This window comes from Malus sylvestris, chromosome 10, assembly GCF_916048215.2.
Source record: "Malus sylvestris chromosome 10, drMalSylv7.2, whole genome shotgun sequence".
Taxonomy (NCBI): domain Eukaryota; kingdom Viridiplantae; phylum Streptophyta; class Magnoliopsida; order Rosales; family Rosaceae; genus Malus; species Malus sylvestris.
This window is the reverse complement of record NC_062269.1, coordinates 3,079,213-3,151,301: the sequence shown is the minus strand read 5'-3', so window position 1 is coordinate 3,151,301 and position 72,089 is coordinate 3,079,213. Positions and strand designations below refer to the sequence as shown.

Sequence of the window (72,089 nt, the reverse complement as noted above, 5' to 3'; positions counted from 1 at the left end):
TGTTTCATTTTCGTAAAAAAAATTCCATGACGTTAAGAAAAACTTAACAAGATATTTGAAAGTGGTTTTACCAGTTATTAAAGCCACAAATGTATTTATAGTAAAATATTTAAACCGAAACTTAAAAAATATATGAAAAAAATTGTAATGAGGCCCAAAACGTTTCTCAAACAATGTTTCACCCTCAAGAAATATCAACATAAAGTTTTACGTTAGTCTTCAGAACCGAGTCATCTAGATATGGGTCTTATCAAACCAAGTCAATCAAATGATACAAAACTTTTAATTGCTAAAAAAAGACTCCACGCTCAGCTTACACGCACAGAAGAGACGTTGATGGAAAATGCGCACCCATCAATGTGTTCGATTTTGTAATTATAGTCATGTACAAGTTAGAAAGTCTTATTTTATGATATAAAAAGTCCTTATTTATCTTATATGAGCTTGGGATTTTATTTTTTTTATTTTGTAATGTGAATTACATCTACAAGTTGCAGAATTGGCAGAAGAGTTATACAAAGAAATCAAATCGATCAGCTAATTTAACAAATATTGCGCCACACCAATGAGATCAGCCGTGTTCATATCAATGAAAGAGATGGGAAACTCATTTGTCGAACTTAATATTAATTAAAGACCATAACTTGAACGAAGAATTCATAGTAATTCTAAGAAGGAAATTTTGCATAAAATAAAACTAAAGAAGAAGAACCAAATCAAATCCTCCCTGCCGCTGCTGCCCTCTCTACTTCACGCCAGCAGAAAAATCCCCCTCTTCCGCTGCTACCCTCTCTGCTTTTATCTGCGCCCAAGTCTTCCAAAAAATAGGAATTCCAGTCAATTTGAAATTCTTTCCGAAGATATCTCCACCGCCTATTGGTCTTCAACCTAATGCCTACTATCATCTCCAAGTTGAAGCAATACATGACACGAAGTCTCCAAGAGGTCTCAAAGCAAGTTCTAGAGATGCATAACATATAAGATTGCACACAAGAAAAGAACAAAAGTGTATGAAAAATGCACACACTACATTTAGGCACAAAAGCTCACATGAGTGCGGGTTTTATTCAAGTTAAGCATGCTCAACTTAGTAAAATTTACATAATATCTACCAAAGGTTATTGTGCATCAAACACATCATGCTAGAATCATGTTATAAAGTGAATAAAGCTAAAACCCCATATGTTACCACACTTTTCTGATTCAAGTTATACAAGTTATTAACTCAATTTCGTCATGGAAATTTGGAAAGCGACTCAAAGGAATAGAGAAAGAAACATACAAAGAAATATTTTTAGGTTTTTTTTTTAATTTTTTTTTGTTATTTGTTTTTTCTTTTCAAATTTTAAAAACACCAAACTAAAATATCCGACCCCTAAACTTGAACCCAAAATTGTCCTCAATGTTAAAAAATATGGAATCGAACATGTAATTAGGACACAAAGCGGTATGGAATAGGAGTATAAAACAAAGAAAACAAAAGAAAAAGAAAAAAGTCAGGGAACTTCCCTGTTTGTAAATGTAGCTCTTTTTAGCAAATCAGCCAGTGGATATGAATGGTGCACAAATGATATGGTATCAAAGCATGCTTGCTGTTGTGGAAAAATTTGGGGATGGCAACAATGACCATCTTAATCTCATCCAAACTGCAAGCAAACATGCTGCAGTACACCACTTTGTTCAAATTTCCTTTGTCAAATTGGAATAGAGAGCCAGACCTGTAAACAGAACAAACACCAACAAGCAAATAAGCAGCAGCAGCGAAGCAATCTAATGGAAAAACTAACAAAAAATAAAACTTAAAGAAAGAAAACTAAGGAAAAGAAATTGGGTTGCCTCCCAATAGCGCTAAGTTTACTGTCTTCAGGCAGACACTGCTTTGTTCTAGTCGTTCTTGTACGCACGAACTGCAGGATGAATACTTTCAACGCGATCGGCACCAGATTGAAGGCCATAAGCAGGATACAAGTTGAATTTAGCCTTCATATCCCCAAAACACAAAGTTAAAACTCCAGTGTCACATTGAGTATTAGCCTTTGCAGTAGCTAGAAAGGGACGTCCAAGAATAATCAGAATTTCAATAGATGAATAACTCACAGGCCTTGTATCAAGAACAATAAAGTCCATCAAATAATAAAATTTGTCAATTTGCATCAACATATCTTCACTAGCACCACATGACTTCTTTACAGATCCATCGGCAAATTCCAATGTAATTGGGCTTCGTTTCAGTTCCCCAAGACCCAATTCCACATAAACTGAATATGGCATTAAATTCACGCTTGCTCCATGATCAACCAATACTTCTTCGAATTTATGACTGCCAATGACACAAGATAGTGTAGGAATTCCAGAGTCCTAAAGCTTTGATGGATTTTTCCATAGATAGATATCACTCAACTTTTTGGTAAGAAAAACCTTTTCTTTGCCATTCAACTTGCGCTTATGTGAAAAAAGACCCGTGAGAAATTTGGCATAGGAAGGGATTTGCCTGATAGCCTCAAGTAGTGGAATATTGATGTGGACCTTTTTCATGAGCTTTTTAGCCAATTGTCCCTAAGCAGTGATGGAATTGGCAGGTAATGAACGCAACCACTTTTTGTCATCTCTTTTTAAAGAAAAAGGGAATAAAAGCAATTTAATCTCATCGGCACTAAGTCCCCTAATGTGCTGCATTTTACATATGTCGAAGAACTCTTGAATGCGTGCATAAGGATCTTCTTTTAGAGATTCTCCATTGAAGTGAGGAAGCATATTGAGCAACTGAGGAGATAACATACAAGTTCCATCAATATTTAGTTGGAATGCAATGCACGAGGGCTGATCCAAATCCTGAGGGTCAAAAGAATCCTTCATCGGCCTTCTAACGAGCACAGTTTCCTAATCTTGCTCAGCCATCTCTGATTCTTTTTCAGAAATTGGTGTTTGAGCACCTCTCCTTGAGATAAATGTTTTCGTTGCTGGTTTTGTAACGTCTGCTCAAGTTCGTGATCAATAAGAATAAGTGCTAGATTGAGTGATCGATCTCCTTGCATCTACCATAATAGAACAAAACTAAGCAGTACCTAAAAAAACCAAACAAAACATAAGAAAGAAGAACACATGGAAGAAAGGATAGAAAAAAAAATTATTAACAAATAAAATTCTAAACAAACTATGATAAGCAACAATTAAAGTTTAAATTGGAAAAAACAATCCCCGGCAACGACACCAAAAACTTGATGTGAATTTAAACTAACCTAATAAATAGATTAATTCAAACCAAATTTACTCGCAAGTGCACGAATCAGTTGTAGTGGAAAAACGGGCGTGCGTTGGATACGCTTTGGAACTTAAGCAAATAAACACATATAATACGTTAATAAGACATTAAAAATGAGATGTCAAAAGGTCAAATGCTTATTTGGTGTTAAATTACTCAATTTGGAGTGTATTTGCACTGTTTTAAGCATTCATGGTTTAAAACAAGCGTGCGTTGGATACGCTTTGGAACTTAAGCAAATAAACACATATAATATGTTAATAAGACGTTACGAATGTGTACTCATAAGATCAAATGCTTATTTGGCGTCAAAAGTACACTATTTGGAGTGTATTTGCACTGTTTTAAGCATTCGTGGTATAAAACAATCGTGCGTTGGATACTCTTTGGAATTTAAGCAAATAAACGCATATAATATGCTAATAAGACGTTATGAATGTGTTCTCATAAGATCAAATGCTTATTTGGTGTTAAAAGTACACTATTTGGAGCGTATTTGCACTATTTTAAGCAATCTTGGTATAAAACAAGTGTAGGTTGGATACGCTTTGGAACTTAAGAAAATAAACACATAAAATACGTTAAGAATGAGATCTCAAAAGATAAAATGCTTCTTTGGTGTCAAAAGTACACTATGTGGAGTGTATTTGGACTGTTTTAAGCATTCGTGGTATAAAATGAGCGTACGTTGGATACACTTTGGAACTTTAGCAAATAAACACATATAGTACGTTAAGAAGACGTTAAGAATGAGTTCTCAAAAGGTCATTTGGCATTAAAATTACACCATTTGGAAGGTATTTGCACTGTTTTATGCATTCGTGGTATAAAACAAGCGTGCGTTGGATACGTGATGCGAAAATAACTTAACACACAAATTAAACCCTCTTGTTGTCAATTGTAGTAAAGAATGTAAGTAGGGATCGTTCTAGGCGGGGGATTAGGAGGGATTGCTAAAACACTTGAAACTGACTTAAATATGTGAAAACAAACTTAAAAGCATGAAATTAAACTTACAAGACTCAAAACAATGTCACAAGACTCAAAACAGATTATAGAGACTCAAAACTGCCTAAAAACAACTCTAAGGTAGTTTCTGCCACTAACACAAAGTTTGGACGAAAATTGATTTTATCTTGACTTAAAACACTTAAAAACACAATCTAAAACAAGTACTAACTAATATGACTTAATAAAATAAAGGGGATTTTGGTTTTGGACGAAAATAAGGAAAACAAAGCAAGAACAATTTAAACAGATTCTTAGACAAATTTAGGTGAATTGATGGGTGATGGGTTAAACTATGGATGATGGGCTAGCTAGAGGGTACTTCTCCACACATGACATACTTGCACATAAACCAATTTTTCAGTTGTTCTTTCGTTCAATCATGAAACTCAACACCCCAGGTTAATTAAGTCCGCTTAAATTAACCTTCAAGTTCTCCTTAAGTTATTGAATTGGATGCGAAAGTGCATACAACAATTCAAGCACTCTTCAAAAGTCCTTTACGTGAACAGCACAATAAAGATACAATCAAAGATCATTAAGCATCATGAAAACTATAAGTATTGATGAGGCATTCGTTGCTATGATGAGCATGAAACTCCTGCCAAGAATTCATTTAACACGATCGTTTATAAGCGACCTCCACTACTTGTGAATATAAATTTGTAATTATTAGGTGAAACTCCTTTATACTCTAGCATTGTATTCATGCATGCAAACTAAGTGTGCACTCTTAATAAACATACATGAATAAGTTATCAATCAAGCATTTAAACAAATTGAATTCACAACTTATGAAATCACAACTGAAGGTAATCAAATCATATTGCAAGTATGAAAATGGTTTCGAATTCCCCCGCTAGCTAAGGGGGGTTTAGTTCCTCATACTTACAAAGCAAAGATAAAACAATTTAAATATTGAAAACAAAAGAAAGAAAACACCTAAACGCTCCAATGATCCAAGTTGGACAGCATGCACATCCAAGCACTTTCCTTCCCTTCCTTTGCTACGGCACAAGGTGTTGGTGAGTGTTTGAAGATTTGGTTGTATGGAGGAATGGATGTGAAGATGAATAGATGTGTTTGGATGAAAGTTGTATTGGATTGGGGATGAATTATCAAGCAAAAATTGAATGTAATGGCTGCCACACACACTTCCTTTTATAAAGGAAGTGCACGGCATGGAGGGATGGATGGTGGTGTGAGCAATGATTCAAAGGTGAAAGCGAAGTAATGATGCAAAGCATGGGGGTGAAATGGAGTGGTGTTGCAGCTATGAATGCAAGTGGGGAACATGAATGATTGTGCACATGTTAGATAAAGGAAAGGGAGGTGGAATGGTGCAAAAATGAGTCATAGGTGCAGGTGGATTCATGATGCACGGCATGGGCAAGGAAAGTGGAGGAGTGGTGCATCAATGAGTGCATGTAGTGGAGGTGAAAGTGAATGAAATCTGATGGGTGAAGGGGACAAGGGATGTGCACCACTTTAGTGCAATGATTAAATGTAATGGTGCATAAAAACAGAAATAATGAAGGGGACAAGGGTGAGTGTTGTGGTAATGAGTGAATGTAGTGGTGTATTTTTTGCCCATGTCGTGCATTTCCTTTGCCTATGTGTGTGTGTTTCCTTGTTCTTGTGGCTGAAAGTATCTCCTTTCTTGCATGTGCCATGTCTTTCCATGTGATCTATCCCTCTCTTGACATGCATTCCTCCCTCTTTGCATGTGTGTGTTGTCATCTTTGTTTCTCCTTTGCACATGCCGTGTGCTGTCCATGTTTAGATCCCCTTTACATTTGCACACACTTGCTTCAACAATTCAGCCACAAACCACTACACTTTCTCTCCATGTCGTGTGTGTTTCTTTGCATGTGCCTTGTATGATGTTGTCTCCATCACATGGAAGCTATGATGTTTATTAGTTGTAGGTCACACACTTGCACACACATATGCTGAATTCTAATCTTCCCAAGACGTCCATCCTCGTGTCTCAAAGTGCATGCAATCCATTTCAGCCCAAAATTGCTCCAAAATGCACCAAAATGCACTTTTCTTGCCAACTTTGTTATTAGGACCTACAAACATACGAAAATGGTTTAAAACACTCTTATAAGCAATAACTAACTAAGTAAGTGCAAGAAAACATGTTAACTAAGTCGCATAAATATGCTCCTATCAAATTCCCCCACACTTAACTTTTGCTAGTCCTCGAGCAAAATAAAGAAAACAAAACACAACCTAAACCTTCCAATGTTTGCCTCAGGGATTTCCAACGCACATGACATGTTAAAAATCATTATTCCCACAGATTTTAGTTATCTTCACACTTGAGCACATACTTAATCACAGTCACTACTTACTAGTTCACAATTAACCACTTAAAACAATGTTTTGAATGTAGTAACATGCCTTAGAGAATTTGCTCAATTCCTTGCAAGATACTCTCTATTTTCACACACATTTTCTGACTTCACACCCTACACTAGTTATATGTGAGAAGATTGATGTAAACATGAAAGACTAGTAGTCACGTATGTTACAACAAGAAAGCAATTTTCTGGAGTTAATAAGCATGTTTAAATATGATCTCATGAATGAGATGCTACTACTTAGATGCAAGAACCAGTGACACCATATGCTCATACCAATTTCAAACTCCACAAATTGAAATGCACAACACTTAAGATTGAAGTCAAGGGTTGTAACAGGGTTTGGGGGTAATGGCTAACAAAGAAAGGATAGGGGTAACAAACGTTCTTAAAGCAATAGTAAGCAAAGTAATGAAATCGACACTTGGAATTCACTTTAGAATGCAGAATCAACTTTTAAATACAAAAGGAAGATTCATGCAACACTTAGGGTCGAATTCAATGTTTTTGGACCCTTTCTTCAACAAACAACACTTTAAAGCTCTTTTTCACAACTTTTCTTCTTTTCATTCTATTTTCCACGAATTTTTCTTTTTCTTTTTCTTTCCTATCCATGCCTTATTAAGGATTTTGGCACACACATACAACAAGAATCACTTCCCCCACACTTGTTTTCTGCAAAACATTAATAAAAAGGAATTCATTTTGAGTCATGCTTTACTATGCTTCAAGAACAAGGGTATGGATGGTTCAAATCTAGGCTAGGTGAGGACAGTGTGGGTTAACAAAGAACATAGGCTATACAAGGCTCAACGAGGTTAAACTTAAACATATAATGAAGTAGGATACACGGCAATTTAGCTTTGGTGGTGGTCACTACACAACTTCATCTTGAATATGTGTTATGCAAATCAATAACATGCTTTGAATGAAATAGGCATGAGTTCCATCTTTTGGATTTTGGGTGATGATTCCTCTACTGCATATTTATTTTGTCAGTAATATTTGCATGATCGCACTCTTGATTATGCATAGCACTACACTTTTATGTATTTTCTGTTGTATGAAACTTCTAGCTGCTCTTGTGAAATCCCGTTCCTAGATTTCATTATTATAATCTACGTATTGGTATTATAGAGATTTTATATTATTTTCCGGGAAATTAATTATTTAAAATCCGTAGACCATTCGAGGTCACAATTTATATTGTTGAATAGCTATCGAGATCACGAACGCATAGGCGAAAGCCGTTTGCGAGTTCGGATTATAACGGTATAGTTACAGACGTTTAAAGTTGTTGCAAAAAAAAAATGAGAAGAAAAAGCCACGGCAGTGGCTGAAGGAGACAAGAAAAAGGAAAGCACAAGAGTGGCAAGAAAAAGAGGGAAAAGAAAAAAAACAAACAAAAGAAACAGAGGAGGAAAATGAGGGACCAACGGGGGGAAGAAGGAAAAGAAACAGGAAGGAGAGAAGGAAAAAAGGAGTTGCGAAAGAGAAGGGGGAAAAGAACGTTCTTCCACATTCTTCCTGGCTGTGCGAGGAAAGAAAAAGAAACATAGAGGAGGTGGCTCTTCCATAGCTGTTGGAAGAAAATCCTTCTTTCTTCAGGCAAAAATCGGAGAGAGGGGAGATAAAGAACGTGATTGTGAAGGAAGGATTCAGAGATTTAAAGGGTAAATTCCTTGTTACTTCATTATCTTGATTTTCGAATTTAACTTTCTTAAGTTGAATTGAAACTGCCATGATATATTGGAGTTCTTAATTCTATTTAGGGTTTCTATCATTCAATGAACTAGTCTAAACATGAATTAGAGTTGGGTATTTCGGATTGGGTGTGTAGATCACATTTCTTGATCAAGGGTTTGGTTTAAAAGGTCAATTCTTGTTAATTTTGAGTCATGCTAGTTTTGGATATTGTAAACATGACTTCTAGACTACCTGGAAGTATTTTGGGATTTGTTATATGAATTGGAAATAGGCTGTTACATAAGCTGGAGAAAATTGATTTCTTTGGCTCATGTTATATATATATATATATATATATATATATATGCCATAGACCCATGTTAATTAAATGTGAATTCTATTGAAGTGTTATTTTATTTTTGGTCATTGATCTATTTTCGTTAAGTATGATTTGACTTGTGCATTGGAAATATGGTTTGTATTGTATAATTGGATTGAGGTGATGAAATGCGAGGGCCAATAGTGGACCATTAACCATTGTTATGGGGTTGGTTGCCTTCGAAACATGTTTCAACCCACATGTCATTATTCATCCTCATTCAGTTCAGTCTTTGTACCTTGAGTAACTTGATCCATGTCTTGTTTTATTGATTGGTGTTACACATTCTACTTCGCGATTCCGTTAAGTGATGATCCTGAATTGTATCCTGGTTTGGATTCCGTTGAGTGATAGTCTGGAATCCCTTCTACTCCCTGATTCCATTGAGTGATGGTCTGGAATCCCTTCTACTCCACGATTCCGTTGAGTGATGTTCCAGAATCATATCTAACTTGGGTTTCACTTAGTGGTGGTTATGCAGTGTGCTCCGCGATTTCGTTGAGTGATAGTCCGGAATCGTATCCACTTGGATTCCGTTAAGAACTGGTTCGGAATCCCTCCTACTTCATGATTCTGTTGAGAGATGGTCCGGGATCGTGTTCACCTTGGGTTTTATTGAGTTTGGATCGAGATAGCTTTAGAGATGTAGGCTTCGGCTGAACTGTGTCACTCTAGCCTTACTTTTCATGGTGTTGTATGAGATTATGATTATGAGTTGTTGTGATTTGTTCCAGACGAACCGTTGGATGTATGGGTGACTCATTCGGAGTTGATAGAGTTCCTTGGTTAAATTTGTGAAATGATATGTTACTGCATTCATTGATTAAACAATTAAATGATAAGATCATGTATCTTTGATTCATGATTAATTAATTGATGTGATTATGGAATAATGTTGGGTATGATTGAGATTATTATGATTAGAGTAATTGATTAATGTGACTTGAGAATAACATTGTGCTTTGTTGGTTCTTTGATATGTTACATACTATGATTTGCCGTATTATGTGAAATAGAGTGATCTATATGATGGATGAATTGGAAAGTATCTGTGTGAGAATGGGTTACATTACACACGTTTATGAAAGATGATAATTGTTGTTGACGTAAGGTTGATGTGTAATATGGTGCCTTTTGATTTTCTGTTAGAAGTATTTTATGAAAAGATTAGAGTTGACGATTGTGGAACTACGAATGGCTTGATTCCTATTGAGGGTACGTAGGCAGTCTAACGAAGATTTTAGATGCAGCCATAAAGTATACGCAAAATTATTATGCATTTGGATCTTGAATTATATTTTGTACATATCCAAAAGGCGGGGTATGTTGAGTTACGGACATTTAGGGACGTCACGTATCGATCTTGGACGTATGTCGGGATTGGGGCATGACAGCTCTAATGTGATGTGATAATAATTGGATTAACAACGAGGGCATCCGAGGTAATGTGAAATTCCGCTCCTGGATTTCACTATTGTAATTTACGTATTTCGTATTCACAGGATTTTATAGTATTTTCGTGAATTTAAATTAATTTTATATTTTAATTACTTAATTACAAAGTTTGAATTTTTGAAAATAATCATTTAAAATCCGTAGACCTTTGGAGGTCACGCTTAATGTTTTCTAATTGAGCTGTTAGATGTTAGAAGTTTCTGAAAAAAATAAAAAAAAATTAGAAGCTGCCAAATGACAGCAAGAGAGAGAGGAAGTTAAGGTTGCAGGAGAGAAAAGGAGGGGGAGTGACCAATGGGGGAAGAGAGCAAGAAGGGGAAAGGAGGGAGGAGAGAATGGGGGAATCGGATCCCCTCTTTGACCCATTTTCCTGCGTGACCCAACCCAGTTCGGGTAGCCATTTCTAACAGTTTTTCGTCAATTTTTTGGGCGAACCACGTCAAACAACCTCCTGGGGAAACACTCCATGGCCTCCCCTCTACCCATTCCACCCTAAAATAAATGGAATTTGGCCTTAAAATTGTTAAACCCGCACAATGGGTGCGACAAGGTTCGTGGTGGCGATCTATCAAATCTGAAGGTAACTCCGTCAACCACCACCACCATAAGGCTCCCCACAACCTTAGGAAAAAATCCTAAGCAGTGGAGGAGGCATCGAAGCTACTATGAAGGTCGAATCGAGGACACCCAAATTCTAGTGTTTCGGTGGATCAAGGGAAATTCCGAGCACTTTCCATCCGAATTGGACTTCAGCTTAGTTTTGAAAATTACTCCCCTCATTGAGATCTACATGCCTATAATATTTGGTATTTTTTTTGAAATAGTTGAATTTTTCGACGGGTCGGGCGCGGCTAGCCACCACGTGCATCGGCGCGTGGGCCGAGACCCCACCTGACCATCCTAGGCTAAATTTGATACACTGATTCCGTAGATGACATCCGTTAGTGAAATCCCGATATTTTAATATAGTGTCATAGTTGACCGCCTTGTCAGCCGCCACTTGGTTATTATATGAATTGACGATCCGACCGTTGGATCGACACCGAACTTGTTTCCCATCTTGTTTCCTTATTTCACTTTTGTTTTCTTCAGCCCTTCCAAATTGAGTACTTGGTTCTTGTACTGTTTCTTCAAGCCATTGCTATATTCCTTGGACTTCCACTCGGTTCCATTAAGTAATCCGGAACTGGGTTTCCGCTGGGGTTCCATTGAGTGATGGTCCAGAATCCCTTCTAACCCATGATTCCTTTGAGTGATGGTCTGGAATCATATCCACTTGGATTCCGTTGAGTGATGGTTCGAAATCCCTTCTAATCCGTAATTCCATTGTATGATGGCTCGGAATCATATCCACTTCAATTCCATTAAGTGATGGTCTGAAATCCCTTCTAATCCATGATTCCATTAAATAATGGTCCGGGATCGTATCCACTATTATTTCGTTGAGAGGTTCAGAATCCCTTCTACTATGCGATTTCGTAGAGTGATTCTGAACCCGATGTTGATGGATTTCGTTAAGTGGTCCGAAATCGCATCATTTAACTTGTTTGTTACTTGGATTTGATTTCAGCTTCGGAGATGTAGGCTTCAGCCAAACTATATGGCTCTAACCCTACATTTCGATGTATTGTATGTGTTGTTGATTGTTGTGATTATTGAATGGTGTTTGGAAGGATATGACACGAATGGCAAAATGACTAGAGAATATTATTGTGCTTTGTCGAATGTTCCTTGAGATGTTGCATATCTGAATTGTGGTATTATGTTGGGACATAGTGATTTACGTGATGATTGTTTAAGTGTAGTGAAAGACGAACTATGAATGGCTTGATCCTTGTTTAAGGTACGTAGGCAGTCTAACGTGGAGGTTAGATGCAGCCATAAAGTGTACAAAAAATTACTACGCAGTTGGACTGTGAGTTGTGCCTTGTACATATCTCGGAGGCGGGGTATGTTATAGATACATGTAATGGGTGACGTCACACGTCAATCCTGGACGAATGTCAGGATCGGGGCTTGACAGGTAAAGTGGGAGGGGTCTCCAATCAAGATAAGATGAAAGAAAATTGGTTGAGATGGTTTGGGTACATGAACCGAATATCTACAAATGCTATGGTAGAATAGGCGACTATGAGATAGAGGCTCAAGGCAAAAGGGGTGGAGGAAAAGTTAGGAAGACTTGGAAAAAGACTAGGAAATTATATGAAGTATTTCTAACTAGCGAAAGATTTGGTGCAAACATGATCATTGTGGTGTACAGTAGACCCCACTTAATGGCATAAGGCTTGGTTGTTGTTGTGTGTTGTTGTTGTAGTAAGGCCCAAAACATTGCATAAATTGGGGCTTGTACTCAAGAATATTAACGTAAAGCCTTACATTAGTTTTAAAACATCATGGAAAGGTGAAGGTGAAAACAAGTAGATTTGTTGATGATTTTTTGTCACTCAGTACTACGATCTGGTGGTATTCCTCTCCACTTGGAAGTGGGAGGTCTTAGGTTCGAATCTTGTGGATGGTGAATTTGATATCAAATTGGGTTGCCATTTGTGTGGTTTAGCCAAACTCACCCTCCCCTTAATGTAAAAATATCGATGTTCAAATTTTCAAAACCGTATAAAAATCGTGGCTTTTTTTTTTTTTGTCTAAAATGCAATTTTATATTTTCCCAAAATATTTTACTAAACATTAATTAAATATTTATAAGACATTTTAAAGTTGTTCTACCAATTATAGAGCCACAAATGCATTTCTAATAGATTATTTAAGTTGAAACCTAAAATTAACTGAAAACATGTTAGTTAGGCATAAAACATTGCTAAAATGGGGTTTCATCTCAAGAAATATTAACCGAAATTATTACACTAATTTTAAAAGCATCCTGGTGAGGATAAGGTTGAAAAAAATATATTTAATAATGATTCTTGTACGAATTTGCAAAATCGCCTAAAATCATGACCAATGTTTTTTATGTTTGCAAATTTTCTATTTTTTTGTGCGCATTAAAAAAATCTTTATAGGGCATCTCAAACTAGTTCTACTAATTTTTGAGTCACAAATTATTTCTAATAGAATATTAAAACCAAAACCCAAAAAATAAGTAAAAAAATAGCAGTGAGGCCGAACATTGCCTAAACGGGGTCTATATTCAAGAGGATCATAAAAACGTCTTACACTAATTTTAGAAACATCATTGTGAGGCAAAGGTGAAAACTAATAGATTTAATGAAGATTTTTATATGAATTTGCAAAACCGACTAAAAACAGTGAGCAACCACGTTTTTGTGAGAAATGCAGATCTTTTATCTTCCCAAAATATTTTTTGTTAGCATTAAGAGAATATTTGTAATGCATTTGGAAAGGTTTATATTTGTAATGCATTTGGAAAAGTTTCTACAATTTATTGAGCCACAGATTTAGTTTTAATGGTATATTTAACTCGAAACCTAAAAATTGTAAATGAAAAAAAAAATATTGTAGTGAGGCCCAAATCCTTGCCTTAATGTGGGAAAGTTATTCATTAATTTTAAGTACCTCACAATAAGGCGAATGTGAAAACAAATGGACTAAATGATGATTTTCATAAGAATTTGCAAAACCAATAAAATACAATGAGTGTTAACTCTCGTAAAATATTTTCGTGACATTAAGAAAATCTTTACAAGACATTTGGAAGTGGTTTTACCAATAGTTGAGCCACATATGTATTTATAGTAGAATATTTAAGCCGAAACCTAAAAAATAAGTGAAAAAATGTAATGAGGCCCAAAACGTTTCTCAAACGGTGTTTCACCCTCAAGAAATATCAACAGAAACTCTTACATTAGTTTTAAAAACCGAGTCATCTAGATGTAGGCCTTATGACACCAAGTCAATTACTTGTTACAAAACTTTTAATTGCTAACAAAGACTCCACGCCTCTAGCCGTATGCTGTCATGTTACTTAGTACTACGGTTTGGTGGTATATCTCTTCATTTGTAAGTGAAAGGTTTTAGATTCAATTATCGTCAAAGGTGAAGTTGAACCACATTATTGTTGTAAGCCCATTCTAAGGTTTAGCCCACTCTTCTACCCCTTAGTGTAAATACAATTGTTTGTTCAAATAAATAAATAAATAAAAGACGACTCCACATCTGCAGCCATGTGCTTTTGAAAGACTAATATATTTCTCATTTGATTGCACTTTCGTTCTCTAAATCTAGTTCTTTTAGAGACCAATACCTTAATGAACTAGACATTAAGTCTATAATTATAACAAAAGACTTCACACCTATGTAATGTGCAAGTTGACAATCAAGTCCCTCATTTAGTCTTCATTTATACCCAAACTGTTAGTCTGTTAATCCATTTATATACTTGTACACATTGTTAGCACAAGAGTTATAAAAGCTTGCAATATTAAAAGACCGATACCCACACTACTTTATGAAAGTCAACAGTTGCTCATTTTAATCGCACTTTGAAGATATTGCAGGAAATTACACACTCATTAGTGTGTTTATCATGTGATTATAATCTTGTACGATTGACAGACAGTCCATTTAGAACAATAAAGGCTTAAGATTTGATAATATTGGTGTAAAACTTGCAAGCGCACAAGATAGTTGTAATATAGCGTGTTGCAAGTCCAAGTATCGTTCTCACGAGGATTCTAATTAAATCTCCAATTTGATAAACCAAACCAAATCTAATAATATTAATGACACACAACCCCAAACAACGAACTAGACTCGATCTTAATTAATAAATCAATCAAGGATGTGAAGAATTTGTTGTGATGATTTTATAAACGAACAAAAACAGAACCTTAAGTAAAAACTGAAATTAAAGAAAAAAAAACGTTGTGTTTTAAGGCAAGTGATGAAAATCTAGGGATTCGGAATCAACCACAAGCAATCTAGTTTAGGTTGCAATGCATTCAATGGATCTTTCGATTCTTTAGATGATAATTCCCGTATCTAAGTCCTTGTCAGGCACATTAGACCATAGTTTTCCTTAAGTGAATGATTCTCTCCTAGTTCAGGTAGAGGTCGTATATCCTAACATGCATTCTATCCTGGTTAAGGCATAAATTTAACAAGTAGGACTCTTTACGGTCTAGAAAACAAGGGAACCAAGCAAACCATTATTCTTTGTCAAGCAATAATGTAATTTACCACAGTTAACCACAAGAAGCTAATTGAATTATATTGCTAGTTCAGCCTCAAATTCATCTTCCAATCTTACTAGATGCAAAGTCCTAAGGTGATCAATCAAAGAACTCATACAAAGAGTAACAATTCAAACAGTGATTAAACATTCATCTGAAAGAATCTAGAAATCCAATGAATAACATTAAAAACCATATGCATCCATGCTAGGGCATCATCCTAACCCTAGAAAAAGAGTTTAGTTACTCATAAAATAAGAAAACATAATTAAAAATATTAAGAACATGAAAAACTTAGGAAAGATGGAAAGCGGCTGCTGCTCTTCTTTTTGCTCCTTCCTGCGACCCCCCTAAAGCACGTTCCCAAAAACCCCCTTTATATGGTAGACAAGTCCTAACATAATTAGGTCTTGTGATATCCTTTGTATTGCATAACTGAATGATGTGGCAAGTAAACTTCCCAAATAATTACTTCAAACCCATTCGAAATAGGATTAAAGTCAGCTCAGCACGTTCTATCTTGGGCTTTGGACTTCGACTGAATTATGACTCGAAAAACCCAACAGACTTTGCAATTTCCGCATAGACTCGGCTGACCGACGTCTTGTACGAAAACCTTCATAACATCGTCTAGAAAACTCAAAATCACAGTCCGTAGAATTCCTCTGAAAGCTAACATCCATATCTTTCCAATGGTATAAGGCTCAACAGCTGGTTCCTTCTGAGGAAGTACAGTTTAATCCGTAAAGTTGACTGATCTGCACAAATAGCTTCTGCTTCCAGCATGCCAACTCATTTTAATCGCAAAAGTACTCATTTTTCTTCTTTCTTCATCTTCACTCTTCAAATCTAAGAAAAACATAAAACTAAGTGAAACAAACTAAATTCACTCAAAAACATAACAAGAATCGAAACTAAAGGGCGTTAAAATGTATGCAATATTGGTCGTATCAAATATTTTTGTACGAATTTGCAAAATCACCTAAAAATCGTTAGTGTTAGCCCATGTTTTTGTGTGTGAAAAATACAAATTTTCTATTTTTCAAGAGCATTAAGAAAATCTTTATAGGGCATCTAAAAGTGGTCTACCAATTATTGAGCCATAAATGTATTTCTAATAGAATACTTTAATCCAAACCCAAAAAATAATATAAAAAAAACAGTGGTGAGGTCCAACATTGCCTAAACGGGGTATATACTCAAAACTATGAACAAAAACTCTTACATTAATTTTAGAAACATCACACTATCACACTGAGGCAAAGATGAAAACTAATAGATTGAATGATGATTTGTGTACAAATTTGCAAAACTAAGGAAAAATAGCGAGCAACCACATTTTTTGTGAGAAATCCAAATCCTTAATCTTCACAAAATATTTTTCGTTAGCATTAGGTCAATATATTTATAAAGCATTTGGAAGGAGTTTGACCAATTATTGAGCCACAAATTTAGTTTTAATAGAATATTTCAGCCAAAACCTAAAAAATAAAAAAATAAAAAAATTGTAGTGAAGTCCAATTCTTTGCCTTAACAAGGGTCTATACTCAAGTATCGATGGAAAGTTATAAATTTAATTTAAGTGCCTCATGGTAAGGTGAATGTGAAAACAAATGGACTTAATGAAGATTTTTATACAAATTTACAAAACTGACAAACCCCATTTTTTGTGAAAAATGCAAATGTTTCAATTTTGTAAAAAAATTTCCATGACGTCAAGAAAAACTTCACAAGTATTTGAAAGTGGTTTTACCTGTTATTAAATCCACAAATGTATTTTGTAGAATATTTAAGCCGAAACTTAAAAAATAAATGAAAAAAATTGTAATGAGGCCCAAAACGATTCTCAAATGATGTTTCACCCTCAAGAAATATCAACATAAGGTTTTACATTAGTCTTCAGAACCAAGTCATCTAGATGTAGGTCTTATCAAACCAAGTCAATTACATGATATAAAACTTTTAATTGCTAAAAAAGACTCCACACTCAGTTTAAACGCACAGAACACATGTTGATGGAAAATGCTCACCCATCAATGTGTTTGATCTTGTCACTATAGTCTTGTAAACAAGTTAGAAAGTCTTATTTTATGATATAAAAAGTCTTTATTTATCTTACATGAGTTTTGGATTTTATTTTTTTATAATTTTGTAATGGGAATTAAGTCTACAAGTTGCAGAATTGGCAGAAGAGTTACACAAAGAAATCAACCCGAACAGCAAATTTAACAAATAATATTGCGCCATACGAATGAGATCAGCCATGTTCATATCAATGAAAGAGATGGGAAACTGATTTGTCGGAATTAATATTAATTAAAGACCATAACTTGAACTAGCTTGTTCTTATTTTCTTATAAATAGGATAGCAGGTTTGAACTAAGCATCACATTCACAGCAAGCAAATTAGATCATCAACAGACAACAAAAAAGAGAGACCATCCCAATCCCAACTACACTATACGATATGGCTCCACCTGTACTACCAAGCCCTTTTCTGCTGAAAGCAGATATCAACAACAAGTATTTGCGCTATCAACTTGATTCAGAAAGTGACCTTCATGAGATTGTCCAGTTTTCTGAGGACAATGAAAATAGTAGGTTCATAAAGTTCACCACCGAGAAGCCAAATAATGAGGACTATGCTGACAAGAATTACGTGCATATCAAATGCTCCTACAACGGCAACTACTTGAGAAGGGTGGACCAAAACAGGCTATTGGTCCTGGCCGCAGCTGCTGACCGAAACGAAACCAAAGACAATTGGGCTTGCACATTATTCAAGGTCGAGCATGTCGGACCACCTGACAGCAACAACCTAATCACGCGTTGCCGATTACGTCACTTGCAAAGCGACCTCTTAACCAGGCCATTCATTGAAAACAGATTCGAATTACGCCTCAACCAAAAAACACCTGATGCTGGAGGGGTGGATATCTACTCAGTCTCCCAAGTCAGATGTTGATGATCAGTATGCATGATGTTTGTGGGAAACGTCTCTGGAAACCCTCACGAGACTTCACTCGTCCCATTTGGGTCACCTATGGGTTTAAAAGGCTTGTTGCATGTGCGAATGCAATCGTGTTCCCCGCGAAAGTGGCATTGGTTTTCATCACTACTTTTTTCCTTGTTTTTAGTTTTTTAATTTCGCTGTAATCCGTGTGTTTATAGCAATAATAATAAACTCATGTCTTAACTTTGTGTTTGGATAAGTCATCTGCAAGTGTATGATTCACTAGCTTTTCGTGTAATCCGTGTGTTTGTTGCAATAATAATAAAGATTGGTAATTCAGTTGTCTAACTAATCTGCATGTTCAAAACTCAACTCAATTAGAATTTTTTGCTTTGCTTGAAATTGGGGAGCTTAATGGATAGCAACGAAGTACCCGAGATATCTTTTTTATATATCTAAACCATAAATTTGGAATTAGGGATCGTTAGATATAACCAAACACAAAGTTAATCATTTTTTCAGAGGGACTCAAAGTTCGCGAAGGGAATTGACGACGGAGCTTGCAAGGGGAGAGTTTTTTTTTTTATGCAGCAAACGGTAAAAACGGCGGTGAAAAACTCGGGAAAATTGTCCTTTAAGTGTCGTTTTTTTGCAGTGAAGAGCAGGTATCCCTTGTCTTTATAAATTCCTCCTTCCTACATTTCTTCTCGGGTACAATTGGCAGATATCTTCCCAAGGGCTTTAGGAAATTAGGAATAATAAATTTTTAGTTAAAATTCCTCCATTTTGACTAAAAAGCCTGATTTATGGCATTTACTGTCCAACTTGAGGAGACTGTGCAGAATTAATATGATCAAATCATTTTTTTATATATACAAATTATAGCATTTATGAAATAAATATATTTAGTTGTTAAAAGAGATAGATAATTGGAATCGAAGTTGCACCGACGTGTGTATACATGATTATAAGAACCATCTATGATATTGATAAAATCATATTCTATTACTTTGATTTTATGAATGACTTACTTTCCATGATATGATGTGCGAGATGAATTGATTGTGACCACTGTTATGGTACTATTATTCTGTATGTAGTTTTTAATATATATATATATATATATATATATATATATATATATGTATATATGTATGTATGTATATATAGGTGTTGAAATATCCCACAACAACGATATCTATAAGTACAGAAAAGTTTAAATATCATATCCCCACTCCATCTAACACCGAGACCTTTTGTGAAAAAACCTCACACCTGACAGATTGTGCGGGTAGTAATTACCAAGTTCGGGCTATATCGATATTGTTGAATGTGGGCCCTAAGCCCATCTCTTTGATAATTCTACAATAGGTGATTTCAAAACGGAGGTTATTTGATTGATTTTTTATGAGATAAAACTTGATACACTCATGCTTTGTTTATCAACCCCTCAGGACATAGCGAGAATCAGGAGAACCTCGATGGTGGCAAGTGGGCTTGGCAGTGAGGTTTCATCCCTTGGATTTTGGGTGATGATTCCTCTACTACATATTTATTTTGTCAGTAATATTTGCATGATCGCACTCTTGATTATGCATAGCACTACACTTTTATGTGTTTACTGTTGTATGAAACTTCTAGCTGCTCTGATGTGATGTGATAATAATGGGATCTAAACCCTGAATATATGTTCCCAAGTGGGGAGGATGAGTACGAAACTGTGTAGCAACTTTTGATTTATTATTAATGAATGCTTTGATTCAAATTCACTCACATCGTAATTATCTTACTATGACTTTGTTATTAAGTTGGCTTGTCAAGTCATCCCTGAATGGGGCCATATGGTCAATTTAGCGATGACCATGATATCTTGGCCTCGTACCTTGTGTTATTGGGGTCTAGATGTCAAAACGATTGGATTAACAACGAGGATATCTGAGGTAAAGTAAGAGTGGTCTCCATTGAAGATGAGATAAAAGAAAATAGGTTAAGGTGGTTTGGGTACATGAGTCGAATATCTGAAAATGCTATGGTAGAAGAGACGACTATGAAAGGAAGGCTCAGGGCAAAAGGGGTGGAGGAAAAGTTAGGAAGACTTGGAAATAGACTATAGGAAATGGTATGAAGTATTTTTAGCTAACGGAATATTTGGTGCAAACCTAATCGTAATGAAGTATTTTAAAATGTGAAATTACGAAAATACCCTTCGAGACAAATATGTTGACTTTTGTTGACCGCTTTGTCGTGTCATGTAAGATCTGTTTTCTTGGCTTATACTCGTAGTACTCATCGCTACGAACACATGGGCGTAAACGGAACGTAAATTGAAGTTATAACGAAGGAGTTATTAACGAACCAAGTCGAGGGCAAAATGGTCAATTGGCCATAAATTTGGAAGGCTCTAGATTTTGTTGGAGCCATCAATTTGTGCCATGTGTGTGGCTGTGATGGAAAAGAAAGAATATAAAAGAGAGAGATTGACGGAGGAGAGAAAAGAGAAATAAGGGTGGATGCCCAATGAGAAAGAAGAGGAAGAGAGAGAGAGAGATAGTGACCAATCAGAGAGGAGAGAAAGGAGGGGAAATGAGAGAGTGGAGGAGCATCGGATCACCCTTTAGTCGGTTCCTTCCCACCAACCCGATCTGTAGCGTGACCTTTCTGACGTGTTTCCGGCTACCCAAACCTCGCCAACACCTGCAAACTAACCATCATCTTCTACTCTTCCATTTCCAACCAAATTTCACTAGGTTTAACTTTCAATTCTTGAAGAATGGAACCCATGGGTTCCGGGGGTGCCACGGTAGAGATCCACCGATCGTGAAAGCTAGGTCGACCACCACCACCATCAAACCACTCACCTTGAACCCATTTCTAGGGTTCTGGCGGGATCGAGGGCGATTTGAGGTGTTTCCTGATCGAATTGGACCTCGACTCAGGTATGAAAGTTGTTCTTTTCATTGAGATCTTCATTCCTGTAAAATTTGGGAATTTTTAGAATTGTTGAATTTTTTGACGAGTCAAGGCTGCCAATTGCCACGTGTAGTGGCTCATACGGCGACGTGTGGCCTTTCGGGCCGTCGCCTCATGGCCGCTCGTACGGCAATGTGTGGGGAAAACCCGAGGTCCCTCCTTAGGTTTTTCGACGTGCCGGATCCAAATTCGCCATCCATTTTAAATTCTAACGTTTTAGTATAGTTTTACTAATTGGTCCCTAATTGTGTTTAGGCTCTTTGGCGGGAAGCGACGTCATCCTTGCTAGTTCGAGCAGTTCTCGAGCAAAAAAATCAGTGAGTAGACCCCTTCTTAACTTACTTGATTTTATAAAATATGAGCCTAGCATGCATTCCATATTTCATGATTTGAATATGATTTATAATATGCTTTATAGACTTTTATAATTATGGTTTACGAAATAGTTTGATTTATCAAAATTACATTTGATTAAAGGTATTGAATTATTGGATTTGCATATATGGATTTCTATGATTTTCTAACATGATTTATATTACGGTTTTACGAGCATGAATTATTTTATGGATTTCTTGAATACGATTTATCTTGGATTTATGAGATGAGGTTTGACCTAGCAAGCTTCGGATTTTGATACGAGTTTTGGAGATGTTTTTGGCACACCACGATTTACCTAGTGGTTATTATACGGTACATTCGCACAGCACAAGTATAGATGTCTATGGCCATAGGACACAGAGGATGAAGGAGTGAGATATGATATATTATATACCCCTTGCTTCACTGCCGAAAAGCAGTGTCGAACAACTTCACTAGCCACGGCTAGTGTCGGTGTGGATGTTTGCTATTTTATGCAACTTCACCTTCGGGTGATGGACAAGTTATACAACTTCACCTACGGGTGATGAACAGGTTATTTAGCTTCACCTTTGGGTGATGGATAAGTATTGCCTTCGGGCGAGTATGATATCCCTAGTTGAGTACCTCACTAATGAGATTTACGGATTTTCCTTCGGGTGTTATTACCATTTCACAGCATTGGTTTTACATACATGTTTTACGAATGTTTTACATGGCATGCTAGGGATTTTATAAAACCTACTACGTAGTATTATATATGTGTTTTCAAAACAGGGGGTTATTATATTCAAAAATAAATTTTTTTCCTACTATTAGTATTATTATTATAAACTTTGGTCCACTCACCTTTTTTGTTTTACGCCCCCTCAAGAGTTAGGATCGAGGCACATGATCCCGGCGTCAGGGCATTTTGGCATAGGTATCCGCAAGTCTTCTCAGTATTGGTATCATTTCCTTGTTCATATCTTTTCTTAGTAATTCTTCCATATTATTCTTAGTAGTTGTATGCTCTGAACACGTTCTTGCAATGGCATTTTTCATTCTAATTGCATATTCTTTTTTTGCATGCATGTTTAAAATGGCTTCGTCACCCTCGGATGTCAGCCAGCACATGCCTACCCTGGTATATGGGGATATCGGGGTTGGGACATGTCAAGTAAAGCCCAAAACATTGCATAAATTGGGACTTGTACTCAAGAATATTAATGTAAAGCCTTACATTACTTTTAAAACATCATGGAAAGGTGAAGGTGAAAACAAGTAGATTTAATGATGATTTTTTGCCACTCAGTACTACGGTTTGGTGGTATTCCTCTCAACTTGGAAGTGAAAGGTCTTAGGTTTGAATCTCGTGGATGGCGAATTTGATACCAAATTAGGCTGCCCTTTGTGTGGCATAGCCGAACTCCTCCTCCCCTTAGTGTAAAAACATCGATGTATTAAAAAAATTATATTTTTTTTTGCAAATTTTCAAAACCGTCGAAAAATCGTGACATATATATATATATTTATATATATTTGTCTAAAATGCAATTCTTTATTTTCAAAAAATATTTTACTGAACATTAATTAAATATTTAAAAGGCATTTGAAAGTTGCTCTACCAATTACAGAGCCACAAATGCATTTCTAATAGATTATGAGTGCTACTAAAACCACCCCCTTGTGTTATTTTCCAACCCACCTTTTAATCAAAATTTTAATCACATAATTATCCTTTTAGCAAAAGACTTTTAAATCCACATTTATAAATTTGTTATAACTTTAATTAAATAAACTAAAAGAGAATAAAGAAAACCTAAAACTAAAAAAAGTAAAAATAAATTCATCATCCTCCCAAATCATCCACGATGGACTGACGACTATCAAATCCCCAATTGTCCATTACCCTCCCCAGCAACAAATAGCACCCCACTCTCCCTTTCAATTTTGGTACTACCACACCTCCATCATCTCCTCCTTTTCCTCATAAACGAACAACGACGAGAACCCAAAATTTAAAATCAAAGAATACCCAATTCTAGTTGGAATAAATCACTTTGGAGAAATCTACCTCTGTATTGGAAAACTCCCCCGGTGTTTTTCTCTTCCTTTCCCTTTAGTTTCTCTCTCTTTCCAAAGGAGATGCCACCAAGCAGGTGTCAAAGGTTTTTCTTTTTGATGGGGGTGGGAGGAGGTTCTGGTGCGTTTAGGGTAGTGGCAATTAAGGAAGCATGATGTTTTTTTTTATTTTTAAATATTAATATTATTGTTTAAAAAATTAGAAATTAGTTATTTTAGGAATAATGGTGGGTGGAGAAATAATATTTTGATTTTTTTAATTTTTATGATGGGTGAAATTAGGATAATGGGGTGGGTCTATCATCACTCTAGATTATTTAAGCTGAAACCTAAAAATTAACTGAAAACATATTAGTTAGGCACAATACCTTAATGAACGAGACATTAAGTCATGTGCTTTGTGAAAGAATAATATATTTCTCATTTAATTGCACTTTTGTTCTCTAAATCTAGTTCTTTTACAGACCAATACCTTAATGAACGAGACATTAAGTCTATAATTATACCAAAAGACTTCACACCTATGTAGTGTGAAATCCCGTTCCTGAATTTCACTATTGTAATCTACGTATTTCGTATGGGCGGGATTTATAGGATTTTCGTGAATTTAAATTAATTCTAGATTTTAATTACCTAATTACAAAGTTTGAATTTTGGAAAATAATTGTTATATCCGTAGACGTTCGAGGATCACTCTTAATGTTTTTAATGGGGCTTGACCTCACAAGCGCTTAAGCGAAGACCATATGTGAATTGGATCGAGAAATGAACTTTGCGGAAGTTTTAGAAGTTACTTCCAAAAAATAAAAAAAAAAGGAAACCAATCAAGAAAAGAAAAGGAGGGGAAAAAAAGAAGGGGGGAGTTGCGGGAGAAACAGGAGAAAAGAGGGGGAGAGGGGGAAGAAGGAGGAACATGAGGAACAAGGAGGGAGGGGACGAATCAGAAGAGGAGAGAGGTGAGGGTGACCAATGAAAAAGCAAAGAAAGGAAAGAAAGGAGAGAGGTGCAGGGTACCCATCCTCGGCGACCCGTGTACCTAGTTTCAACCTGGAGGGATTTCCGGCCAACTTCCACCATTTTTAAGGCGATTTTTGCCCAGTTTTCACTTGACATCAACATGGTGTCATCCCAGCGTCCATTCCCACCTAAGTTTGGTGTCATTGGTCGTGATTTCACGATGAAAGTTCATGTCGGGCCGAGGGCACCATTGCGGTGAATCCGCTATTCCTGAAACGATTTGGTGCAATTTTTATCACCAAAATACTTCCCTTGAACCCAGGAACCATGCCCAGTCAATTGTTGAGACGTTGGGGTTCAATTTGGTGGTGATTAGAAGAATACCCTTTATAGGGTTTTCGACGGGTTTTAATGGAATTGGATCTCTTCCCGGCCAATTGGCCTTAGTCACAGGTATGAAAGTTGCTCCCCTCACTGAGATATACTTGCCTGTAAATTTTGATAATTTTTAAAAATAGTTGAATTTTTCCGACAAGTCGGGGCGACAGGTGTGGCGGCGGCCTGGCAAGTGGGTTGAAGACGTCCTTTTAAGTTCAAATAAATGCCTTGACTTCATAATTGATATCCGTATGACGTAATTTGATTGTTTGGACTTACTCATTACGATACCTTACTTGGTCTAATTATGAATGAATGATCTGATCGTTGGATCGTCACCAAACCTTACTTCGTGATAAAACATAATATTTGTGCATCATAGAAACTTACGGATCGGGAATCCGACGTACAGATCTTCCCTAATTGGATTTCTAAGTTGGTAAAATAAATTGTTGACCGCCACTTAATTCTAGTAATTGGTGAAGATCTGACCGTCGGATCGCGATGGGAATTTAGTATGAGCATAATGTGGACTTTGGGCAGTTACGGATCCGAAATCCAATGTGTGGATCTTCTGGACTGAATTGTGTAGAATTGTGGACACTACCTTTGATCGAGAGTTGACTTTTGGTCAACATGTCTCAAAACGTTCCCAATAATAAAATTAGTACTACGTGAGACTTAAGTGAAGTCTAGTGGACCTATATTGGTTGGAGAGTGACTTGAATATTGTGATATGGTTATTACCTTAATTTCTTATATTAATATCATTTGTCAACGTGCTTTGGACTTATAAATATGATTTCTATTGTAATGTGATTTTTCATATATTTAGCCATAGACTTATGTTTATTAAACATGATTTGGCTTGTGTATTGATGATAATGGTGATATATGGATGTTTAATTATTTCTAGTAATGTGAAGGTTAAGTATGATAAATTTATGGCTATGCGATCTTAGAATCCTATTTGAAATATTCTATAGAACTTATATGCTTGTGTGATATATTAGTTGGTGGCCATGAGAAGTTGATGGTATAGGAGACTACGTTGTAATTCATAGGGATTAGTGTGATGTATAGAAATGTGAGTGACTTTAATATATGTGATATTGGTGATTACCCTATTTTCGTAATTGTTATCCTATGTGGATATGACTTGGTTTTATAAATATGTTTTCTATTGAATTGTTATTTTTAATGCTTAGCCATTGATTTAAGTTTATGAAATGAGATTTGACATGCGTATATTGAAATATGGTTTGATTGGTTTGATTGGCATGTTGTGATGAAATGTGAGAACTAGTGGTAGACCGTTAACCCGTGGTTATGGGGATTTGTTGCTTCGATATGATTTCATCTTCTGCTTCGTTGATTCATTCTAAATTTAGTATTTGTTCCTTATTTCCTTGGTTGAGCTTTTGTAAATTAAGTAACTTGTACTTGTCTCATTTCTTTGAGCCATTGTATGTATGGTTGCTGGCCTTCTGCGATTCCGTTGAGTGATGGTCCGGAATTGTATCCACTCGGATTCCGTTGAGTGATGGTCCAGAATCCTTTATACTTAGCGATTTCATTGAGTGATATTCCGGAATTGTATCTGATTTGGGTTTCATTTAGTTGTTGTTATACATTGTACTACACGATTCCGTTGAGTGATGATCTGAAATCGTATCCACTCGGATTTCGTTGAGTGATGGTCCAAAATCCCTTTCTTCGGAGAAGTAGGTTTGATTTAACTGTGTCACTTTAGCCTTCGTTTGAGTATATTGTGAATAATGGGTTTGAGAATATTATGAATTGAAGTATAAAAGCAGTTGTACATCCGTGGGATTCCTTCGAGATTTTCTACGATTCAATTATAATTTCATAGTTTATGAATTTAGAAGATATGAGAGTGATTGTTATTATTTTGACCATATTAGTTAATTAATGTGGCTAGAAGATGGTTTTGTGCGTTGTCGGTTCTTAAATATGATGTATGTTGTGAATTGAGATATCATGTTGAGTCATAGTGTATGAAGGATGGAAGGGAAATCTTGATTTTTTTTCATGTGGGTTTGTTATGTTACCTTGAGTCTAGGAATTTTATGCTTGTCAAGTTCTATTGATTGATGTGATAATTGGATGGTGTTTGAACGCTTATGAGTGGATGAATGACGAGATGACTAAAAATTATTATTGTACTTTGTTAAATGTTCCTTGAGGACATGATTGAATTGTGGTATTATGTGGAGACATGGTGGTCTATGTGTTGAATGTTCAATTGAAGTGGAATAATGAACTATGAATGGCTTGATCCCTATTGAGGGTACGTAGGCAATCTAACGAGGAGGTTAGATACAGCCATAAAATATACAAAAATTTCTATGAGATTTGGATCTTGAATTATGCTATGTACATATCTTGGAGGCGGGGTAGGTTGAGATACGGGTATTTGGTGACGTCATGTGTCGATCCTGGACGTATGTCAGGTTCGGGGTGTGACATGTAGTGTGCAAGTTGAGAATCAAGTCCCTCATCTAGTCTTCATTTCTACCCAAACTATTAGTCTGTTAATCCATTTATAAACGTGTACACATTTTTAGTATAAGAGTTATAAAAGCTTGCAATATTAAAAGACCTATAGCCATACTATTTTATAAAAGTCGACAATCGCTCATTTTAATCGCACTTTGAAGATATTGCAGGAAATTACACACCCATCAGTGTGTTTCTCATGTAATTATAATCTTGTACGACTAACAAACAATCCATTTAGAACAAGAATTATAAAAGGCTTAAGATTTGATAATATTTTTTTACGAATTTGCAAAATCGCCTAAAAATCGTGAGTGTTAGCCCATGTTTTTTGTGTGAAAAATGCAAATTTTCTATTTTTCAAGAGCATTAAGAAAATCTTTATAGGGCATCTGAAAGTGTTTCTACCAATTATTGAGCCACAAATGTATTTCTAATAGAATATTTTAACCCAAACCAAAAAAATAATTAAAAAAACAATAGTGAGGTCCAACATTGCCTAAACGGGGTATATACTCAAGAATATCAACAAAAACTCTTACATTAATCTTAGAAACATCACACTGAGGCAAAGATGAAAACTAATATATTTAATGATGATTTGTGTACGAATTTGCAAAATCGAAGAAAAACAGTGAACAACCACATTTTTTGTGAGAAATGCAAATCCTTAGTCTTCACAAAATATTTTTCGTTCGCATTAGGACAATATATTTATAAAGCATTTCGAAAGAGTTTTACCAATTATTGAGCCACAAATTTAGTTTTAATAGAATATTTAAGCCGAAATGTAACATCCCACATCAACCGGGGGAGTGGATCATGTAAGCTTTATATGTATGTTTCCATTTCTACCTAGCACAAAGCCTTTTGAGAGCTCACTAGCTTCGGATTCCATTGGAACTCCGAAGTTAAGCGAGTTCGCGCGAGAGCAATCCCATGATGGGTGACCCATGGGAAGTTCTCGATTAAGTTTTCAGAAACAAAACCGTGAGGGTGTGGTCGGGACCCAAAGCTGACAATATCGTGCTACGGTGGAGTCTTGCCGAGGATGTGGTGGAGGCCCAGGCCAAGATGTGACACGAAACCTAAAAAATAAATGAAAAAAAAATTGTAGTGAAGCCCAACTCTTTGCCTTAACAAGGGTCTATACTCAAGTATCGATGGAAAGTTATAAATTAATTTTAAGTGCCTCATGGTAAGGTGAATGTGAAAACAAATGGACTTAATGAAGATTTTTATACAAATTTACAAAATTGACAAACCAAATTTTTTTTGTGAAAAATGCAAATGTTTCATTTTCGTAAAAAAAATTCCATGACGTTGAGAAAAACTTAACAGGATATTTGAAACTGGTTTTACTAGTTATTAAAGCCACAAATGTATTTATAGTAGAATATTTAAACCGAAACTTAAAAAATAAATGAAAAAAATTGTAATGAGGCCCAAAATGTTTCTCAAACAATGTTTCACCCTCAAGAAATATCAACATAAAGTTTTACAATAGTCTTCAGAATCAAGTCATCTAGATGTAGGTCTTATCAAACCAAGTCAATCAAATGATACAAAACTTTTAATTGCTAAAAAACAGACTTCACGCTCAGTTTACACGCATAGAAGAGATTGTTGATGGAAAATGCGCACCCATCAATGTGTTCGATTTTGTAACTATAGTCATGTACAAGTTAGAAAGTCTTATTTTATGATATAAAAAGTCTTTATTTATCTTATATGAGTTTTGGATTTTATTTTTTTTATTTTGTAATGGGAATTACATTTACAAGTTGCAGAATTGGCAGAAGAGTTATACAAAGAAATCAAACCGATCAGCTAATTTAACAAATATTGTGTCACACCAATGAGATCAGCCGTGTTCATATCAATGAAAGAGATGGGTGTTCGTCGCAGGAATCTCCTGGCGGACGAGCACACAGCTCCCCTGGGAGAATGGCGTCGGTTGAGGGTATCTGTCGTACTTCTGCTTTCTTCTCGGGCTCGCTCGGGCAAGCCTTTGTCGGGCAGATCTTGGTCGGGCAAGACACACTTCGGGCAAGGCTCGTCGGGCAGTTCTGAAAGAGAAGGACAGAGTTAATTTGAAAGGGTGCCTTTGTGGGGCCTTAGGTGTAGGCCTTAAGGCTCACAATCAAGATTAACTTTGTCGTGCTCAGGCATGCCACTGCCATCTTCAGTATGGCAGATGTTGAATAGGTGTTAAGCTTTGATTGAATATGTATACGCCCGAGAAACCAAGTTAGATATAACAGGTGCCTTTGTGGGGCCTTAGGTATAGGCCTTGAGGCTTCCTGTCAAACTAAACCAGCGCTTGGATGTATCATATTTGGTCTTTTATGGTTGCCAGAGTTTTATCACTATTATACCTTTGATTATCTGAATCCAAGAGGTAGGACGAACCCAAATGAGTGCCTTTGTAGGGCCTTAGGTATAGGCCTTGAGGCTTCCCATCAGAGTTAATCCTTATACTCGGACCAACTAGACCGCAACATGAAATGAAGCTAAATAGATGCCTTCGTGGGGCCTTAGGTGTAGGCCTTGAGGCTTTCTATCAGAATTCACTCCATGCTTAAGCCTTTTCTACGAATCAAGATATAATAGCAACAAAACGGAGAAATAGATTGATTACTTGCGCCCCAAGTAACTTCGGACTTCTCGCTTATCAAGGATTGTCGTGGATGGGTTGAGTCCATATAGAGTTCTTTTTTATGCCTTGAGGCCAAGGACTTTTAAACTGATCTTTAAATTACATGCCCGCCGGGCTTAAGACTTAGATCTGATTTGAACTCTAACGCGATTCAGATCGGATTCAAGTGCTGAAGACTCATCTTCATTATGACTTTGCTAGAAATAACTTGTATATAACTGGGAATATATAACATGTTATTGTGCTTTTAAAAGAAAGAAAAGACAAAGACAGAGCAAAGATAGTCGGGTAAGTTTGAACCTTATCGGCCAAGGCTGAACTTCTTACAAAATCTATCTTTGTGGCTCTGTCAGAGGTCTGAAAGCTTTTAGAGGGGTTGACGAGGGAGAAGAGGATACAAAATGAATCGATACCACCATGAACAAGGTACCAGAGCTATTACAGGGGTTTGGGAAGGTTTATCCCGAATGGGATGAAGGCTTGTGCTGACTACAGCTTCGTTGAAGGCAAATCTGGCTTGAGCAGAGTTTTGGCTTTTGTTTGTTTGTTTGAGTGTCTCTAATTCTGTCTTCTCTTCCTCCTTTTATAGACGACTTCAGCTTGGGTTCCTGTAGCAATAGCAGTGCCCGAATACGGTTTGGTGATGACTCACTAGCTTTTTTACATGAATGCCACCAATAAAGTACTTTATTGGGCTGTGTAGTGACTGAATAGCCTACCCCCTGTGGTCTTTGAGCAGGTAAGCAGGTGGCCTTTGTAACTTGTGCCCAGCCGAAAGCCTCTTTCCTGCCTCCTAAGTTTTCCTCTGGGCCTTGGGTTTGGGCCGACTTTCTCTCTGGCCCAAAGTTCAGATTTTATCCCAAACAATGGGAAACTGATTTGTCGAACTTAATATTAATTAAAGACCATAACTTGAGCTTGCTTGTGCTTAATTTCTTACAAATAGGATAGCAGGTTTGAACTAAGCATCACATTCACAGCAAGCAAATTAGATCATCAAGAGAGAATAAAAAAGAGAGAGCATCCCAATCCCAACTACACTACGATATGGCTGCACCTGTACTACCAACCCCCTTAGAACCCCATGAACGAAGAATTCATAGTAATTCTAAGAAGGAAATTTTGCATAAAATAAAACTAAAGAAGAAGAACCAAGTCAAATCCTCCCTGCCGCTGCTGCCCTCTCTACTTCACGCCAGCAGAAAAATCCCCCTCTTCCGCTGCTACCCTCTCTGCTCTTATCTGCGCCCAAGTCTTCTAAAAAATAGGAATTCCAGTCAATTTGAAATTCTTTCCTAAGATATCTCCACCGCCCATTGGTCTTCAACCTAAGAATAAAATAACATTTAATTAAATGGATGAAGCCAATGTAATTAGGAAGTGTAACATCTCACATCGCCCAGAGGAGTGATCCTTAAATCTATATTCCCATCCTTACCTAGCACGAGGCCTTTTGGGAGCTCACTGGCTTCGGGTTTCGTCGGAACTCCGAAGTTAAGTGAGGAGGTGGCCAAAGTAGTCCCATGATGGGTGACCCAATGGGAAGTTGCTCGTGAGTTCCCAGAAACAAAACTGTGAGGGCGTGGTCGGGGCCCAAAGCGGACAATATCGTGCTACGGTGGTAGAGCGGGCCCGAGATATGGTGGACTCGGGTCGGGATGTGACAAATGGTATCAGAGCCAATCCTTGGCCGGAAGTGTGCCGACGAGGACATCAGGCCCCTAAGAGGGGTGGATTGTAACATCCCACATCGCCCAGGGGAGTAATACTTAAATGTATATTCCCATCCTTATCTAGCATGAGGCTTTTTGAGAGCTCACTGGGTTCAGGTTCCGTCAGAACTCCGAAGTTAAGCGAGAAGGTGGCCAGAGTACTGCCATGATGGGTGACCCATTGGGAAGTTGCTCGTGAGTTCCCAGAAACAAAACCGTGAGGGCGTGGTCGAAGCCCAAAGCGGACAATATCGTGCTACGGTGGTAGAGCGGGCCCGGGATGTGGTGGACCCGGGCCGGGATGTGATAGGAAGACTAAAACATATAAGATGTATCAAAAACTTGTTAAATTCCACTTTTATCAATAAGCATCTTAATCCTTATAAATTACAAAAATTAAAGTAATTTAATAAAAATAGTCTGAATGAGGCACTAACAAATATAAATAATAGGGTAACAATTATAAATACGTGTCTATCAAATACCCCCAACTTTATGTTTTGCTAGTCCTCGAGCAAAACAGAAAGACACAATTAAAAAAACTGCTCTTTCCAAACAACTCAGGGAGTCTACACACATGCATACCAAGAATAATAAAGTGTAACAACACATAAGGCTCAAACCATAGTAACAAAATAACACATTCTAGAGGCATAACATGCTTGAGTAAAAATAGCCAAAAGTTGATACAACACAAATGCAAGTATACGCTCAATTTGCACAACTTCAACCCTAAACTCACAAGATATACGCTCAATTAGCACTCAAAGTGTTTAAGGTTAAGTGTATACACTCAAAAGATCATTACATGAATGCTCTACCATAAGCTTGCAGATCAATCTGATCTCCACAATTCACAAATTACTCTCCTTGGATCAAGTAGGTCTTTATCGAAGGTTGTAACGGAGGCTTACGATGAATGGCTAAACAAATGAAAGGATTGGGAATACAAAAATTATGAGAAAATATTAGAGTGTTTCTAATTACCATAAGCACAAAACACGAATCACCCTAAAAATAGCATCAACAAGCGTAGCATCTTCAATCTACTTTTCCTTCTTTTGTATCAGATATTCTCTCATGCACAATACAAATTCTGTAAATCACCATAGCAAAGATAGCAGCACATGTTGTTCTCTCATACCCCATATCCAAATGAAAATAAGCACTTGACATCACCAACACATTCGAGCTGCTTTCATTACCCTTATGCAAGTACAGTACACAATCTCACATCCTCTTCATTGATTCCTTTTTTTTTTTTTTTTAATGTCACCACTTCCAGCTTTCAACACTTAGTGAATAACATTAAAGCACAAATTTCTAGCCTTGATAATCAACCACCTTCGTCCATACATCCCTTTTATGCAAACAAATTAAGCTCCAACGAAACAATCGCTCTATCATTTTCTCTAAACAATTAAGGGTAGGATATATAAATAGTGGTTAGGAATGGTAGGGAGTTTGGCTCACAAAGAAAAGGCTCCATTAAAGGCTCAAAGGGGCTAACTAGGAGTAACGTATAGGACACTGGCATATATGGCAATGATGGTAAAGTCCTAATGCCTACTATTGTCTCCAAGTTGAAGCAATACATGACACAAAGTCTTGAAAAGGTCTCAAAGCAAGTTCTGGAGATGCATAACATATAAGATTGCACACATGAAAAGAACAAAAGTGTATGAAAAATGCACACACTACATTTAGGCACAAAAGCTCACATGGGTGCGGGTTTTATTCAAGTTAAGCATGCTCAACTTAATAAAATTTACATAATATCAACCAAAGGTTATTGTGCATCAAACACATCATGCTAGAATCATGTTATAAAGTGAATAAAGCTAAAACCCCATATGTTACCACACTTTTCTGATTCAAGTTATACAAGTTATCTACTCAATTTCGTCATGGATATTTGGAAAGCGACTCAAAGGAAAAGAGAAAGAAACATACGAAGAAATATTTTTAGCTTTTTTTTTTTAATTTTTTTTTCTTTTCAACTTTAAAAAACACCAAACTAAAATATCCTACCCCTAAACTTGAATCCAACATTGTCGTCAATGTTAAAAAATATGGAATCAAACATGTAATTAGGACACAAAGTGATATGGAATAGGAGTATAAAACAAAGAAAACAAAAGAAAAATAGAAAAGTCAGGGAACTTCCCTGTTTGTAAATGCAGCTCTTTTTAGCAAATCATCCAATGGATATGAATGGTGCACGAATGATATGGTCTCAAAGCATGCTTGCTGTTGTGGAAAAATTTGGGGATGACAACAATGACCAACTTAATCTCATCCAAATTGCAAGCAAACATGCTGCAATACACCACTTTGTTCGAATTTCCTTTGTCAAATTGGAATAGAGAGCCAGATTTGCAAATAAAACAAACATCAACGAGCAAATAAGCAGCAACAGCGAAGCAATCTAATGGAAAAACTAACAAAAAATAAAACTTAAAGAAAGAAAACTAAGGAAAAGAAATTGGGTTGCCTCCCAATAGTGCTAAGTTTACAGTCTTCAGCCAGACATTACTTTGTTCTAGTCGTTCTTGTACACATGAACTGCAAGATGAATACTTTCAACATGATCAGCACCAGATTCAAGGCCATGAGCAGGATACAAGTCGAATTTAGCCTTCATATCCCCAAAACACAAAGTTAAAATTCCAGTGTCACATTGAATATTTGCCTTTGCAGTAACCAGAAAGGGACGTCCAAGAACAATCGGAATTTTAGTAGATGAATAACACACAGGCCTTGTATCAAGAACAATAAAGTCCATTAGATAATAAAATTTGTCAATTTGCATCAACATATCCTGAGGGTCAAAAGAATCCTTCATTGGCCTTCTAACCGGCACAATTTCCTGATCTTGCCCAGCCATCTCTGATTCTTTTTCAGAAATTGGTGGAGTTTTGAGCACCTCTCCTTGAGATAAATGTTTCTGTTGCTGGTTTCGTAAAGTCTGCTCAAGTTCATGATCAATAGGAATAAGTGCTAGATTGAGTGATCGATGTCCTTGCATCTACCGTAATAGAACAAAACTAAGCAGTACCTAAAAAAAACCAAACAAAACATAAGAAAGAAGAACAAACGGAAGAAAGGACAGAAAAAAAAAATTACTAACAAATAAAATTCTAAACAAACTATGATAAGCAACAATTAAAGTTTAAATTGGAAAAAACAATCCCTGGCAACGGCGCCAAAAACTTGATGTGAATTTAAACTAACCTAATAAATAGATTAATTCAAACCAAATTTACTCGCAAGTGCACGAATCAGTTGTAGTGGAAATATGTAAATACGAGATCAAATCCACCGAAATTGATTTTACAATTTAATCCTATAACTATTCCTTAACAAATTGAAATAAAGATTGGATTTGTATCAAAGAATAATTAAAATTAACAATGCTTAAATAGAAATATGATTGAGAACAAATGTAAGAAAACACTAAGGCTTTGATTCCACCACTAATTGTCATACCCTAGTATCAAATTGTCAACTCCTGAATTATCAAATTAATTAAAACAACTTCCGTGCATATGTCCGTGGTCAGGTACACATGACAATAATTTCCCAAAGAGATGTGAATTTTACCATGGTCAAGCTTAAACTCAACTATTTCTATAGTCTACATATCCTTGGTCCGGTATACACAAACATGTAGAAATCCAATTAAGTATGGTGAGAAACAAATTAACCACTTATCAACTTGGTCGCGTCAAACAAATAGCTAATTTTCTAGGAAGCCACACAAACCAATATTTGTCTATGGTCGGATCAAAATATAAGTTCATGATTCTCATTCATGAAGAATCAATAGAGTCCAATTAATGGTCATAAATAAATTCATACGCAAATAAATTCAATATCAAAATCCTAGGCTATGGTCAAGAACAAAGAACCCAATATCAAAATTGCAAGCCAACTAGTGAATGAAAACTAATCATCAATCTAAAATTCACAAATTGAACAATCAAATAACTAGAATAATCATAATTAGGGCTTCCTCTTAGCCTTAGCTAAGAATTTAAATGTAACATCCCACGTCGCCCAGGGAGTGATCCTTAAATGTATATTCTCATCCCTACCTAGCACAAGGCATTTTGGGAGCTCACTGGCTTCGGGTTCCATAGGAACTCCGAAGTTAAGCGAGAAGGAGGCCAAAGCAGTCCCAGGATGGGTGACCCACTCGGAAGTTGCTCGTGAGTTCTTAAAAACAAAACCGTGAGGGAATAGTAAGCCCAAAGCGGACAATATCGTGCTACGGTGGTAGAGCGGGCCCAGAATGTGGTGGACCCGAGCCGGGATGTGACATTAGAACCCCATGAAAGAAGAATTCATAGTTATTCTAAGAAGGAAATTTTGCATAAAATAAAACTAGAGAAGAAGAACCAAATCAAATCCTCCCTGCCGCTACTACCCTATCTTCTTTTAATTAAATGGATGAAGCCAATGTAATTAGGAAGACTAAAACATATAAGATGTGTCAAAAACTTGTTGAATTCCACTTTTATCAATAAGCATCTTAATCCTTATAAATTACAAAAACTAAAGTAATTTAATAAAAATAGTTTGAATGAGGCACTAAGAAATATAAATAATAGGGTAACAATTGTAATAAATATGTGTCTATCAAATAGCAACAGTATTTTTAAACCAAAAAGTAAGTTCTGATGTAACATGACATAGAGACGCCAAAATTCATCAAAAGAAAACGTTCGAAGATTAGGTAATGAAATGAAATCATCGACAGTTAGAAATGGAAATCACAATTTAATGGTCATTTAGCTCCGATTTTGATGAATTTTTTAAACTAAATTCCTCAATCCTAGAAGAATATAAAGAACGAACCCGATCATCAACTTCGAAATATTTACACTACTGGATACCTCAAAAGCTTACCTTCTACTTAATGCGAGTACAAAATAAACTCTAAATGTTTGTTGAATCTATTGTTTTGATGGCATACGCAATCTACGAAACTAGTTTCCACGATCCAACTATCAAACTTGTTTGTATATACTCCAGACCGCATATACCAAAAATCATCCAAAACAAACGTTTCAAGATTTGGTAATGAGGTGAAATCCTTCGCATGTTAGAAACGAAAAATCAAGATTTAAAGGCTATATATAGGACCTTTGGTTTTCATAATTTTTTGAAAAACAGTAATTTAGAGTAAAACCACACACTTAATTGTCCTAATCATCAAATTCGATGATTTACCATTTGAAATTAAATTAAAAACATAAGGGAAAAATAATAATTTTTTCAGTTTTGCTTGACGAATTAGGTGCAAGTTGTTAGACCAACATATAATGATTCGTCAGCCATCACTTCTATATTCGTTGGGAAAACATAAAATTTTTCCCCTAATTTTTTGCCAAAATGTCAATTTCGCAACTAGAGAATTATAATTAAGTAACTTAGTTTTGAAACATCACAGAGAGGCGAAGGTGAAAACAAATAAGTTTTAAAATCGTGACACCTTTTTAGGGTAAAATGCAAAATTTTAACATTAATGGAATATTTATAAGGTATTTGGAAGTAGTTCTACCAACTGAAAACATATATGTGAGGCATAAAATGTTGCTAAAATGGGGTTTCACTCTCAAGAAATATCAACGAAAAGTATTACATTAATTTTAAAAACATTGTGGTGAGGCGAAAGTTAAAACAAATAGATTTAATAATGATTTTTGTACGAAATTGAAAAATGGCCTAAAAATCGTGAGTGTTAACCCACGTTTTTTGTGTGAAAATGAAAATTTTCTATTTTTTCGTGAGCATTAAGCAAATCTTTATAGGGCATCTCAAAGTGTTGTTACCAATTATTGACCCACAAATGTATTTCTAATAGAAAAACCCAAAAAATAAGTAAAAAAAAATAGGGTAAATTACCTAAAACTACCTCAACTATTTGGTCATTAATAGTACCTCCTCTTTAAAAAGTTTCAATGTCATTGCAACAACTGACAGAATTGACAGACAACTAAGGTATGACTGTAATCGTATCCATCTTAGATTTCATTAAGTGGTTCGATATGCATTGTACTCCGCGATTCTGTTGAGTGGTCCGGAATCATATCCACCCGAATTCCGTTGAGAGGTCCAGAATCCCTTCTACTCTGCGATTCCATTGAGTGGTTCGAAATCATATCCTGGTATAGATTTCGTTAAGTGGTTAGGAATCCCACTTGGTGTTTTGGTTCCATTGAGTGGTCCGGGACCCGATTTTGATGGATTTCATTGAGTGGTCTGAAAGCGCATCATTTGACATGTTGGTTCCTTGGCTTCGATTTCAGCTTCAGAGATGTAGGCTTAGGTCGAACTGTGTCGCTCTAGCCCTGCATTTTGGTGTATTGTATGTGTTATTGATTGGTGTGATTATTGGATAGTGTTGGAATGCTTATGTGTGGGTGAATGGCAAGATGACTAGAGAATATTATTGTGCTTCGTAGAATGTTCCTTGAGGTGCTACATGCTTGAATTGTGGTATTATGATGAGACGTAGTGAGATATGCGGTGAATGTTTGAGTGAGGTGAACTACGAATAGCTTGATCTCTGTTTAGGGTACGTAGGCAGCCTAACGAGGAGATTAGATGCAGTCATAAATTATACGAAAAATTACTATGCGATTCGATTCTCGAGTTGTGCTTTGTGATAGGGATTTTATCACTTGCAAAAGTAGGGATAAAAACACTTAAAAATACTTGTACGAGTACAAGGTTATCGTAGTATAGCAGCTCAAGTAAGATTGTTTTCCACAGGGATTGAATGAATAATTTATGTTAAAACCAAATCTTAATTAATTATTTGAAAATAAAGTTTAGAAGAGGTTGATTTTATGACCTAAAATATTAAAAACGAATTTAACTGAAAACAATTAAATAAATTGGGAAAGTAAAGAAAACCAAAGAAGATAGTTTTTGAAAATAAATTTAAGCACTAGGGTTTCACCGTCACCTTAACAATCCTACGTAGTTCTTCCAATTACTTATGAATTACACATGCATATTTTGAAGGTTTGGTTTTCCTAATGTATGCCCTACTTGGAACCTCGAACATAGAATGTATATCTAACATGCAACCCGTATGTGGTGTCCAGATCGAATGTGAATATGCAAGACTCATTAAGTTTTGTGAAATCATTTTGAAAACCATATAACCCTTAAGACGTGTCGTCCATCCTAAGAAGTTACACACATTAACCATAAGAAGCCAACACAAATTCCAGGGATAGCCCTCCGCCAAAATTGCATCAAATTACTTTTCTACATATCCAAATGGTGGCCAATCATCAAGACAATTAGATAGTTTAAAGTACAGTGATTAATAATTCAAAACTTGCATGCATAATATATATCATAAGCAAATTGAAAAGAAACTACATATTCTTACTAAGGCTCGTGGCCTCGGCCTAGCAAACGAAACTAGTTACTAACAACCATAAAACAAAATATTATTAAGAACATGGATAGAAAACACCTTGAAAATAAACTTGAATCCTCCAAAGTATTGTGTGCGTGCTCCTCCTATTCTCTCCTCCTCTTATACCCTAATGGCTAAATATCTTATTTATACTAATACAAAATAAAACCCTAAAAGGTCTTAGAATAAAACTAGGAAACATAATAAAATAATAAAATAGAAAATAAAAGGTTTCCTATTTGAACTAGAATTCGGAGTTGGTCACAAAAGGTCTCTTTTGAAAGCTAGAGAGGTCCCATACAAATCCTCAGAAGGAATCTTCCTCAAAATATGACATCTTGACCTTCAAAATACCCAAAACGTCCAGAAACGTCAATCTAGGAAAGTTGCACGCTGGGCCTTAATTTCATCGCCACGATCAAACAACTTGGTAGAAAAATCTGGAATTTTGATACAATCATCTTGAAAGACTCACGAACATCAATATCCTACATTAGAAATATATAACAAAGTATCAAAATTCTTCCAAAATAACCAACAAATTAATACTAAGATTAGGGTAAAATATATGGTAAAATATTGACTCATCACTTTGCCATATCCCGGAGGCAGGGTAAGTTAGAGATATGGATTTTTGGTGACATCACGTGTTGATCCTGGACGTATGTCGGGATCGGGACGTGACACCGACAATATGCTTAAGGCTATGTAGCTAATTATTGTTACAGTAATGGTTTGGATCCACTATTACTTGTTCAACTAAAGAGGTGGTTGAACAAATTCTTAGCATTCCAATTAGTTTTGATGGTTTGACTGCCAAGTGTATCTGAAGTGGAATAAATGATGGTAATTTTTCAGTTAAATCTGCTTATTTTTGGGCCATTAGGCCTATTGCTTTTCCTAATTGGCGATGGAATCTCATTTGGAAACTTCATATTCCTCCAAAGTTAAGAGTTTCTTATGGCTGCTCTATCTTGGTAAGATCCTCACTAATGAACGAGGCTGAAAGTCTTACATTACTTATAGAAATATAGTGGTGAGGCAAAGGTGAAAACTACTATACTTAATGATGATTTTATACAAAATTGCAAAACCGACTAAAATTAATGAGCACCCACATTTTCGTGAGAAATGCAAATATTTTGTCTTCCCAAAATATTCTCCGTTAGCTTTAAGAGAACATTTATAAAGCATTTGGAAATGTTTCTACCAATTACTGAGCCACACATTTAGTTTGAATGGTATATTTAAGCCAAAACCTAAAATTAATTGAAAAAAAGTTGTAGTGAGCCCCAAATATATAACCCATCAATGTGTTCGATCTTTTAACTATGTACAAGTTACAAAGTCTTATTTTATATGGTATAAAAAGTCTCTATTTATTTTATATGAGTTTTGGATTTTATTTATTTATTTTATAATGGGAATTATATGTACAAGTTTCAGAATTGGCAGAAGAGTTATACAAAGAAAAAATCAATCCGATCAGCTATTTTAACAAATCTTGCGTCACACCAATGACATCAGCCATGCTCGTATCAAAGAAAGATATGGGAAACTGATTGAGGAAATTAATATTAATTAAAGACCATAACTTGAGATAGCTTGTTCTTAATTTCTTTGAAATAGGATAGTAGGTTTGAACTCAGCATCACATTCAAAGCATGCAAATTAAAGGAAAAAAAAAAAGAAAAAAAAAGAGAGATCATCCCAATCCCAGCTACACCATACAACATGGCTCCACCTGTACTACCAAACCCCTTTCTTCTGAAAGAGAGATATTTGAAAGTGGTTTTACTAGTTATTAAAGCCACGTACTTATAGTAGAATATTTAACCAAAAGTTAAAAAATAAATGAAAAAATTGTAATGAGGCCCAAAACATTTCTCAAACGATGTTTCACCCTCAAGAAATATCAACATAAAGTTTTACATTAGTCTTCAGAAGCAACTCATCTAGATGTAGGTCTTATCAAACCAAAACAATTACATGATACAAAACTTTTAATTGCTAAAAAAGAATCCACGCTCAATTTAAATGCACAGAACAGATGTTGATAGAAAATGCGCACCCATCAATGTGTTTGATCTTGTCACTATAGTCTTGTATACAAGTTAGAAAGTCTTATTTTATGATATAAAAAGTCTTTATTTATCTTACATTAGTTTTGGATTTTATTTTATTTTTTAATTTTGTAATGGGAATTAAGTCTACAAGTTGCAGAATTGGCAGAAGAGTTATACAAAGAAATCAACCCGAACGGCTAATTTAACAAATATTGCGCCACACCAATGAGATCAGCCATGTTCATATCAATGAAAGAGATGGGAAACTGATTTGTCGAAATTAATATTAATTAAAGACCATAACTTGAGCTAGCTTGTGCTTAATTTCTTATAAATAGGATAGCAGGTTCGAACTAAGCATCACATTCACAGCAAGCAAATTAGATCATCAACAGAGAATAAAAAAGAGAGACCATCCCAATCCCAACTACACTATACGATATGGCTCCACCTGTACTACCAAGCCCTTTTCTGCTGAAAGCAGATATCAACAACAAGTATTTGCGCTATCAACTAGATTCAGAAAGTGACCTTCATGAGATTGTCCAGTTTTCTGAGGACAATGAAAATAGCAGGTTCATAAAGTTCACCACCGAGAAGCCAAACAATGAGGACTACGCCGACAAGAATTATGTGCATATCAAATGCTCCTACAACGGCAACTACTTGAGAAGGGTGGACCAAAATAGGCTATTGGTCCTGGCCGCAGCTGCTGACCGAAACGAAACCAAAGACAATTGGGCTTGCACATTGTTCAAGGTCGAGCCTGTCGGACCACCTGACAGCAACAACCTAATCACGCGCTGCCGATTACGTCACTTGCAAAGCGACCTCTTAACTAGGCCGTTCATTGAAAACAGATTCGAATTACGCCTCAACCAAAAAACACCCGATGCTGGAGGGGTGGATATCTACTCAGTCTCCCAAGCCCGATGTTGATGATTAGTATGCATGATGTTTGTGGGTAACGTCTCTGGAAACCCTCACGAGACTTCACTCGTCCCATTTGGGTCACCTATGGGTTTAAAAGGCTTGTTGCATGTGCAAATGCAATCGTGTTCCCCACGAATGTGGCATTGGTTTTCATCACTACTTTTTTCCTTGTTTTTAGTTTTTGAATTTCGCTGTAATCCATGTGTTTATAGCAATAATAATAAACTCATGTCTTATCTTTGTGTTTGGATAAGTCATCTGCAAGTGTATGATTCACTAGCTTTTAGTGTAATCCGTGTGTTTGTTGCAATAATAATAAAGATTGGTAATTCAGTTGTCTCACTAATTTGCATGTTCAAAACTCAACTCAATTAGAATTTTTTGCTTTGCTTGAAATTGGGGAGCTTAATGGATAGCAACGAAGTACCCGAGATATCTTTTTTATATATCTAAACCATAAATTTGAAATTAGGGATCATTAGATATAACCAAACACAAAGTTTGAAAAATTCAAATTTCAGTTAATCATTATTTCAGAGGGACTCAAAGTTCGCGAGGGGAATTGACGACGGAACTTGCATGGGGAGAGTATTTGTTTTTTGCAGCAAACAGTAAAAACGTCGGTGAAAAACTCGGGAAAATTGTCCATTAAGTGTCGTTTTTTGCAACGAAGAGCAGGTATCCATTGTCTTTATAAATTCCTCCTTCCTGCATTTCTTCTCGGGTACAATTGGCAGATATCTTCCCAAGGGCTTTAGGAAATTAGGAATAATAATTTTTTAGTTAAAATGGTTATTGAGATTTGCATAACTCCTTGCTTTGGTCCTTGAGATTTGAAATTGATAGAATTGGTCCCTGAGTTTGTCCACAATTAATCATTTTCGTCATTCCGTGACAAATCTTCATAAAATAAGGATAAAATGTTAAAAATACCCTCAATTTTTGTCAAATCATGTTGGCCTATTGTATATTACACTGAGGGTAATTTTGTCATTTTAATTCTTATTTAACATAATTTTTCACCGAATGACCAAAATGATTGATGGTGGGCTATCACATGGACCACTTCTATTGATTTTGAATCTCAGGGACCATGGTGATGAGTTAGGCAAATCTCAAAGACTCCATTTTGACTAAAAAGCCTTAATTATGACATTTACTATCCAACTTAAGGGGACTATGCAGAATTAATATGATCAAATCATTTTTTTATATATACAAATTATAGCGTTTATGAAATAAATATATTTAGTTGTTAAACAGAGAGATCATTGGAATCGAAGTCGCACCAACGTGCGTATACATGATTTTAAGAATCATCTACGATATTGATAAAATCATATTTTGTTACTTTGATTTTATGAATGACTTACTTTCTTTGATATGACGTGCGAGATGAATTGATTGTGACAACTATTATGGTAGTATTATTATGCATGTAGTTTTTACTATATATATATATATATATATATATATATATATATATATATATATATATATTGAAATATCCCACATCAACCATATCTCTAAGTACAGAAGAGTTTAAATATCCTATCTTCACTCCATCCAACACTGAGGCCTTTTGTAATAAAACCTCACACCTGACGGATTGTGCGGCTAGTAATTACCAAGTTGGGACTATATCAATATTGTTGGATGTGGGCCCTATGCCCCGTCTTTTTGATAATTCTACAATAGGTGATTTCAAAACGGAGGTTATTCGATTGATTTTGACGAGATAGAACTTGATATACTCATACTTTGTTTATTGACCCCTCAGGACATAGCGAGAATCATGAGAACCTCAGTGGTGGCAAGTGGGCTTGGCAGTGAGGTATCATCCTTTGGATTATGGGTGATGATTCCTCTACTGCATATTTATTTTGTTAGTAATATTTGCATGATCGCACTCTTGATTATGCATAGCACTACACTTTTATGTGTTTACTGTTGTATGAAACTTCTAGCTGCTCTGATGTGATGTAAAAATGGGATCTAAATCCTGAATATATGTTCCCAAGTAGGAAGGTTGATTAGGAAAATTTGTAGCAACTTTTGATTTATTATTAATGAATGTTTTGATTCAAATTCACTCACATCGTAATTATCTTACTATGGCTTCGTTATTTAGATGGCTTGTGAGGTCATTCCTCAATGGGGACATATGGTCAATTTAGTGACGGCCAGGATATCTCGACCTCGTAACTTGTGTTATTGGAGTTGGGGTGTCAAAATGATTGGATTAACAACGAGGACATCCGAGGTAATGTGAAATTCCATTCCTGGATTTCACTATTGTAATTTACGAATTTAAATTAACTTTATATTTTAATTACATAATTACAAAGTTTTAATTTTTGAAAATAATCATTTAAAATCCGTAGACCTTTGGATCACTCTTAATGTTTTCTAATTGAGCTCGACCCCACGAGTGGATAGGCGAAGGCCGTTCATGAATTGTGACGAGAAAGGAGACGTTATGGACGTTAGAAGTTTCTGAAGAAAAAAAAAAATTAGAAGCTACCAGATGACAGCAAGAGAGAGAGAGGAAGTTGAGGTTGCAGGAGAGAAAAGGACAGGGGAGTGACCAATGGGGGAGGAGAGCAAGAAGGGGAAAGGAGTGAGGAGAGAATGAGGGAATCAGATCCCCCCTTTGACCCATTTTCCTACATGACCCGACCCAGTTCGGGTAGCCATTTCTTATGGTTTTCCGTCGGATTTTTCGGCGAAGCACGTCAAACAACCTCCGGGGGAAACACTCGTTGGCCTCCCCTATACCCATTCCACCCTAAAATAAATGGAATTTGCCTTGAAATTGTGAAACCTGCACGGTGGGTGCAACATGGTTTGTGGTGGCGATCTATCAAATCTGAAGGTAACTCCGTTAACCACCACCACCACCATAAGGCTCCCCTTAACCTTAGGAACAAATCCCAAGCAGTGGAGGAGGCGTTAGAGCTACTATAGAGGTCGAATCGAGGACACCCAAATTCTAGGGCTTCGATGGATCGAGGGAAATTCAGAGCACTTTCCATTTGAATTGGACTTCAACTCATGTATGAAAATTACTCCGCTCATTGAGATCTACATGCCTGTAAAATTTGGTATTTTTTTTAAATAGTTGAATTTTTCGACATGTCGAGCGTGACTAGCCACCGTGTGCATCGGCGAGTGGGCCGAGACCCTAGCTAACCATCCTAGGCTAATTTTCATACCCCAATTCCATATATGACATCCATTTAGTGAAATCCCAATATTTTAATATAGTTTGATAGTTGATCGTCTAGTCGACCGGATCGACACCGAACTTGTTTCCCATCTTGTTTTCTTATTTCACTTTCAATTCGTTTAGCCCTTCTAAATTAAGTACTTAGTTCTTGTATTGTCTCTTCAAGCCGTTGCTATATTCCTTGGACTTCCACTCAATTCCGTTGAATAATCCGAAACTGGGTTTCTGCTGAGGTTCCATTGAGTGATGGCCTAAAATCCTTTCTAACTGGTGATTCCATTGAGCGATGGTCTGGAATCATATCCACTTGGATTTTGTTGAGTGATGGTTCAGAATTTTTTTTAATCTGCAATTCTGTCGAGTGATGGTCTGGAATCGTATCCACTTAGATTCCATTAAATGATGTTCTGAAATCCCTTCTAATCTGTGATTCCGTTAAGTGATGGTCCGGGATCATATCCACTCGGATTCCATTGAGAGGTTTGGAATCCCTTCTACTCTGCGAGTTCATTGAGTGATCCAAAATCGCATCGTTTGACTTGTTTGTTACTTGGATTTGATTTAAGCTTCAGAGATGTAAGCTTTGGCCAAACTATGTGGCTCTAACCCTGCATTTCGATATATTGTATGTGCTATTGATTGCTGTGATTATTGAATGGTGTTTGGAAACATATGTTTGTGTGAATGGCAATATGACTAGAGAATATTATTGTGCTTTGTCGAATGTTCCTCGAGATGTTGCATACCTGAATCGTGGTATTATGTTGAGACATGGTGATTTACGTGATGATTGTTTGAGTGTAGTGAAAGACGAACTACGAATGGCTTGATTCCTATTTAAGGTACGTAGGCAGTCTAATGAGGAGGTTAGATGCAGCCATAAAGTGTACGAAAAATTACTATGCAGTTGGACCGTGAGTTGTGCTTTGTACATATCTCAGAGGCGAGGTATGTTATATATACATGTAATGGGTGATGTCACGTGCCGATCCTGGACGAATGTCGGGATTGGGGCATGACAGGTAAAGTAGGAGTAGTCTCCATTGAAGATAAGATGAAAGAAAATTAGTTAAGATGGTTTGGGTACATGAACCAAGTATCTACAAATGCTATGGTAGAATAGGCGACTATGAGATAGAGGATCAAGGCAAAAGGGGTGGAGGAAAACTTAGGAAGACTTGGAAAAAGACTAGGAAACGATATGAAGTATTTGTAGCTAACGAAAGATTTGGTGCAAACCCGATCATAGTGGTGTACATTAGACCCCACTTAATGGCATAAGGCTTGGTTGTTGTTGTGTGTTGCTGTTGTAGTAAGGCCCAAAACATTGCATAAATTGGGGCTTGTACTCAAGAATATGAACGTAAAGCCTTACATTAGTTTTAAAACATCATGGAAAGGCGAAGGTGAAAACAAGTAGATTTATTGATGATTTTTTGCCACTCAGTACTACGATCTTGTGGTATTCCTTTCCACTTGGAAGTGGGAGGTCCTAGGTTCAAATCTCTTGGATGGCGAATTTGATACCGAATTAGGCTATCATTTGTGTGGCTTAGCCAAACTCCCCCTCCCCTTAGTGTAAAAATATCGATATATTAAAAAAATTATACAACTTTTCAAAATCGTCTAAAAATCGTGACTTTTTTTTTGTCTAAAATGTAATTTTTTATTTTCACAAAATATTTTATTGAACATTAATTAAATATTTATAAGGCATTTGAAAGTTGTTCTACCAATTATAGAGCCACAAATGCATTTCTCATAGATTATTTAAGCTGAAACCCAAAAATTAACTGAAAACATAATAGTTGCACATAAAACATTGCTGAAATGGGGTTTCACTCTCAAGAAATATTAACCGAAATTATTGCACTAATTTTAAAACCATCGTGGTGAGGATAAGGTTGAAACAAAAATATTTAATAATGATTCTTGTACGAATTTGCAAACTCGCCTAAAATCATGACCCACGTTTTTTGTGTTTGCAAATTTTCTATTTTTTTTCGTGAGCATTAAGAAAATCTCTACAGAGCATCTAAAAGTGGTTCTACTAATTTTTTGAGTCACTAATGTATTTCTAATAGAATATTTAAACCAAAACCCAAAAAGTAAGTAAAAAAATAGTAGTGAGGCCGAACATTGCCTAAACGGGGTGTATATTCATGAATATCAACAAAAAGTCTTACATTACTTTTAGAAACATCATTGTGAGGCAAAGGTGAAAACTAATAGATTTAATGAAGATTTTTACATGAATTTGCAAAACCGACTAAAAACAGTGAGCAACCACGTTTTTGTGAGAAATGCAGATCTTTTATCTTCCCAATGTTGTGGGAATAATTTACTGAACAATTATGTTGGCCATAGAGAGAGAGAAAGGTGCGGCAATAGAGAAGAAGAAGAGAGAGATGTGTAATTGTGGGTGTGTGCTATTCCACCTCATTGTGCCTTTATTTATAGTAGTAGGAAGGTTAATTCCTTACCCTTTAGGATTACAACATTTAATAGGCAATCTACTCCTAATAGGAATATAAGAGATATTCCAAGATATACTAAGATTTACACAATCACATTCCTAATATAATAGGACTGCAACACTCCCCCTTTAGTGTGTAAATACTTAAGTAAATAGTGCAACAGGTCTTCAATGACGAAGCAAGTACAGTTGATGAAGTCGTCGACACAATGAGCGAATGCGAGTCTCAAATCAACGGAAGAATGCATAACAAGTAAAACTCACAAAACCTCGGTATGGTAAAACCAAGGTGGGAGAAAAACCCATAAACTAAGGAGAAAAGTGAGAAGTTGCATTAAGTCAAAACTATACGTCATTTGGAAGCAAGTAGAAGAGCTTTCAAGGGTATGATCAACCCAGGATGGGTGCCTCGTTAAAACCTAGTTAGGTAGCAAAAACCCAGTAGAAAAAATGCTCATAATCTTAGGGAAAAAGAGTACATTAAGATCAAGTGAGTATACTTCTGGATACTCTCCCTGAGTTTGACATAACTTCCAAATGAGAACAACAAGCATAGCATATGAATAGTTAGGCATACCAATTCCTCGGACAAGCTTTTGGAAGGTTGACTTCGGCAGTGACGTCGTGTAGAGGTCGGCAAGGTTGTCTGGGATCGGGTTGCATGAATTCAATCTCATGATGCTTTGCTGATATAGATGTGGATGCAATATGTCTTGGTGTTGATTTCGTTGATGTATCATGGCTTGGTCAGGTTGATACATGCGGCATAATCTCCATGGATCGTCGTTGGGACTCAACGATGGATGAAAACACAGCAAGTACTTTGAATATGCTTAACAAGAACTCCTAACCATGTCTCACTTGTGACATAGTGAAGTAAGGTGAGTCTTGGAACGATTCGAAGATTTCGCAACTAAGGTCATATCATGGACCTCCAAGATATTGTGATATCCCTAATCGTAAAGACATAACCATTTAGGGATTTTACCTTGTGTGAGTTTGATAAGTAACCTGCGTCAGCATAACAAACAAGGCAAACATCATTTCAAGGATCAGTGGGGTTGGATCCGCTAAGATGCCTGTCTAAATACAATGAGCTAAGTACAACGAAGCACAAAGTTGAACTTAGATATGGAATTTCAGATTCCATAACCTCTTTAAGGGTCTCATTTTCATATAATGTATGGACGATCATAGGTATACTCAAAGGTAACACATTCGGGGTGTAGTTTGACCGGTAGACCAAAAATACCGTCAGAACAATGCTTCAACTTTGGGTTAAGGCATAAACAAGTTTTTCCAAGATCCTTCATCTCAAATTCCATATTCAGGTGCGAAGTAGTTTTCTCAAGCTCTTCCGGAGTCTTAGTGAGATTCGTGTCAACGACACAAACTGTAACTTTAACAATTTGGAAAAAGACTTCATAGTTTAACACGCAAGGGCATAATTCATCCCTGACTGATCAAATAATCACTTAGACGGGTATACCACATCCGTCGGATTTTTCAATCCATAAGTGATTGCCTCAAAACGAGTTAAGAGGGTGTTCTGTGGTTTTGGAACCATTTGAAATAGTCCATGTAATTCTTCGAGAACTTACATGTAAATCTCTGTATCTATATCCCCATGGAGAAACCTTGCACCGTAAGGCGTGCATCATATTGCACTATTTCATTCATCTTATAACGCTTCATTTCCCACTTGTAACACAACAGGATTACCTTAGGCAGTGTAGGAACGACAGGTCCAATACACACTTTGGTAAGAAATTTAACCTGGATTGTAACTTTAGTTGTCCACTCAATTCTATGTTGTCACTTAATCAACGGAACACGGTTCGATATTGTCGCTTTTCATTTATGTCTGTAGCTACCATATAAGTGAAAGCATCATCGATGATAATCTCATTTCAATTTCATTTAGCTCATCCAAACTAGTATACTCGACCAAGAACTTTAAGTCTCGGGAGAAATCCGAATTAATCTCATGAGATGGAAATGATTTGAGACAACGATCGAGTTTAGATTCATTGTTGTGCCTTGTCTTCCACTTCCAGGGAAGTGAATCCTATGAACCAAGTGATTCGGGACTCAAGTGTAGTGGATTTGAGTTTCTTCGGGAACTCAAGTGTGAGTGTTTTGGGACTACAAAAGTGAGTCAACGGTTCAAAGAAGAGAAATAAATTATTGAATCGTTAATGTCCAATAGTGGGCTTTAGTCCAATAATTTTGGATTAATTATTAGATTAATGGATTGCATGTCACTTTTATTAATTCAATATATCGGGACCATTCGGGGTCGATCGTAGAAGCAAAAATAATTATAACATTCGAGTTAAAATTATTTAGAATGCCAAAAATTAGTATTGGGTGGAAAAAAGAATGTAGCCCAACACCCTTTGGTTGGCTACAATACACGGTCCTGCAAAAATTGTAGGCTTTTTTAGCTCGGGTCATGGCTGCATGTGGTAGTAGGCCGAGAGAGAGCAACACATTTTGGCTGATAGTGGGTTGAGGAAAAGCAAATGTGCAGCCCATCTTGCAAAGCAAGTTGCAGGCTTGCAATTTTTGGGACGCAGGCTGTGTTAGAAATAGCCCAGCAGCCTTGCGCTGCTGGCGTTTCACGGTGAAGCCCAACACGTTTAGGCTTTAGCTTCGATGCAGAACTAGTCCGCAAGTATAGGCGTGCTGGTTTGTAGGCCAAGAGTTATAGGCCATTAGAAGGAAACCCAGGTCCAGGCCTGGTACTCAAGCACATGCAGCAAGCCCAGACAGAGGCTGCTGATGTTCGATAGATGTCAGATTGACGTCATTGGTGATGCTGACAAACTGCTGGCTTGGTACAACCTCCGGGGGAAACACTCGTTGGCCTCCCCTATACCCATTCCACCCTAAAATAAATGGAATTTGCCTTGAAATTGTGTAACCTGCACGGTGGGTGCAACATGGTTTGTGGTGGCGATCTATCAAATCTGAAGGTAACTCCGTTAACCACCACCACCACCATAAGGCTCCCCTTAACCTTAGGAACAAATCCCAAGCAGTGGAGGAGGCGTTAGAGCTACTATAGAGGTCGAATCGAGGACACCCAAATTCTAGGGCTTCGATGGATCGAGGGAAATTCAGAGCACTTTCCATTTGAATTGGACTTCAACTCATGTATGAAAATTACTCCGCTCATTGAGATCTACATGCCTGTAAAATTTGGTATTTTTTTTAAATAGTTGAATTTTTCGACATGTCGAGCGTGACTAGCCACCGTGTGCATCGGCGAGTGGGCCGAGACCCTAGCTAACCATCCTAGGCTAATTTTCATACCCCAATTCCATATATGACATCCATTTAGTGAAATCCCAATATTTTAATATAGTTTGATAGTTGATCGTCTAGTCGACCGGATCGACACCGAACTTGTTTCCCATCTTGTTTTCTTATTTCACTTTCAATTCGTTTAGCCCTTCTAAATTAAGTACTTAGTTCTTGTATTGTCTCTTCAAGCCGTTGCTATATTCCTTGGACTTCCACTCAATTCCGTTGAATAATCCGAAACTGGGTTTCTGCTGAGGTTCCATTGAGTGATGGCCTAAAATCCTTTCTAACTGGTGATTCCATTGAGCGATGGTCTGGAATCATATCCACTTGGATTTTGTTGAGTGATGGTTCAGAATTTTTTTTAATCTGCAATTTTTTTAATCTGCGATTCTGACAAGCTGCTGGCTTGGTACATTAGCTTAGTGCTTTTCCTAAAGAATTTTTTTCGATATCTAGGGTTTGAAAAACCCTAATATGCTTCTAATTTATTTAAATGCTTTGACTCACAATTCCACATAGCAATTTAATTGCGTAATGCATGAAACAAATATATATATATATATATATATATATATATATATATTGACAAATATATGAACATATAGAATATATAGATCTGAAGCAAAATATAAACATAGGGGGTTCATGCATCATGGGGAATGTTTTCATGCTTCACAGTCGTTTCAAATATCTTCCTTTATTTTAAGTGTATTTGATTGGCAGAAAACAATAAAAGCCTTTGAATTTGTAGAAGTTCCTTCTCGGAAAGTTGGAATTGCATCTCTAATCCATTGTATCACGTTCAACAAAGAAAGATGAATCAGTAGCATGTAGATCAATTCAATAAAATAATAAATTAATCACAAAAAGAAGGATTAAAATGCAATACTCTCCTGATTAAAGAATAAACTCTCTTTAGAGCAGCGTCAAGAGCGTGCTAATAACGTGTTGTAGGTATAATTTACTAAACAATTATGGAGGCCATAGAGAGAGAGAAAAGGTGCGGCAATAGAGAAGAAGAAGAGAGAGATGTGTAATTGTGGGTGTGTGTCATTTTACCTCATTGTGCCTTTATTTATAGTAGTAGGAAGGTTAATTCCTTACCCTTTAGGATTACAACATTTAATAGGTTATCTACTCCTAATAGGTATATAGGAGATATTCCAAGATATATTAGGATTTACACAATCATATTCCTAATCTAATAGGACTGCAACACCCAAAATTCTAAATGAGCCACAGATTTAGTTTTAATGGTATATTTAACTCGAAACCTAAAAATTCTAAATGAAAAAAAAATTGTAGTGAGGCGCAAATCTTTGCCTTAACGTGGAAAAGTTGTTCATTAATTTTAAGTACCTTACAGTAAGGCAAATGTGAAAACAAATGGACTAAATGATGATTTTCATAAGAATTTGCAAAACCAACAAAATACAATGAGTGTTAACTCTCGTAAAATATTTTTCGTGAGATTAAGAAATCTTTACAAGACATTTGGAAGTGGTTTTACCAATAGTTGAGCCACATATATATTTATAGTAGAATATTTAAGCTGAAACCTAAAAAATAAGTGAAAAAAAATTGTAATGAGGCCCAAAATGTTTCTCAAACAGTGTTTCACCCTCAAGAAATATCAACAAAAGCTCTTACATTAGTTTTAAAAACCGGGTCATCTAGATGTAGGCCTTATGACACCAAGTCAATTACTTGTTACAAAACTTTTAATTGCTAACAAAGACTCCACGCCTATAGCCGTATGCTGTCATGTTAATTAGTACTACGGTTTGGTGGTATACCTCTTCATTTGTAAGTGAAATGTTTTAGAGTCGATTATCTACAAAGGTGAAGTTAAACCACATTATTATTGTAAGCTCATTCTAAGATTTAGCCCACTCTTCTACCCCATAGTGTAGATTCAGTCGTTTGTTCAAATAAATAAATAAATAAAAGACGACTCCACATCTGCAGCCGTGTGCTTTGTGAAAGACTAGTATATTTCTCATTTGATTGCACTTTCGTTCTCTAAATCCAGTTCTTTTAGAGACCAATACCTTAATGAACTAGACATTAAGTCTATAATTATACCGAAAGACTTCATACGTATGTACTGTGCAAGTTGAGAATTAAGTCCCTCATTTAGTCTTCATTTATATCCAAACTGTTAGTCTGTTAATCTATTTATAAACATGTACAAATTGTTAGTACAAGAGTTATAAAAGCTTGCAATATTAAAAGACCTATACCCATACTACTTTATGAAAGTCGACATTCGCTCATTTTAATCGCACTTTGAAGATATTGCAGGAAATTACACACCCATCAGTGTGTTTATCATGTGATTATAATCTTGTACGATTGACAGACAGTCCATTTCGAACAAGAATTATAAGGGCTTAAGATTTGATAATATTTTTGTATGAATTTGCAAAATCACCTAAAAATCATGAATGTTAGCCCACATTTTTTTGTGTGAAAAATGCAAATTTTCTATTTTTCAAGAGCATTAAGAAAATCTTTATAGGGTATCTGAAAGTGGTCTACCAATTATTGAGCCACAAATGTATTTCTAATGAATACTTTAACCCAAACCCAAAAAGTAATAAAAACAAACAATAGTGAGGTCCAACATTGCCTAAACGAGGTATATACCCACATTTTTTGTGTCCGATTTTGCAAAACTAAAGAAAAATAGTGAGCAACCACATTTTTTGTGAGAAATCCAAATCCTTGATCTTCACAAAATATTTTTCGTTAGCATTAGGACAATATATTTATAAAGCATTTGGAAAGAGTTTTACCAATTATTGAGCCACAAATTTAGTTTTAATAGAATATTTCTGCCACAACCTAAAAAATAAATAAAATAATAAAATTGTAGTGAAGTCCAATTCTTTGCCTTAACAAGGGTCTATACTCAAGTATCGATGGAAAGTTATAAATTAATTTTAAGTGCCTCATGGTAAGGTGAATGTGAAAACAAATGGACTTAATGAAGATTTTTATACAAATTTACAAAACTGACAAACCACATTTTTTGTGAAAAATGCAAATGTTTCATTTTCTTAAAAATATTTCCGTGACGTTAAGAAAAACTTCACAAGATATTTGAAAGTGGTTTTACCTGTTATTAAATCCACAAATGTATTTATAGTAGAATATTTAAGATGATACTTAAAAAATAAATGAAAAAAATTGTAATGAGGCCCAAAACATTTCTCAAAGGATGTTTCACCCTCAAGAAATATCAACATAAGGTTTTACATTAGTCTTCAGAACCAAGTCATTTAGATGTAGGTCTTATCAAACCAAGTCAATTACATGATACAAAACTTTTAATTGCTAAAAAATACCCCACGCTCAGTTTCAACGCACAGAACAGATGTCGATGGAAAATGCGCACCCATCAATGTGTTTGATCCTGTCACTATCGTCATGTATACAAGATAGAAAGTCTTATTTTATGATATAAAATGTCTTTATTTATCGTATATGAGTTTTGGATTTTATTTATTTTTATTTTGTAATGGGAATTACATCTACAAGTTGCAGAATTGGCAGAACAGTTATACAAAGAAATCAACCCGATCAGCTAATTTAACAAATATTGCGCCACACCAATGAGATCAGCCATGTTCATATCAATGAAAGAGATGGGAAACTGATTTGTCGAAAGTAATATTAATTAAAGACCATAACTTGAACTAGCTTGTGCTTAATTTCTTATAAATAGGATAGCAGGTTTTACATTAGTCTTCAGAACCAAGTCATCTAGATGTAGGTCTTATCAAACCAAGTCAATTGCATGATACAAAACTTTTAATTGCTAAAAAAGACTCCACGCTCAGTTTAAACGCACATAGCAGATGTTAATGGAAAATGTGCACCCATCAATGTGTTTGATCTTGTCACTATAGTCTTGTATAAAAGTTAGAAAGTCTTATTTTATGATATAAAAAGTCTTTATTTATCTTAAATTAGTTTTGGATTTTATTATTTTTTTAATTTTGTAATGGGAATTAAGTCTACAAGTTGCTGAATTGGCAGAAGAGTTATACAAAGAAATCAACCCGAACGGCTAATTTAACAAATATTGCGCCACACCAATGAGATCAGCCATGTTCATATCAATGAAAGAGATGGAAAACTGATATGTGGCAATTAATATTAATTAAAGACCATAACTTGAGCTAGCTTGTGCTTAATTACTTATAAATAGGATAGCAGGTTTGAACTAAGCACCACATTCACAGCAACCAAATTAGATCATCAACAGAGAATAAAAAAGAGAGACCATCCCAATCCCAACTATACTATACGATATGGCTACACCTGTACTACCAAGCCCTTTTCTGCTGAAAGCAGATATCAACAACAGGTATTTGCGCTATCAACTTGATGCAGAAAGCGACCTTAATGAGATTGTCCAGTTTTCCGAGGACAATGAAAACAGCAGGTTCATAAAGTTCACCACCAAGAAGCCAAACAATGAGTGTTGGTATTGAGAAGTTTACTAACTCAATACCAAAATATATGGGTGATAAGTTTACAAACTCTATCACACCTCTCACTTTGCACTCTCAATAAAATTGGACAAAGAAATAGAGAAATGAGGGAAGCTACAAGCTTCGGCAAACAATGCACTTTGATATATTTAAAACAGTTTGCAAACACACTTTTGAAATGGAATGACAAATCAGAGACTTATACTAAAGCCTTACGGGAGGCTTATTTATACAAGCAGAAAATGAAGGACCACTCAAGTGCTATTAATAAAATAAACACAACAGCACACACAAACAGATCATATGAACTTTGGACAGTCTAGCACACATGTGCAGCTATCTTTCCAGCTTGCAATCAACATAGTTTCGGCTAGCACATCACATGGCAGCACACAGCTGCTGTCCTTCAACACACTTTCAGCTGGCACATGGAGGAAACTTTAGTCTTTGTAGTTGCAGCAAGTGTGAATACAACATGTAAAGAAACTAACAGCTAGCAGCTGCCATTTACAACCTGATTTGATTTGAATTTCCAACAATGAGGACTACGCCGACAAGAATTACGTGCATATCAAATGCTCCTACAACGGCAACTACTTGAGAAGGGTGGACCAAAACAGGCTATTGGTCCTGGCCGCAGCTGCTGACCGAAATGAAACCAAAGACAATTGGGCTTGCACATTGTTCAAGGTCGAGCCTGTCGGACCACCTGACAGCAACAACCTAATCACGCGCTGCCGATTACGTCACTTGCAAAGCGACCTCTTAACCAGGCCGTTCATTGAAAACAGATTCGAATTACGCCTCAACCAAAAAACACCTGATCCTAGAGGGGTGGATATCTACTCGGTCTCCCAAGTCAGATGTTGATGATCAGTATGCTTGATGTTTGTGGCACTAGTACATAACAACATATTTACCACGTCAATTCCATCACGGGCATCAACAACTCGTGGTAGAAACTATTCAATTACCACGGTCAAGTGTTGCTCGTGGTAGATAACATTAATCCACCACGGTTAGATTCCGGCCCGTTGTTAAAAGTGAATAATCTACAACAGTTTTTAATTCTGTGATGGAATATCAAAACCACCACGCGATATGCTCGTAGTGGTTACTTCAAACGACCACACCGCCTTTTGAAAATTCACCACGCCATCGGCCCGTGGTGGATGTTTTTATGTTTTTTTTAAATATATTTAGAATCATTATATTATTGATTATTTATTACTATATTGATTATTGATTGCAACAAAAAAATTTCTTTCATAATTTATTATTTATTATTATATTTGAAATACTACACTTCTGTTTAACTTTTAAATCCAATAATATCCAATAGTCCTAATTAAAAGTGATGCGGAGAATTTCAATCAATAAATGACATGGTTACAAATAATGATAAATAAAATCTACAAAACGTGGGAGGGAGGCAAGGAGACCTCCATTGCTTTTGTGACTACCCAGAACACCCAAATTTTGGTTTGTCTTCATTGGGATTTGAACAAAACAAATAAAAAGTGATAATTACAATTCACGAACTATGTAAAATAAAAATAGAACTATATATTTAAAATTTAAGATATCAAAATTTTACCATAATTACAACATAAAAACTTCTATGTATAATTTTATTTAAATTTATTAGCCCATTAATGGGTGTTGCACCGTATCAGAGTCCCAATATACTTATAGTTTTATGGCTATAAGAGAGTCCCAATGATGATATAATTGTAAAACAACTAACATATAATAAAGGTTAATATAATTTTTATTGGAAAGCTTAATTAAAAACCCACTAAGCGAGGAAACTGCCATTCAAGTTCCCACCAGTTGCTTGCAGTTATATTTGGTTATCCCCTCAATCCTTCTCTTCACATCGTTCTTTTTTTCTAGGACGCAAAAGATTATTCACTGATCTCTCTATATAAATTTGGTATGAATTGAGTGGTCTTGTAGTTGCATTTGGCTCTTTTGCGATACTCTCACGATCTCTCAAGCTCTCGGCCTTCTCACTATCTCTTTCTCTCAGTGAGTTTGATTTGGATTGTCTTTCTCTTTCAGGTTGGAATCTCGGTTTCAGACTATATAGTCTTGATTCTGGTATGTCAGTTTCGTAGGGTTTCTTTCTACGAATTTTCTTGGTGTTATTTCATCATTTTTCCACAAATTTGAACCCTATCTATTCTCCATAAGTTCTCTCGTTGTTTAGGGTTTTTTCGTTTTTTCTATGTTTTACTTCATCACTAATTGCTAATATTGTTGGAGGATTTTTTGTAATCGGAGCTATTCCAATTAGTACGCTGGCTTTTTTTTTTTGTCATTTGTTATCACTGATGATTTATAATGTAATTGTTGTTTTGGGATTTTGAGGAGGTGCGTTGATGATGTGCCATCAATGTCAGAGGAACAACAAGGATTGGGTAGTTCGCTGTAAAGAGTGTAAGAGGAAACGATTTTGTATTCCTGATCTGCTATATATTGCTTTAATATTTCTGATTATAACTTACGAAAGATCGATGTTGGGTTCGTAGAATCCAGTAAATGATATTTGATTTGGTTTCAAAAGGAGAAAAGGGTTACGATTTACATTCTTATCTGGTTGGTGATAGAATAATGTGCATTTGGTCTTGAAAACTTCTTGAATGGAGGATGTTGTATCTAGTACAATTGCCTGGCCATCAAAGTACGTCCGAGTTGGAGAGTAATTTTAGTTCGTACTTACACTAGAAAATGGTACTTTGACACTACATAGATAGTACTTTATGACTTCCGTTTATGTATTCATTTGGAAACTCAAGTATTTCTAAATTATGTTATAATATTATCAAGTATTTTTTATGTGCTTATTATATTGTAGTAAATATGCAATTTTGTTGGTTATTCTATACTAAAATATATAAATACAAATATATATATATATATATTTGTTAAATATTTTTTTTTTAATTTTGGAAAATACTTTATCACGGGCATTAGCTGTGGTTAATTAGTAATCGACAACGGTCATAGCACGTGGTGTTAGATCTCAATCTACCACGGGTACAATTCGTGGTTATATTGCAGTTGACAACGGGCATAGCTCGTGGTAGAAAATGAGACTTTTTATCACATTCAGAATACTAACGGGCACAGTGTCCGTGGTAGATTGCAATTTATCACGGGCATTAGCTGTGGTTAATTAGTAATCGACAACGGTCATAGCACGTGGTGTTAGATCTCAATCTACCACGGGTGCAATCCGTGGTCATATTGCAGTTGACAACGGGCATAGCCCGTGGTAAAAAATGAGACTTTTTATCACATCCAGAATACTAACGGGCACAGTGTCCGTGGTGGATTGCAATTTATCACGGGCATTCACCGTGATAGATGAGCTTTTTTCTTCGAGTGTGGGTAACGTCTCTGGAAACCCTCACGAGACTTCACTCATCCCATTTGGGTCACCTATGGATTTAAAAGGCTTGTTGCATGTGCAAATGCAATCGTGTTCCCCACGAATGTGGCATTGGTTTTCATCACTACTTTTTTCCTTGTTTTTAGTTTTTGAATTTCGCTGTAATTCGTGTGTTTATAGCAATAATAATAAACTCATGTCTTATCTTTGTGTTTGGATAAGTCATCTGCAAGTGTATGATTCACTAGCTTTTAGTGTAATCCGTGTGTTTGTTGCAATAATAATAAAGATTAGTAATTCAGTTGTCTAACTAATCTGCATGTCTAACTAATCTGCATGTTGAAAACTCAACGAAGTACCCGAGATATCTTTTTTATATATCTAAACCATAAATTTGGATTTAGGGATCGTTAGATATAACCAAACACAAAGTTTGTAAAATTCAAATTTCGGTTAATCATTTTTTCAGAGGGACTCAAAGTTCACGAGGGGAATTGACGACGGAGCTCACAAGGGGAGAGTATTTCTTTTTTGCAGCAAACGGTAAAAACGGTGGTGAAAAACTCGGGAAAATTGTCCTTTAAGTGTCGTTTTTTGCAGCGAAGAGCAGGTATCCCATGTCTTTATAAATTCCTCCTTCCTGCATTTCTTCTCGGGTACAATTGGCAGATATCTTCCCAAGGGCTTTAGGAAAGAGTGCTACTAAACCCAACCCCTTTTCTTATCTTCCCACCCTACTTATTTTGTCACCCACTATTAAAAGTAAAAACAATGAGATATTATCTCTACACCCCCCTTTATTCCTAAAATAACCTTAATATTTTAAATTCCTAACAATAAATAAAAGATAAAATAATAATTATTTATTTTTTTGGTGATACCAATGGAAATTTTTTGGTGATACCAATGGAAAACTTGAGATGTCATTTTGTATCCCAGCTAGAGAAGGTTGTCGTGGGTTGGATTTGGACAAGAGAAGATGTCTCGTGCACGGCATATGGAACAGGTGACATGTTTTAGTCGGGTTGCGCATATGGAGGAGTGGCGCGGGTCGCCTCTTCCCGGATCTGCAGAAGGCCAACCTACAAATAACGGGTTCGTGGATTCGTAGTGAGTGTTTTAGCCATGAGTTTTATCTTTGCGTGAAAGAAGTGGAGGACGACGGGGAGCTCCAATACTAAAGCAGTGGTTGTCCTGATGGATATGGAAGAAGAAGAGGAAAAAGAATGGAAGGGGATGTAGGGGACGATCTAGGCATGGTTCTTACTTATAGTCTTCTTCCTCCTTTTTTTTTTTTTCTAAACTTTTTTTTATATATATTCAAATTGAATGTTTTTTAGGTCTTACTTTGTCAAAATCCTTTCTTGTTTAGGTCCTTCAAAGTCATTTTGCAAGAGGATAAATTTGCAAACAAAATATTTAATTTAGAGTGGGTGGAGAAATAAGACATCGGGGTGGGAGTAGCAACACTCTTAGGAAATTAGGAGTAATAATTTTTTAGTTAAAATGGTTCTTGAGATTTGCATAACTCTTCATTTTGGTTCCTGATATTTGAAATCGATAGAATTGGTCCCTGAGTTTATCCACAATCAATCATTTTCGTCATTCCGTGAAAAATCTCCATAAAATAAAGATAAAATGACAAAAATACCCTCAATTTTTGTCAAATCATGTTGGCCTATTATTTATTACATTGAGGGTAATTTTATCATTTTAATTATTATTTAACACAATTTTTCACTGAATGACCAAAATGATTGATGGTGGACTATCTCATGTACCACTTCTATTGATTTTGAATCTCAAGGACCAAGTTGATAAGTTAGGCAAATCTCAATGACTTCATTTTGACTAAAAAGCCTTATTTATGACATTTACTATCCAACTTCAAGGGACTATGCAGAATTAATATGATTAAATCATTTTTTTATAAATACAAATTATAGCGTTTATGAAATAAATATAGTTAGTTGTTAAAAGGGAGAGATCATTGGAATTGAAGTCACACCAACGTGCATTTACATGATTATAAGAATCATCTACGATATTGATAAAATCATATTCTATTACTTTGATTTTATGAATGACTTACTTTCTTTGATATGATGTGCGAGATGAATTGATTGTGACCATTATTATGGTAGTATTATTATGTATGTAGTTTTTACTATATAAATGTATATCGGTGTTGAAATATCTCACATCAACTATATCTCTAAGTACAGAAGAGTTTAAATATCCTATCCTCACTCCATCTAACACCAAGGCCTTTTGTGATAAAACCTCACACCTGACGGATTGTGCGGGTAGTAATTACCAAGTTGGGACTATATCGATATTGTTGAATGTGGACCCTAAGCCCGTCTCTTTGATAATTCTACAATAGCAGATTTCATACTTTGTTTATCGACCCCTCAGAACATAGCGAGAATCAGGAGAACCTCAGTGGTGGCAAGTGGACTTGGCAGTGAGGTGTCATCTTTTGGATTTTGGGTGATGATTCCTCAACTACATATTTATTTTGTCAGTAATATTTGCATGATCGCACTCTTGATTATGCATAGCACTACACTTTTATGTGTTTTCTGTTGTATGAAACTTCGAGCTGCTCTTGTGAAATCACGTTCCTGGATTTCATTATTATAATCTACGTATTGGTATTATAGAGATTTTATATTATTTTTTGGGAAATTAATTATTTAAAATCCGTTGACCATTCGAGGTCACAATTTATATTGTTGAATAGATATTGAGATCACGAACGCATAGGCGAAAGCCATTTGTGAGTTCGGATTATAATGGTATAGTTATGGACGTTTGAAGTTGTTGCAAAAAAAAAAAAAAAGAGATGAAAAAGCCACGGGAGTGGTTGAAGGAGAAAAGAAAAAGGAAAGCCACGAGAGTGGTGAGAAAAAGAGGGAAAAGAAAAAAAAAGAAACAGAGGAGGAAAAGGAGGGACCAATGGGGGGAAGAAGGAAAAGAAACAGGGAGGAGAGAAGGAAAAAGGGAGTTGCGAAAGAGAAGGGGGAAAAGAACGTTCTTCCACATTATTCCTAGCTTTGCAAGGAAAGAAAAAGAAACAGGGAGGAGGTGGCTCTTCCATAGCTGTTGGAAGAAAATCCTTCTTTCTTCAGGCAAAAATCAGAGAGAGAGGAGTTAGAGAACGTGATTGTGAAGGAAGGATTCAGAGATTTAAATGGTAAATTCCTTGTTACTTCATTATCTTGATTTTCGAATTTAACTTTCTTAAGTTGAATTGAAACTGCCATGATATATTGGAGTTCTTAATTCTATTTAGGGTTTCTATCATTCAATGAACTAGTCTAAACATGAATTAGAGTTGGGTATTTCGGATTGGGTGTGTAGATCAAATTTCTTGATCAAGGGTTTGGTTCAAAAGGTCAATTTCTTGTTAATTTTGAGTCATGTTAGTTTTGGATGTTCTATACATGACTTCTAGACTACCTGGAAGTATTTTGGGATTTGTTATATGAATTGGAAGTGGGTTGTTACGTAAGCTGCAGAAAATTGATTTCTTTGCAAAGAAAACTCAAGTTTCGAGTAGCCTTCTTTGGCTCTTAATTTCTAGGCCTTCATGTGCTTCTTTGGAAAAAAAAATTTAGAGTGTTGAAAGTACATATGTTCATGGTCGTAACCCAATTGTTTTCACTTCGATCCGTTGAGTTTTGGTTGATCAAAACCTTATTTAAACTTGGGTCGCGAGCTGCCAAACAGCAGCAGAAAATTGGGTGTCCAGTTTCAAGACTCCATTTTTCTTTTGGCATAACTTCCAATTTAGAGCTCCGTTTGCTACAAACTTTGTATGCTTTTAAAGTACAGAACACAAGCTTCAAAACCCATATTATATTACATGATTTGATTTAGTTTTGAATGTTCCAAAGGGAGCCTAAACTTGGTCCAATCGTGCTGTTTTCTGCAGATTTTGTGGAGAAGCAGAGTACTGTTTTTGCCACACCTAGTTTCTTTCCAGATTCCTTTCTAATCTTCTTTACTACTAATTGAGTGATGGTATTAATATCATTTGTGGATATGAAATGGTTTTATAAATGTGTTTTCTATTAAAATGTGATTCTTTTATAATTGGCCATCAATCTATTTTTATTAAATGTGATTTGATTCATGGATGGGTATTATTTGTGAAAGTGATTTGAATTGCATATTGAAATGTGAATTATATATATATATATATATATATATATATATATATATGTATATGTATATATGCCATAGACCCATGTTAATTAAATGTGAATTCTATTGAAGTGTTATTTTATTTTTGGTCATTGATCTATTTTCATTAAGTATGATTTGACTTGTGCATTGGAAATATGGTTTGTATTGTATGATTGGATTGAGGTGATGAAATGGGAGGGCTAGTAGTGGACCATTAACCATTGTTATGGGGTTGGTTGCCTTCGAAACATGTTTCAACCCTCGTGTCATTATTCATCCTCGTTTCGTTGAGTCTTTGTACCTTGAGTAACTTGATCCATGTCTTGTTTTATTGATTGATGTTACACATTCTACTCCGCGATTCCGTTGAGTGATGATCCGGAATTGTATCCTGGTTTGGATTCCGTTAAGTGATGGTCTAGAATCCCTTCTACTCCGCGATTCCGTTGAGTGATGGTCCGGAATCCCTTCTACTCCGCGATTCCGTTGAGTGATGTTCCGGAATCATATCTGACTTGGGTTTCACTTAGTGGTGGTTATGCAGTGTGCTCCACGATTCCGTTAAGTGATAGTCCGGAATCGTATCCACTTGGATTCCGTTAAGAGCTGGTTCGGAATCCCTCCTACTTCGTGATTCCGTTGAGAGATGATCCGGGATCGTGTTCACCTTGGGTTTTATTGAGTTTGGATCGAGATAGCTTCAGAGACGAGGCTTCGGTCGAACTATGTTGCTCTAGCCCTACCTTTCATGGTGTTATATGAGATTATGATTATGAGCTGTTGTGATTTTTTCCAGACGAACCGTTAGATGTCTGGGTGAATCCTTCAGAGTTGATAGAGTTCCTTGGTTAAATTTGTGAAATGATATGTTATTGCATTCATTGATTAAACAATTAAATGCTAAGACCATGTATCTTTGATTCATGATTAATTAATTGATATGATTGTGGAATGACGTTGGGTATGATTGAGATTAATATGATTAGAGTAATTGATTAATGTGACTTGAGAATAACATTGTGCTTTGTTGGTTCTTTGATATGTTACATACTATGATTTGCGGTATTATGTGAAACAGAGTGATCTATATGATGGATGAATTGGAAAATATATGTGTGAGAATGGGTTACATTACATGCGTGTATGAAAGATGATAATCGTTGTTGACGTAAGGTTCATGTGTAATATGGTGCCTTATGATTTTTTGTTAGAAGTTGGAAAGATTAGAGTTGACAATTGTGGAACTACGAATGGCTTGATCCCTATTGAGGGTACGTAGGCAGTCTAACGAAGATGTTAGATGCGGCCATACAGTATACACAAAATTATTATGCATCTGGATCTTGAATTATATTTTGTACATATCCAAAAGGCGGGGTATGTTGAGGGACGTCACGTATCGATCTTGGACGTATGTCGGGATTGGGGCATGATAGCTCTGATGTGATGTGATAATAATGGGATCTAAACCCTGAATATATGTTCCAAGTAGGGAGGTTGATTAGGAAAATTTGTAGAAACTTTTGATTTATTATTAATGAATGTTTTGATTCAAATTCATTCATATCGCAATCATCTTACTATGGCTTCGTTCTTAAGTTAGCTTGTGAAGTCATCCCTCAATGGGGCCATATGGTCAATTTAGTGACATCCAGGATATCTCGACCTCGTAACTTGTGTTATTGGGGTCGGGGTGTCAAAATGATTGATTAACAACGAGGACATCCGAGGTAATATGAAATTCCGTTCCTAAATTTCACTATTGTAATTTACGTATTTCGTATTCGCAGCATCTTATAGTATTTTTGTGAATTTAAATTAATTTTATATTTTAATTACTTAATTACAAAGTTTGAAATTTTCAAAATAATCATTTAAAATCCATAGACCTTTGGAGGTCACGCTTAATGTTTTCTAATTGAGCTCAACCCCACGAGCGCATAGGCGAAGGCCATTCATGAATCAGGACGAGAAAGGAGACGTTATAGACGTTAGAAGTTTCTGAAAAAAAATAAAAAAATTAGAAGCTGCCAGATAACAGTAAGAGAGAGAGTAAGTTGAGGTTGCAGGAGAGAAAAGGAGGGGGAGTGACCAACGGGGGAAGAAAGCAAGAAAAGGAAAGGAGGGAGGAGAGAATGGGAGAATCAGATCCCCTCTTTGACCCATTTTCCTGCGTAACCCAACCCAGTTCGGGTAACGATTTTTCGTCGGTTTTTTGGATGAACCACGTCAAACAACCTCCTAGGGAAACACTCCATGGCCTCCCCTCTACCCATTCCACCCCAAAATAAATGGAATTTGGCCTTAAAATTGTGAAACCCGCACGATGGGTGTGACAAGGTTTGTGGTGGCGATCTATCAAATCCAAAGGTAACTTCATCAACCACCACCACCATAAGGCTCCCCACAACCTTAGGAACAAATCCTAAGCAGTGGAGGAGGGATCGAAGTTACTATGGAGGTTGAATCGAGGACACCCAAATTCTAGTGTTTCGGTGGATCGAGGGAAATTATGAGCACTTTCCATCCGAATTGGACTTCAACTCAGTTATGAAAATTACTCCCCTCATTGAGATCTACATGCCTATAATATTTGGTTTTTTTTATTGAAATAGTTGAATTTTTCGGCGGGTCGGGCGCGGCTGGCCAACGCGTGTGTCGGCTTGTGGGCCGAGACCTCACCTAACCATCCTAGGCTAATTTTGATACCTTGATTCCGTATATGACATCCGTTTAGTGAAATCTCGATATTTTAATATAGTTTCATAGTTGACCGCCTAGTCGGCCGCCACTTGGTTATTATATGAATTAATGATCCGACCGTTGGATCGACACCGAACTTGTTTCCCATCTTGTTTCCTTATTTCACTTTTGTTTTGTTCAGCCGTTCCAAATTGAGTACTTGGTTCTTGTATTGTTTCTTCAAGCCATTGCTATATTCCTTGGACTTCCGCTCGGTTCCATTGAGTAATCCGGAACTGGGTTTCCGCTGGGGTTCCATTGAGTGATGGTCCGGAATCCCTTCTAACCTGTGATTCCTTTGAGTGATAGTCTAGAATCGTATCCACTTGGATTCCGTTGAGTGATGGTTCGGAATCCCTTCTAATCCGCAATTCCAATGTATGATGGTCTGGAATCGTATCCACTTGAATTCCGTTAAGTGATGGTCTAAAATCCCTTCTAATCCACGATTCCGTTAAATGATGGTCCGGGATCGTATCCACTCTGATTTCGTTGAGAGGTTCAGAATCCCTTCTACTTTGTGATTTCGTAGAGTGGTTCGGAACCCAATGTTGATGGATTTCGTTGTGTGGTCTGAAATCGCATCATTTGACTTGTTTGTTACTTGGATTTGATTTCAGCTTCAGAGATGTAGGCTTCGGCCAAACTATGTGGCTCTAACCCTGCATTTCGATGTATTGTATGTGTTATTGATTGCTGTGATTATTGAATGGTGTTCGGAAGCATATGTGTGTGTGAATGGCAAGATGACTAGAGAATATTATTGTGCTTTGTCGAATGTTCCTTGAGATGTTGCATACATGAATCGTGGTATTATGTTGAGACATAGTGATTGATGATTGTTTGAGAGTAGTGAAAGATGAACTATGAATGACTTGATCCCTGTTTAAGGTACGTAGGCAGTCTAATGAGGAGATTAGATGCAGCCATAAAGTATATGAAAAATTACCACGCAGTTGGACTGTGAGTTGTGCTTTGTACATATCTCGGAGGCGGGGTATGTTATAAATACATGTAATTGGTGACGTCACACGTCGATCTTGGACGAATGTCAGGATCGCAGCGTGATAGGTAAAGTAGGAGGGGTCTCCATTGAAGATAAGATGAAAATAAATTGGTTGAGATGGTTTGGGTACATGAACCGAATATCTACAAATGCTATGGTAGAATAGGCAACTATTAGATAAAGGCTCAAGGCAAAAGGGGTGGAGGAAAAGTTAGGAAGACTTGGAAAAAGACTAGGAAATGATATGAAGTATTTCTAGCTAGCGAAAGATTTGGTGCAAGCCCGATCATAGTGGTGTACAGTATACCCCACTTAATGGCATAAGGCTTGGTTGTTGTTGTGTGTTGCTGTTGCAGTAAGGCCCAAAACATTGCATAAATTGGGGCTTGTACTCAAGAATATTAACGTAAAGCATTACATTAGTTTTAAAACATCATGGAAAGGTGAAGGTGAAAACAAGTAGATTTATTGATGATTTTTTGCCACTCGGTACTACGATCTGGTGGTATTCCTCTCCACTTGGAAGTGGGAGGTCTTAGGTTCGAATCTCGTGAATGGCGAATTTGATACCAAATTAGGTTGCCATTTGTGTGGCTTAGCCAAACTCCCCCTCCCCTTAATGTAAAAATATCGATGTTCAAATTTTCAAAACTGTATAAAAATCGTGACTTTTTTTTTTGTCTAAAATGCAATTTTATATTTTCACAAAATATTTCACTGAACATTAATTAAATATTTATAAGACATTTGAAAGTTGTTCTACCAATTATAGAGCCACAAATGCATTTCTAATAGATTATTTAAGTTGAAACCTAAATTAACCGAAAACATATTAGTTGGGCATAAAACATTGCTAAAATGGGGTTACATCTCAAGAAATATTAACCGAAATTATTACACTAATTTTAAAACCATCCTGGTGAGGATAAGGTTGAAAAAAATAAGGAAAACTAATGAAAAGGGCTTGAAAACTTTGAGTTTTAATGATAAGGACAAAATAAAGGGTAAAGTGAATAGTACCAGGATTGACTTTTTAGTGTAAAAATGTGATTTTTCATTAAAGTGAACAGTACCAGTGCTTTTCGTTAAAGTTCCCAAAAAAATATATTTAATAATGATTCTTGTACTAATTTGCAAAATCGCCTAAAATCATGACCAACATTTTTTGTGTTTGCAAATTTTCTATTTTTTTGTGAGCATTAAGAAAATCTTTATAGGGCATCTGAAAGTGGTTCTACTAATTTTTGAGTCACAAATGTATTTCTAATAGAATATTTAAACCATGACCCAAAAAATAAGTAAAAAAATAGCAGTGAGGCCGAACATTGCCTAAACGGGGTCTATATTCAAGAATATCATAAAAAAGTCTTATATTAATTTTAGAAACATCATTGTGAGGCAAAGGTGAAAACTAATAGATTTAATGAAGATTTTTATATGAATTTGCAAAACCGACTAAACAGTGAGCAACCACATTTTTGTGAGAAATGCAGATCTTTTATCTTCCCAAAATATTTTGCGTTAGCATTAAGAGAATATTTGTAATGCATTTGGAAAGGTTTATATTTGTAATGCATTTGGAAAAGTTTCTACAATTTATTGAGCCACATATTTAGTTTTAATGGTATATTTAACTCGAAACCTAAAAATTATAAATGAAAAAAAAATTTGTAGTGAGGCCCAAATCCTTGCCTGAACGTGGGAAAGTTATTCATTAATTTTAAGTACCTTACAGTAAGGTGAATGTGACAACAAATGGACTAAATGATGATTTTCATAAGAATTTGCAAAACCAACAAAATACAATGAGTGTTAACTCTCGTAAAATATTTATCGTGACCAAGGAAGAAAATATCGGTAATATCGGAAATATCGGTAGTCCGAAAACACGGAAATATCGATGGAAATATCGGGATAATATCGATATCGATAAAAATTACATGGAAACCACGGAAATTGTAAGAAAAACTTGGAAATTTTTATTGAAACTTTGCAGGATGTTTATTTAGTCAATTATCTATTAGTTTATCACAAAAAATGGGAAGAAAATGCATTGCATGATGGATTTAACTGATTTAAGTTGATTATATAGCGAGTTGGCAAACATTGTGAGTGTAGAAAATATGTAGTAATTAATAAAAGAAGTTTAAACACACCATAATCATTTATATATTATGAATTAGTATAGTATTTTACACTTTATACATTGCATGGTATGATACATGAGTGACTTATTACCCTTTTTTTATTTATTTAAGAATTATATGGTTGTGGGGGTTTTATTTAAAATTTATATTCAAGATGCTCTTAAATTATGTAAAATTGTAATCGAAAACAATAATTTATAATTTATATAAGATATATATATATATATATTCCACTTTATAAACCGTCCACCTCACCTTGCTATTTCCCATCACCCATCCACCTTGGGTGGTTTTCATGATTAAAACCATCTCAAAGTCCATGGTTTTCAATTTTTAAACTATCCAAAAACGTCAACATCTGCTATCTCACATTACCCAATTTTTTGAGTCCTCAACTTGCACAACCACCGCATATTATTCACACTCTCTCATCTCTGCTCTCACTCACTCTCTCTCTCTCTTCGCACTCTTTCACCTCCGCCTCTGCCTTCGCACTCTCTCATCTCTGCTCTCACTCTCTCTCTCTCTCTCTTCGCACTCTTTCATCTCCGCCTCCGCCTTCCTCACCGATCCCACCGACGACAACCCCACCTCTGTCGTTGACTCCAGCGACGACCACCACGACCCCCAATCGCCCCCAAACCCCAACCTCAACCTCCACAACAACCACCCATTCTCCTCCCCCCCGGAGCCCGCCCCGCAGGCGCCGCGCTCGCCTCCATCTCTGTTCCACGTCTGCTTCAACCAAGACCACGCCTGCTTCGCCGTGGGGACAGACCACGGGTTCCGGATCTACAACTACGATCCGTTCCGCGAGCTCTTTCGCCGCGACTTCGACAACGGCGGCGGAATCGGCGTCGTTGAGGCGCAGATCTTAGGTCTGAGTCTGCAATAGATCTGGGTAGTGCGACGACACAGCCTCGGCTACCTTTCCGACGAGATTGTTTCGATAATATCGAATATATCGCGATATTATCGATATTATCGATAATATCGCGATATTTTGACGAAAACCATTTGGATACCTATTTAAATATCCATTGCGCAAAAAACCGATAATATCGGCGATATTTCGCCGATATTATCGGCATTTTCTTCCATGATCGTGACATTAAGAAAATCTTTACAAGACATTTGTAAGTGGTTTTACCAATAGTTGAGCCACATATGTATTTATAGTAGAATATTTAAGCCGAAACCTAAAAAATAAGTGAAAAAAAAAATTATAATGAGGCCCAAAACGTTTCTCAAACGGTGTTTCACCCTCAAGAAATATCAATAGAAACTCTTACATTAGTTTAAAAACCGAGTCATCTAGATGTAGGCCTTATGACACCAAGTCAATTACTTGTTACAAAACTTTTAATTGCTAACAAAGGCTCCATGCCTATAGCCGTATGCTATCATATTACTTAGTACTACGGTCTGGTGGTATACCTCCTCATTTGTAAGTGAAAGGTTTTAGATTCAATTATCGTCAAAGGTGAAGTTGAACCACATTATTATTGTAAGCCCATTCTAAGGTTTAGCCCACTCTTCTACCCCTTAGTGTAGATACAATCGTTTGTTCAAATAAATAAATAAATAAAAGACGACTCCACATCTGCAGCCATGTGCTTTGTGAAAGACTAATATATTTCTCATTTGATTGCACTTTCGTTCTCTAAATCCAGTTCTTTTAGAGACCAATACCTTAATGAACTAGACATTAAGTCTATAATTATACCAAAAGACTTCACACGTATGTACTGTGCAAGTTGAGAATCAAGTCCCTCATTTAGTCTTCATTTATACCCAAACTGTTAGTCTGTTAATCCATTTATAAACTTGTACAAATTGTTAGTACAAGAGTTATAAAAGCTTGCAATATTAAAAGACCGATACCCATACTACTTTATGAAAGTCGACAATCGCTCATTTTAATCGCACTTTGAAGATATCGCAGGAAATTACACACCCATCAGTGTGTTTATCATGTGATTATAATCTTGTACGATTGATAGACAGTCCATTTAGAACAAGAATTATAAAGGCTTAAGATTTGATAATATTTTTGTACAAATTTGCAAAATCACCTAAAAATCGTTAGTGTTAGCCCATGTTTTTGTGTGTGAAAAATACAAATTTTCTATTTTTCAAGAGCATTAAGAAAATCTTTATAGGGCATCTAAAAGTGGTCTACCAATTATTGAGCCACAAATGTATTTCTAATAGAATACTTTAACCCAAACCCAAAAAATAATATAAAGAAAAACAGTGGTGAGGTCCAACATTGCCTAAACGGGGTATATACTCAAGACTATGAACATAAACTCTTGCATTAATTTTAGAAACATCACACTGAGGCAAAGATGAAAACTAATAGATTTAATGATGATTTGTGTACAAATTTGCAAAACTAAGGAAAAATAGTGAGCAACCACATTTTTTGTGAGAAATCCAAATCCTTAATCTTCACAAAATATTTTTCGTTAACATTAGGTCAATTTATTTATAAAGCATTTGGAAGGAGTTTGACCAATTATTGAGCCACAAATTTAGTTTTAATAGAATATTTCAGCCAAAACCTAAAAAATTAAAAAAATTAAAAAATTGTAGTGAAGTCCAATTCTTTGCCTTAACAAGGGTCTATACTCAAGTATCGATGGAAAGTTATAAATTAATTTTAAGTGCCTCATGGTAAGGTGAATATGAAAACAAATTGACTTAATGAAGATTTTTATACAAATTTACAAAACTGACAAACCACATTTTTTGTGACAAATGCA

At 36.0% G+C, this 72,089-nt stretch overlaps 1 protein-coding gene and 1 long non-coding RNA gene across 2 annotated transcripts; both read left to right on the top strand.

Moving 5' to 3' along the window:
* Positions 1–41,824: 41,824 nt before the first annotated feature.
* Positions 41,825–42,322, top strand: LOC126587102 (uncharacterized). The gene has a single exon (XM_050252076.1). The coding sequence runs from the start codon at positions 41,825–41,827 to the stop codon at positions 42,320–42,322; it is 498 nt and encodes a 165-aa protein (XP_050108033.1).
* Positions 42,323–46,713: 4,391 nt separating this feature from the next.
* On the top strand, positions 46,714–67,847 carry LOC126585170 (uncharacterized). Its single transcript, XR_007610347.1, has 2 exons — positions 46,714–46,951; positions 67,624–67,847. It is a non-coding gene; the product is annotated as an uncharacterized LOC126585170 (long non-coding RNA).
* The last annotated feature ends 4,242 nt before the right edge of the window (positions 67,848–72,089 follow it).

Coding starts and splice junctions, on each gene's coding strand:
- LOC126587102 (XM_050252076.1), top strand. CDS start 41,825: ATGGCTCCACCTGTACTACCAAGCCCTTTTCTGCTGAAAGCAGATATC.